At 41.4% G+C, this 72089-nt stretch overlaps 1 protein-coding gene across 1 annotated transcript; it reads left to right on the top strand.

Moving 5' to 3' along the window:
• The first annotated feature begins 21267 nt into the window (after positions 1–21267).
• LOC306769897 (AT-rich interactive domain-containing protein 1A-like) lies at positions 21268–58139 on the top strand. The gene is made up of 18 exons (XM_079258662.1): positions 21268–21753; positions 22026–22133; positions 39522–39762; positions 43861–43950; positions 44221–44391; positions 44686–44986; positions 45395–45540; positions 46352–46449; positions 46534–46743; positions 46827–47031; positions 48819–48951; positions 51019–51194; positions 51302–51431; positions 51527–51646; positions 51799–51895; positions 52050–52869; positions 55016–55146; positions 55240–58139. The coding sequence occupies exons 2-18, from the start codon at positions 22107–22109 to the stop codon at positions 57148–57150; spliced, it is 5007 nt and encodes a 1668-aa protein (XP_079114788.1). The 5' UTR covers positions 21268–21753; positions 22026–22106; the 3' UTR covers positions 57151–58139.
• The last annotated feature ends 13950 nt before the right edge of the window (positions 58140–72089 follow it).

Below are 72089 nucleotides of genomic sequence, written 5' to 3'. Positions count from 1 at the left end.
GGGTGGTGAGTCGAGTTGGAAAAGATTGGGAATTTTTTTTTAACTTCACAATTTAAAAATTGATATTTTGGTTCGAAAATTGATTTTTTTTTTTTTTTCCCCACACGAAAATGTGCAATGCTTGTTCTGAGGGATTGAGTGACAAATGGAGGTCAAGTTTGACAGACACGTCAACATTCAATCATTTACAAATAGCAGATTAAGATTATTGGACGATGTTTTTTTCAAGTCGTGTTCGTACCACAAGACACTACATTTAATTCTCATCCTTGAGCATTTAATTAATTGGCTGCTATTGGGATGTGAAGGTGAATTTGATCAATATAGTAAAATAAATCTCCTGGAAAACATTTCCCCACCTTAGCTTTTAACTGATTGGTCAAATTGTGATTTCATTTAATTTTTCACCAAAAAAAATGGCGGGCTTCCAATTCCAGCTTCGCAACTCATCTGAACAAATTATTTTCTTGATGGGCTGGGATGATTAAGTCAATGGTTCTTTTCTAAAACATGTCGTTTAATATGTTTAGTAAAAGTTATGGAAATAGCATACAGTTTTGTAAATACCATTCTGTAAGATAAAGATAGATATAAATACCATATCTGTAATAAACACGCTAGGGGTGGGAAATCGTAATAGAAAAAAAAAACAAATATTGGGATGTTTAGCTTCACAACTTTAAAATATTTTTTTTTGCCCAAAAGTAAATTTTCTTTCAAATAAATACAAATGATAATTTTTTTTTTTGTCTTTTTTTGTCTTTTTTTTTTTTTTTTTTTTTTACACATTTTACTTGTCTTCTTGGGCATTCTAGCAGCAGAATGGTCTGGCTACCATCTAGCTGTATTGTTTTTTCATAATTGAAATGAAGGAAAATAACAAGCAAAAAAAGTTTTGTACATTTTTAATTCTTTTTAGTTTCTAAAAAAAAAATTAGCAATATCAAAGAATCGCATTTAAATCGAATCTGCTCCCAAAAATAATTGGAATCGAGTTGAGACGAAAGCGTATCGTAGCCGCCGATGGCCAGCCTGAATACACATTCTCCTCGCCATCACCTGCTATGATGTAACCTATCTGTCTTTTGTCCAACGCTGACGGAGGAGACGCTTCCCTCTAATGCATTAAGTGGCTTATCCCTGCACAGAATAGACAGGTGGCCACTTTTTTTCTTTTCTTATTTCATCTTTCATGGCTTTAGTGGCACTGCTAGATTTAACAGGTATCCTTAAATAACACAGACATTCTTTTTAAAGAGCCAGTGGATCAGTCATGATTCGATGCAATCAGTTGGTTTCTATTATAGGCTATTTATGAATTGGCATGAAATGATGTCTGCAAACTTCCCTTAGACGACATTGTTGTGAAGTTGTGATATGCAAATGAAGCTGAATTGAATTAAGAGGAAATATGAGTTTGGTTTTGCTTGAATATTTTAAGTTATTTCCAAAAGTAAATTGCAAATGGAAAAGCCCCCAAATTTGTTTGTTTCTAAATGATTAGTGAATTTGCAAGTAGTTTAAAAGGCAAACTCAGCCAGTATGCAGATGCAGAATGCATCATATTGGTGCACACAAGAGATTTTCCCATCTTCAAACACCAGTTGTGTCATCTCACTCTCAGGATCACCTGCTGTCACCTTTTTTATACTTCAAAAAGATTTGTCAGATATTCTCACAGATATTCATCGTGTTATTTGTGTGTATTTTTTTCTCTTTAATAGACTGAAAATTGTTCACGTTGTTCGACAGAGTAATGAATCTCCTGGCAAGTTGAAAGGAAGTGCCTGCAGTCCCTGATTTATATGAAAATGCTCATAAAAAGTTACGAGCCTTAAGGGCCACATATTGACACAAAACAGAGGTGAGACCAAGACTGGGAATACAGGAGAATAAACTGAATGCCAAAAGAAACTGATGAAACTGGGGAAATAAAAACAGTTTATCCTTATTTCTAAAGTGATGAGGTTATAAAGTATTGTTCAGTGAGATTCAAATTGTATAAAAGCTGCTTTATTTACAAATTTACACATTTATTTGGATACTGAGCCTGCAGTCTGGTCCAAAAAAGGGGAAGTTTTAGACCATGTCTCATTGTAATGTTGTGCAGTACTACAGGCCAAGATTTTCATGCAGACTCTTAATGATAAAGATACTTTTGTGAAATTAAAATAACTTTGTTTTTACCTTCTATGGCAACCTGCTGTGTCCAAACCCATCCAGCATCCTTACAGTGATATCAAACTCGTTGTGGAGGGCCGGTATCCGGCAGGTTTTTGTTGTTTCCCTGCTCCAACACAGCTGATTCAAATCAAACGCATCCAGCAGCTTCTTGTTAACCTGTTCATGATGTTTAGTCAGGTGTCTGGGAACATAGAGACAACAAAAACCTGGAGCATATCGGCTCTTGAGGACTGGAGTTTGACCCCTGTGTAAGATATTAAATGTAAGATCTTATTAAATTGAACCTCCTGGTGAGTTTGAGAGGTAAGCCTGTTACATACTTCACCAGAAACAAGAACTTTTTTTTCTTGTTCACAAGGCCACGAGAAGAAAATGACGATTTTGTTCTTGCGGACGTGTTTGAAGACATTTCTCAACACATCAGGCTGGCAGAACTTTTCTATTGGGGGGCTCCGAGAAGCATTGTGATTGGTCAGAACCTTGAAGGTGGTGGTAGCGGGGAAAGTCAACATTTCCTTTATCTAGACAGTGGTAGCCTATTGTCGTAATTTCCTAACATCCACGCAAGGAGATAAACGACGGATAGCTTCGAACAACAACTTGCTGAGTCGGTGAGGCAATGTGAGAATCTGTACAACACTTTGTTATAAATAATACAAAGATTCACTCATGGCTAGCAACTCCTGGAGAGAGATAGCAAAAACTTGTCTGTCGACGAAAACATCTGCTGAAGAAAGTGGCTCTGCCTCCGCAAACAATTTGCGCAAATCCAAACACCACATTCAGTAGAGGAAGAGTGGGAACCCTGGTGGAAAACGGACGGTACCTGCCCTTTATGTGTCCTTGCATTGCATTCGCTTCACCAGACAGCAGAAGAGCAGAGCACTGGAAGCTGGACAGCAGAGGCGAGAAAACATGCTCCAACTGATGGATCCATGTGGCTGATATGTCCTGCATGACTTCATGAGGTCGCTGCCTCGCAGAATTTAAGTGGAAGCTCCAAAACATTATGCGTGAGACTGCGAGTAAAATGTTCCAAAAGAACTGTACTCAGTTGTAGAACAGCGGCAGATTTACATTCACAGGCTATTTTTCTTGGGTTTTTTTTAGTTTGAGGAACTGTTAAGTCTCTGACACCTTTAAACTTGTGTGATTTACTTTTTTTTTTTTTTTAAAAGAAAAAATATTTCTGGCTTTTTCTCCAGTCTGAGTGAATCTGGACATTATAAAGTTACTTTGAATAAATCTTGTTCATGCATTTTTTTTTTCTGCCTCCTGCATTTGGGTCCCTACAGCTCCACAAACCCTGACAGACAAATAACGTTTTTAACTTGAAATCACTTCTTTCTTCATCCTTAGGTGTTTACATACTGAATGAAAAACCACAAAAATTCCTGACAATGGAGTATAGTTCATTTTGTAAAGAAGAAAAAGAACACGACAATCCCAAAATTTTGTGGACATCAGAAAATAATTATTCACGGCAACTGTAGCGACTCCTTCCAGATGATGTCTTCTTGCCATGCTGTAAGACCTTGAGGTGTCTGAAAAACTCACAAAAGTCATTTCTTGTGACATGAGCTGCTCTTGATGCTCGGGCTCCAGATAACTTTCCTCCTCCATTCGCCATCCTGCAGCTCTTCAGAAGCAGTAGCTGAGTCTGGCGTGATCCGACAAGCTTGTGAAAGCAAACGGTCGACGTTCTGAAATATGAGAAAGGTCTCATCGGCCATCGCCCGCATCTGTTGAACCAGTACCCTGTACTCGCTGTACTCAACGCTGATTGTATTCAGACCATCAACGTTTAGCCCTTTTGTTCATCTTGACAATTGGCATTAACAGCAACAGATCTTCGTCTTCTTCCGTCTGGATTAATTAATAAAAAAAAATTAACAAAATCCCACAATTATGGATTAGTATTTTTGCCTGAATTGCACATCCATTACCAGTTTATTAGAAGAAATAAAAAGTTTTTTTCTTATTAAGTTGCTGTGACTTTCTCTGAGTTGCATCCAAAATGATTTCGTATTGTAGAAATAACGCCTGCTTTAATATTTAACAAACATATACCTTTAACTATTTTGACAAGTAAAAAGAATTTGTTTGGTCAGTATAATTTTTTTAATACACCAACCAACATGGTCGGTGAGCCAAAAAGTTCATTTTGGACACTGCGTAAGGCCCTATGCATATTTAATAGTTTGAACTTCTCGAGCAGTTTAAGACTTTAATTTCAAATTGATTTAAGGCTGTACGTGCACATAAAGCACAGTACACTGTGGTAAAACAATACGTGATAAAATAAACCACAAATGTAAAAATTTTCTGACAAGCCATGCTTTTCAGTCATCAGAAAAGACATGATTCCAGCTAGTAGTCAACTATATGGTCTTTAACTATTATCACAGTATATCACACAATAAATGTTGAATTTAAAAGCATCAGTAAAATTATATGAAGTAAACTGTTAAGTAAAAATCACAACAAAGTTTATCTTAAATAAAAAAAAACGTGGTCAATCTGAGTCAGCGACCTGCAATATAAACATTTAACAAATGAAACTACATAATCTTCCAGTTTTGCAAAGTCAGTTTTTGTTTTCTGGCATTGATTTTGCAACACAAATTGCTTTGAAACTGCTTCATTTGATGTTTACTTTGGTGTGAGTGGAGTTTAAGACGCTCTTTACTTTGTAGAGCAGGAGTCATTGACCCCTGACCTCTTGGGACAGTGTCCTGAAGGTTTTAGATGCTTCCTTGCTGGAACACATCTGATCTAAATGAAATGGTTTTCCAAAAGCTTTGTTAAGGCCTGCACTTGGGCTGCAACAATTATTATGATTAGTCGACTATCAAAATAAAGGACAACTAGTTTAAGTTTTTAAAATTGGCTAGTTAGCTGCTAACATTAAGGTCAACAGTGAGCTACAGCGTATTTTACAGATACCATCAACCATTGCTGGATCCAGAGCTGTTCTCCGGAGCTTCTATCTTACAACTGTCACAGAAGTGGCTTCCATCTCAAACACTCCTACCGACTTATTCAGAAAACAGGAGACTTATCTGAACCAATGGATTGGCAAGTGAGAGAAGCCAAAGTATGGAGAAAATCACATGCAGATGGTTTAAAACCATAGACTGTATATAAAAAGATGGACGTAGCCTCTGTGACGTCACTTATCGGTTTCTGAAGAGCTGTATTGAAGCTCGGCGGGTGGTTCCTACCATCGCCATCTTGGCGGGGTGATGTGCGTCGTCACATCAGGAAAATACAAATATGGGCAAAGAGGTGGAGCTGAGAGGGGGGGCTGTGAAATGGTCGTGGATGATTGAAATTGCCTGTACCTTGGAGCTAACAGGAGGCAACTAGCTGTAAGTGGGTTGAAGCTAAGTCACGCTGTTGCTAAAAACCGCAGTTGTTCTACGTGCTTCTTACTTGAAGCAGGAGATCGGATACATGTCAGTCAAAAGGACACGCCCCCAAATATGCTAAATTTCGAGATAAAATTACTTTTAAACTGGCGAGTTAGAAAAAAATTCACTCCCCCCACAGTTGTCACGAAGGTAAACCTGACCTACAAACCGAAAATGGATTTTTGTACCAGGCTATGAACATGTTTATTTCTGCTGTAAAGTTGGTCTTTTTAACATGGGAGTCTGTGGGAATTCCCTCTGTTTTGGAGCCCCTGGTGGATGAAGGGGGAACTGCAGTTTTATGCACTTCCGCATTGGCTTCACTTTTAACCGCCGGAGGTTACCGCTTGCTTAAAACACACTGCTGTGGCTATTTGTAGAAAATATTCACCATATAGCTATTTCATACACTGCATGTCAAGCTGGATAATGTATCCTAGTTGCTTCTTGAAATTATCAGCAGATTGCAAATTGATTTTGTTTCACACGTTAAACCGTAGTAATTGATCTCTGTACTTTTTAACAGTTTCTGCCTTTACGTCAGAGGGGGTCTGAAAGGGAAAGTAGATAAGGACCTCCCTCTCTTATTCCAGATCTATCCTTAAAACCATTCACATTCTTCGTTCTGAACTTAAACAGTGAAAGATTTGTCAAAGTAGGCACTGTTAAGCCTCACGTGGACGATGAAGATTGATCTTCAGCCCCTCTTTGCCACAATGCACGCCCTTCCATCAGCATTTGAGCGCAGCCCCAGCCGATGTGTGATGGCCGTGGTGTGTTGTTACGTGTTGAAGGGCTTCAAGGCAGAACAATGGTTTGTGTGCCGAGCCGAGGCCATGTGGCGGATTAAATTGGCAGCAGCAGTTTATCGTCTGTCCCTCATGGTCCATCTGCTGTGCTCGGCCCCATACAATCAAGTTTTGCGCAGAGGCTGCCTCCCACCCCCCATCCCCAAACCCAGTCCACCCTCCTCAGCCCCTTACAAATCCTACCCTCGCGTGGCTCACACAGTTTTGAATAGTTGCGATATCCACTGGCATCCCCAGTCATGTCACCATAATCTCGGTGCAGCCTCTTCTGGCTTTCCTTTATGCAGATTAGCCACGTGCTAATTGTGGTTGTTTATGATTATAAATAAAAGAAGAGGAAAACATGGAAAAAACAAACAAACAAGGAAAAAAAATGGACATGTTTGTGATGAATACTTCATTTGTGACGATTTAAACATGCAAAAACAAAATGTTACCATGGGATGGTAAATTTTTAATCCAAGATGAGTCGTCCTTGGAAGCAAGGGGGGGGGAGTACTACAGACTTTTGCTACATTTAATTTGTACCTAAAACCAGCCCAGTTTTTTTTTTTTTTTTTTTATTTTATCACCTGAACAATCAATCTCTCCTCTGTAAAACATGCTGTTAACCTTTTATAACAACTCTTAGCTGAAGGCACAATCGCAAGTATGACACTGCATCTCTTCCTACCTTTGTGGTCTGTGTGTTTCAGGGATTTCCCTCCATTTCTCACAAGTTTTACTGCAGTTTTTTTTCCACCAGTGAAATCTATCAAAGTAGCAGCTTCATTAGTTTTGTGTGGCATCCAGTCAATTTTCCCCGACTGTTCCTTCACACTTCAGTTTAATCTCCGTGAAGGAGATTTAAAGAACCACATTTGTGACCTGTCTGGGATTTGGCATACCTCCGTAACAGCTGGAAGTTTTGTATGTAGTTTACTCTGTTTAATTCAAATATTCTCAAGTTCATGCAACAATCAGTGTTGGCTTCAAGAAGTAGTTATTATCCACTTGAGGAAAAATGGGATGTCTGTTTTAATGCGGGGGTGTCGTCACCATCATTGCTGTTCAGTAAAAAAAAAAAAAAGCTGCACCAGGAAAAAAAAAAGTTGTATTCCTTTCAATAATTACTGCTTTTTTTATGTAATTTTCCCAGAATAATTAATATGAAACTAATGTACGCTGGTCGCTGCTTGAGGAGCAGTTAAGTGCTTCAGAAAGAATTTTTTTCTCAAAAACTTAGCATACCTCTAGGCTACAGTTTATATGGCTGATTAAACCACACCAGATGACTTGGAAGCAACTTTTCTTGTTTATTATTACAGGTGTCAGATGTACTCTTTACTCATCTGTCTGTCAATTAATTTCAGGGCTTCCTCCAGGATTTTTTGAAAATGTGGAGGAGGTGCTTGTGAAAAAAGATACAAAATATATTTTTGCGACTCCAAAACAAATAATTTATAAATTATTTACTTGAGACAGTCATAATGTAGTCTTATCAAATTGGCACAGTGTGCAGCCAGGCTGAGAGGATGGGATTTTTAGCTATAAGGCCTTGCTGGAGGGCAAGTCGACTACACCTTGTTACTCATTCCAAAAAGCACTCAGAGAGCGCAAACCTCCACCAAGGCCTTTAAAAAGTTCCTGGATCCAAACGGTGATCCAGATCGCCACCAAAATTAAATTGGTTCTTCCTTTTCACATTACCAACAATTCCTAAAAATTCTATGAAAATCTGTCCATAACTTTTTGAGGTATGTTGCACACAGACAGACAGACAGATAAACGCCGGCAAAAACAATCCCCATGGCGGAGGTAAGAAGGTGCAGTTAGGACACATTCATATGATTCAAATCAGAGTCCGTTTGCTAGGAAAGTCCACTTAGTTTGGGGAAATGTGAATGCGCCAAACGAATTCTGATTCACAAGTCTTGTCCACTCTTTTACTAAACACTAGTGCAGCGCCATCGTTGGTGGGAATGGGGATGTATGATTGTAATGGTTTGGCGCGTTTTACCAAAGTGCAGCGTCAATGTGATCTCTGTCTGAATGGATACACCCCCCTACAACTGAGCCGAGTCCCCAATCGGACCGAGTCTAGTGGGTTATCCAGATGTGAATGCGACCTCAGTGGGAAAATGTTTGAAAAATGTTAGATTTGCCATGACACTCAACAATCACTTCTATTTCTTAGAACTTAAGGACATCAAGTACCATGATGAATCAGAAACAACAAACCTCTCCGTTCTTATGTAACCTGACTCTTCTGTTGGAGGGGTGTAACCATCATCTAAGATGTGAGATGGACACATTTTTAAAATATTTGAGTAATTTATCATTCTCTCTCAGGGGCTAAAGGACCACATAATCCCTCACAGCCACAGTACTGCACCAGGGGGGACTGACTTTAGTTGTTTAAACTACATACTAACAAAGTCTAAAGTCTTAGCTGACAGACTCATGGCGGCTTTATTTCGCTGTGCCGGTGCTCCACAATCTTCTACATGTAGCGTAACACGGAATGTGGTGCAGAAAGTCTTTATATTGTAATATGTGTATCAAGTCCATCATAGTCGGATTTCTTTTTTGGAATATTACAGATTTGCTCGTGGCTACCAGATTTAGGTTATAATACATCTAAGATCTTATACTGGATGGGAATGTTTATACTCTAATTGGAAATCTGTTTTGTTTTTTTTTTGTATTTTTTTTAATAATAAATTACATTTACTTGTGTTAATTTCAAGCAAGTTCCAGGGTATTTTGGACTACTTTTATAATATTACTCTATTAACTCCCAGGTTATCACTAGGTGGAAATGAAACAGCCTCATATCACAACTTTTTGGTGCACATCTATGGAAAATTTGAAAGTAATTGTGGATTCCTAACATATATAAATAACCATTTCTAGATACCAGCTCCAAAGTGCTTGTTTGCTTGTTGGTTTGTGATTGGTCATTGGTGGTGAATATTTCTGATCTTTTAAGTTTTCTAACGAAGGTAAAAAATAAATAAATAAAAATAAAGGGACAAAGCAAAAGAATCAAACTGTTTTAATTGCTTGTTGGTGTGGTGTTGACTTTGTCCAAACTGGTATTTATGTATTTATTTATTTCAAACGGTAATTAGATCAACTCAAACGTGGATATAAAACAACATAGCAAACAAGTTTAAAGTTTGAAAACTTTTTGGCAACTATGATGAACTATGAACATTATATGAAATATGAACTATTGAACTGCAGAGGGCCCTGTGATGGACTGGTGAGCTGTCCAGGGTGTTCCCTGACTTTCGCCCAAAGACTGCTGGGATAGGCTCCACCCTTCATTGGACTAAGCGGTTTGGATGATGAATGAATGAACTGCAGGGTTTTATGCCAGAACTGGTTTGTTGGCATCAAGGTGTTCTACATAACTTAAGTTTTGCACATTTCTGTATGTGAAGATCATGTGATAGTTAGTGTAATTGTGGCTTTTAAGTAAACTATAAACTAGCAGAGACGTCATATGGCTGGTCTGACCATGTCTCACTGCCTGTTCTTACTTTCTTTATAGAGTAAACTTGTAGTGTCAAAACAATAAGCGGTGCAGCTTTCACCTGCCTCATTGTCCATAGTGTCAAGGGTCAAGTGAGACCTTCACCTGATGGCTTGGTGCCGATAATCAGGAAAAGTCTTTTACTTGTAAAATCCACTTTTCTTTTCTTTGACTAACTTCCTGCCTGAGCGATCTGCTCTGCTTAGATTAACGTGGTTCAAAGCGCAAGTGGGGAAAAAAAAACGCAGCTGCGTATTTTAGTGAAGCAGAAGCGACGGCCTGTCTGGGACGCCTCAGAAACGCACCGTGGCACACCTGGTGGTACGCCTCTGATTGACCAGAGTTGGCGCCATTAGCTGTAATGCGGGACTTTCGTGTTGAGCCAAAACAAGGGGTAAGAGCTGTCCCTGACCTACATATATAGGCAGTAAAAAGACATTGCTGTCCAATGCTACATGTTTCAAGTGGGTCTTAGGAAACAAATCTAGTACTAGAATCTAATACTAGTAAACAAATCCATAAATACTCAAGCAGCATTTGACACACAGCTTGCAGTGTACGGATGTGTTGGAATGAACAAGTGAAATGGAAGTTACAAACGAGGCCGCTAGGAAAGATGTGGTGTTTTGGTTGTCCTACAATATATACGAGACAGAAAGCCATACGTATTAAATTTTTCATGTTATTTGTATACAGTTGCTTATCAATAACTTTGTAGGCTGCTGTTTTTTAAGGGCCACAGCCATGCATTTCCAATCTTACAGTTCCAATAAAATATTCTGACATTTCTTTTCTCACTGTTGAAAAACTGATTATTCAGTTTATGAATCTATAAAACCGTTGAGGATAAAACGACCCTTTAATTTCAGTTATTAACTGACCATTACATTTGCCTGTCAGATGGAGCATTAAAAACCCAACTATTGCAACTCTAATTTCTTTTCATGTCAGTTGAACCAGATGCCAAAACTACTGGGTCTTTTTTTTTTTTTTAATACTAGGTATGAGTTGTTTATATCGCAGACCAGGTTCAAGCAGAAATATTTTCAGTGATTGGATGGACAAATTGTTGTCCACTGTGAATAAAACAATATTATTCACCTGTAGATATGTTAGCATGAACTTGTTGAATCCCACTCTAACAACTATTTATGACTTTATTTTAATCTCTATATCTGACAATATCAAAACCTAGTACAATAACATCACACAGTGCCACAAATATGAAGATTTTTACAAATATTATGGGGAATTATATTAACATTGGCTTGTTTACTTGTTTATAAGCGACATTACAGACCACTTACTTGTTTTTGTTTTGCACAACTGTGATATCAAGAAAGTGAAACATTCAATAAAAAAACAAGTGATAAAACAATTGGTGCTTTTTATGATGATCTGAGGCAACAAGACTGGAGGACAGTTCCATTTCATTTAATTTATTTTTATTTCATTCAAAACAACATTAAAATAAATACAAAATAAGACTGCCAATTAAATTTGGCTTGAATGAAAAGGAGCAGAAAGAAGAGCAATCTTATGATATCTGCCCCTTAATTTCATAATCATCTTATGTCCATTCTGATTATACATTTTACAATATTCACATACAACATCCACTTGTTCCAAAATTTGCATTAATTACTCATTACATTCCTTTCTTTTTAGTAGTTTTGAAAGCATTAACAGATATCCAAAATACTGCTTTAAAAATATTATATCAAAAGCCCTTGGCTCACCTAAAAATTAATAATGCTTGTAAAAAAAAAGATAATCACTATGAACAGTTTATCAAGGTAAAAACAAAATAAGTGGAACTAAGATATAAGACGTACAGAAATAAATTCATAGAAATTATAAGAACAAGCAATCAACGATACTATAAAAGTAAGTTATATGAAAATATAAATATATTATAGGAACTTGGGATGTTTTAAATTCCTTAAATAAATAAAGCTTTTCACAATTAACATATCCTGATTATTTTATGAATGAAAATGGTGAAAATTATGATATGGTCGACATTGTAAAAAGCTTTAATATGTTTTTTTACAATGTCGGTCCTGAGTTGGCTGCTGAAATTCCACACCAGTCATACCATTATTTAAAAACAATAACATAGATTCACAAACTACAGATAAATTTCCCTATTGGCACAATTCTCAAAAATTCTAGAGAAACTTCAATTCTTAGCTTGAAAAGTTTAATGAGGAACATCAAATATTACATGATGGACCAGTGAATGAAGTTGTTTTTTAGTGTTTTTTGCACTACAGTGAGCAAACAGTCTGAGAAAATTATATTTGCATGAACTAATATAGCTTTAAAAATGCATTTAATATACAGTGTTAATATGTTTTTTATTTTTATTTATTTTATTAGATATTTTGGATTGTGTTTTTTGTTTATATATTTTCTTGGATGGTTTTGGTTGTGTTCCATTTTTACGTTATATTTCATTGGATTATGTTATTTTATTGTGATATTCTGAATTTTTTCCCCATTTGTATAATATCAAAAATAGTATCTGGTATCAAGAAGGGTTAGCTTTGTAAAAGATGTCAGTTTTTCAGCAAATACATGTTTGTACAAACAATTATCTGTTGTCTGAATATATTGTTGCATTGGTGTTGTGCAAAGCCTTGGCTAACCTTTTCTATCTGCCCACCTTTTCAGACCATACGTAGTGGGTTTTTGTAAAATTGAATATACTCCCCCCTCCAGCCAGCACCACCTTTTTTTAAATTTATTTATTAATTCTTTAGAGAAACCCATTCACAATTATCCGCACTGTTAAGCACATTCATAAACATATCAAACCTTTTGATGGCAGTTGTGCCCCCAATCCTATCCAGTCAGAATGACCTGCTCTCTCACAATGTCACTTCTACAAAACATGAAACATGCCTCGAACATGATATGGTTTGGTGGTGGAAATGAACTGTCCTTTGTCCTTAGCCTTTGGTCATCTGCATGGAGCGGTACTGATAGACGTGGTATTTTCTGTCACATAGAGTGACATTCCTAAAACCCCAGTTATATATGTCCACTTGCAGATGTGCAAATTGAGTGTGCAAATCTTCGCTTTGGCTTTTTAAAGAATTGGTTTTTGATTACATAAATTTGCATTTTCGTGTGGATGACAGGCCAAAATCTTTGTTTTGTGGGATACGCTGCTTCATGCGGACGAGCCCTCAGATGACCCTGCTTTAGGAGGACACTGGTGAGGTGAGCAGCTGGTTTTCAGTGGGTCGTCAGCGGTTTTCCACACCTGAGCTGACCACTGATCTTTGAGGCTTATTAATGGATGAGCAATACACAAAGTTATAGTTAAAATATCATCACTGCCAGCAGAATATCGACCTAGACCTGCGAAGAAAGAAAAGGCCGATTGTCTGACACCCTGGTCAACACAGAGAGATTTAGTCTTAATGAGAAATAAAATTCCTTTTATTGTGGTTGCCCTGTTGATATGCATTCAGGTAATTTTCATGTTGCATTGGATGATGTTGGTGAGCGATTCGGGCCTCGGCGGCAGACTTCACAGATGACACAAGAGGCCCATTGCTTGTTTTTGTTTGTGTTGCCATAATTGGATACATATTATAGTCTGTAAAACAACTGTGGTATTGGGTTGAACACACTGTCAGCTGAGTTGTGTATTGTTTGGCATGATGTCAGAGGAAGAAGGAGGAGGGCGGTGTTATTATGGTATCCTTCCTTCCAGACTAGGGTTAAGAGTGCATTAGAGGTCACAGGAGATTGCTTACCGGGGCCTGTTACCTCTTCCCCCTGCAGTGCGGTTGGTAATGACCCAAGGGAGCGTAGTAACACCCTTTCCACACTACACCCCCGCTTCTTGCTTGCACATACACACACATATACACACCAAATAATACACGTATACACTCTTGAACCTGGAGAAGCTCAGAAGAGTGTGGCCAGTGGGAGGCAAGAGGGAAAATCTGGAGTGGAATATGTTATCTTGGATGATGTCGGTTGACCACGCTGACAGCTTGTTGATCCACAGACTTTCTTGCTGCAACCACCAACAACACCTACAGTCTTTCCCAACACACACACACACACACACCACCCCCCTCTCTCTCTCTCTCTCTCTCTCTCCCCAAACCTCCTCTCTCTCATTGTGGCGCTGTCATTCATAGAGTGCCAAAGCCTGCCGCTTTATTAAAGTCCAGGAAGAGCAAGGCTTGGCCCAGGTTCAAACAGCAGTGCAGCTGGGACCTGTTACATTTTCGGCAAACTGCCCTCTCCGTCTCACTAGCTATAAATAGACCTGGAGGTTGTCTCCTTCAACCAACGGAAATGTTTTATTTTTGGGGGTTTAGGGAGGAGGGTTGGGGGGGCAGATTAATAACTGTGGGAAGCAATGAAAGCTGTGTGTGTGCTGCCTGGGGTCAGCAGGCCAGGAGGTGTTGCTACTTGAAGCTGCTGGTGTGGTTTAGAGCTCCTTACCCTGCGCTGGTGGGTTTGATGAGGAACGTAATGCTGTTGTTGTTATTTGTATCTGCATGTAATTTGCACTTAATTCCACCAACCAACTTGGAAACATCAGCTTCCCAGTTCATGTCAATCCAAGTCATTGTCATTCCACCTTTACCACCATGGCCTCCATCCTGATGTGGCTCCAGTTGAAGGACAGGCTCTGCTCCAGTCAGACACTTCCATTTCCTTAAGCCTTACTTTCACAGAAACTCTTCTCGCCCTCCCTGTTGAAACAGTATCCCACCCACTGGCACAGTGATCTCCTGGGCAGGGAAATGCTCCTGGCAGATGTAGTGGGCTCATTCATTCATTTGTAGCCCATATTTTTTCCCTTTCTAGTAGAAAACTAAATCAACTGCTGTAGTTTTTTTCTGCCCCTTGTGCTTTTTGTTCCTTTTTTGTTTTCTTAAGGCTCACACAACATGTTGTAATGGCAAAGTAATCATTTCTTTTCACTAAAGGAATGCTTTTTTCCAACAATGTCCACTGGAAGGGGTCAAGTTATTCCACATTTCCCAGTTAGTTGCATTGTTATGGAAACTTTGCATTGTTTCAATTCGTATTTACATCCCCTATGCTATTGCTGTGCCCTCCAGACTCCAAGCTCAATGGACCCAGTAGGGAAGATGCGAGGTCAACCGTTTGGAGGACCCAACCCCTACTCCCAGCAGCAGCAAGGGCCTAATACAGGACCTGGACCCCAGCAAGGAGGCTCTTACCCAGGACAGGGCTACGCACCTCCAGGTCCTCAGAGGTACCCAATGGGGATGCAGAGTCGCACACCTGGCACCATGGGAGGCATGCAGTATGGACAGCAGGTCGGTACATCCTGCCAGCTTTCATAGTTTACTTTCTGCAAAATTGTATCCTGATTACAAACAGGGGTTAAATTTGTGCAGATTTTAACTGGACCTTTTGTCCTTGCTTTAACTTAACCTTGTCTTGACAAGGACCTTTGCACATAGGGCTGCATGAAATATGTGCAGTACAGAAAATGTTGGCACACACCAGGAAGCATTAATCCAAGCCTTTTTTGGAACATGTTGCAGACATCAAACTCAAAATGAGTCAATATATGCAAAAAAAAAAAAATGTATTAGCAGTGTATTCTTTGGAATATAGGTTTAAAAATATATGCAAATCACTGTATTTTGCTTTTTTCCCCACGCTTTACTCAACAACTTCATTGGAATTGGGGTTGCAATAAAGGGGAAAATAGCATCTCACAAGGGAGACATAACCACGAATAAACAGCTACTCCTGGCATATTACACCATGTGATTAGCAGTGTGAAAAGTGCCATTATTCAGCAGCTTTGTGAAGCTCCTTTAGCAGTAACAGTATTAAGTGATTATTATTATTATTTTTTTTTTATTTTTAGTATGTCCTCAGAAGTCACACATTGTTGTGGAGAACCTTCAGTCTGATATTTTACGGTGCTTTATGTCATTGAAGTCTGCTTCTGCACTTTGTATCTGGACTTTGACTGGATCATGTCAACACCTTGATTGTTCTACTTTTTCCAGTGTAGATCAGCCGCTATGTTTGGGAATATTGTCTTGTTGCATGGACCAGTTTTATGAAGCTTTAGCTGTCTGACAGATGTCTCTATGACAGTTGACTCTAGGACAGTTTGGTATCCAGAGATACCAAGCTGTCCAGGTCCTCATTCCTCCACCACTGTCCCCCACAGTTGGTATGAGGTGTTTGCGCTGATATGCCGTGTTTGGTTTCATGCATGATGTCCTAACTTAGGTTTTATCTTTTTTTTTTTTTTTCCAATTAGGTTTTTACAACGTTTCCAAGAAATTCTGGTATTATGTTTGAATTGCATTTCCACTGCGCTTCTTAATTGCGTGAAATTTATTATAACCAGGTGGATACCCTTTGTTGGTACCCATTATGACAAATGGTGCCTGTGTGTTCATGCTGCCCTCAGCTGTTCCATATGAATGAATGAATGAATGAATTAATTAAAAAAAAAAAAAAAAAAAAAAGCCATTTATTAGGGTTTGCTTCTCTCCTGGGTTTTGCGTAAATGCTTTGTAAGCATTATTTTATGATATCCCGTGGATATGGACTGGAGGAACCTAAATCAAGTCTTGGGCAAATGGTTTTACTTGAGGCTAGACTTGCTAACGCTGAAGAAATGGAGTTGTGTCGATGTGCGTCATGCTATCCCTGGGAAGTTGAGGAGGAAGAATCGTGGATGTTGGGCAGCAAGGAAAGTTGAGACTGACATGACAAACAAAAAGAGGAGAAACAAGTCATCAATCCCTTCTACACTGATGGGGAACATCAGTGTGCTCCAAAACAAGATGGATGAACTGGGTTAGAAATGGAGAGAATGTACCGGGGGAGCAGTTTGATCTTCTTTACGGAGACTTTACTAACTAGCACCATCCCAGATACAAACATCAACCTGTGTAGCTTTACATTTGTGCGACAGAGACACCAAAACGTGTGGTAAGGGGAAAGATAGGGGGCTCATATTGTATGTGAATAATAGATGATGCAGTCCTTCCTGTGTGACTTTGAAACACACTTTCTGCAGCCAGGAACTAGAACGGCTAGTTGTTAATCTGAGATCCTGCTACATACCCAGGAAACTCTCACACATTACTGTTTCACCGAAAGTTGAACCTAATGTTGCATGTCGACAGATACACACGTCCATCCCCCCAACAGCAACATCTGCACCCGAAAGCCTCTTATGTTATCGCTAGAGACTTTAGTTATGTGACTCTTGCCTCAACTCTCGCCTCCTTCTACCAGATTGTGGATTGTCCATCACGTTTTAAAAAAAAAAAAAAAAAAAAAGGACAATTGACTTATTGTATGCTAATGTCCAATATGCGTACACTGCTACCCCTCCACCGCCACTGGGGAAGTCTGATCATAACCTGATCTGTATGTCACCTCAGTAAGCCTGGGGCGATCGTTTTGACTCTTCTCCGGCAGCCTCCCAGCAGCTGTCCCATGCCCACCCTTTCGGCCCAACATTGGCTCCATCCCCATCACAACAGACCAGGTCAGAGAGGAGTTGAGGAGGCTTCATCCAGGTAAAGCTGTTGGACCCAACAGGCTGTTTCCCAGCTTGTTGAGGGCTTTCGCTCCAAAGCTGGCTGGTTCAGCACATCTACAAGCTTAGCCTCCACCTGGGAATGGTGCCCTCACTCAGGAAGACCTTGTTCATCGTCCCAGTGCCAAAGGAGGGGCAGCCAAGCACGTCTGAGATTACAGACCGGTGTCATTGACGGGACTCCAGAAGAAACGCTGCACTATAGAAAAAGTCCTGGAAATGATCGAGTGGGATCGAGTTATATGTGCAAGATATGTTCTGTTTGTCATCACACAAAATTTAAGTTTACCACAAACTTAGTTTTAGTTTGTTCTTATGTAAATAGTGTTTCTCTGCAGTCAAACATAAGCATTTCTAATGGAAAGGATGATAGATAATTAAGATATTCCTTGAAAAACATTCAGAAACCAACTTTTTTAGACCTGCAAATGAAGTTGGGTTATTTCTGCCTTTCAATGCCTAAAAAAATCTCAATTTACAGACATGGTGCCAAACTGTGATAAATTGAAAAACGTTTGGCCACCTCTTTACTAAAATCCCTGTAACTTTGTAGGGCTTTGCTTCAGCTCCATGAAACTTTGCACAGCTACTGTCCACATGTGGAGGCATGGTTTTCTGGGTGTTTTGTCCACAGTAGAACCTTTTAAAGCATTTATATGCTATGAAATGCAAAAAATATTTAGGCGAGGGAAAAAATAGGAGAATTTTCTCCTGTTCCATCTTCAATTACTCTAAATAGTATCATCTGTGGTGATGATTTACTTCAGATAAAATCCCACGAGTGTTAGCTTTAGTTTGGTACTAAGATGGTTTAGGTAGGGTATATAATCACAGAGAAATATGCAGTTCTATTTGTTTGTCATTTCCAAGCCAAATCCTTCAGAAGACCCTTAAGGTGGAAGAGGTTAGTGAAGTTTAGCTTAGCTTGGCTTTGTTTGCCTACCTGAGTCGGTCCTCGAAGACCGATGTCCTGCAAGTTTTCCATGTATCCCTGTCCCAACGCACCTGGCTTCCATCAAGTAGATCCAACAGCCTATGAAGTTTAGTGACTGCCTGTTTTGACTCAGGCGTGTTGCAACAGTGATAAATGGAAAACCTGCAGGGTTGTGGCCCTCGAGGAGTGGAGCTGGACACCCCTGCCTTAAGCCATTGTGGTCCTTCAGTTTCTTGGCTACATGGGGGTAAAAAGGCTTTTCTTCATCATTTTTGCCTCTTTAGCCAGCAGGTGTGTTTATACCTGGAAGGAGTGATGCGTCAGCGGCAGTAAAGGTCGCTGTTGGCCAATGAAGAAAGTGTTCTGGGGTGGTTGGGCCCTGTTATAACTGCTTGCAGTTGTAGTTTTATTTGAGTTTCCTGAAGTCTTTTTCTTTTCTGTGTGTGTCCTACATTCAGCTCTGCCAGCTTGTCACCTGTTCTTCCAGACTCTTTGTCATCCACTGTGAATGCACTTAAAATAACCTGGACTTCATTGTCTGTCCACTTCTTATACCTACAGTTTTTAAACCACCAAAGCCTGGAGTTAAATTTGCACACAGTTTTCATATATAGGGAACTGAGGTGGTGGGGAATGCTGCAAGTATGTCCCACAAATCAGAGCTCCTGACTGAGGAATCTCATAAGTCCTTCTTTTTTTTAAAAAACTTTTTTGTATCCAGGAAATGTAAATGAAAATGCACCTAGGTTTTTCTTTTAAAGGATGAGACAATGTAAAGATTTCATGAGATGGAAATACAGGCTATGGTTCCAGAAATCTTTTAATTTGTTCAGATGCAGCTTTGTAAATCTGAGTTGTGCTGCTTTGTTTGCTCTAGAGGAAAGAGGTTTTCTCTTCCAAACAAGCCATTCAACATGAACTTTTACCATTGTAACAGATGCATCGAGGCTCTGAAATGTAGCTCTTGGGTTTCTCTGAGCATTGCACTGTCTCAAACTGGGCTGAACTTACTGGGATGTCAACTCCTAGGAAGGCTGAAAATTGCTCTCAATCTTTTCCACTTTGCGGAATGATGGAGCTAAATAGTTTGGAAATGACCTCATTTTCCTTCCCATATTGATAAGCAGCAACAGTTGCTTTTCTAAGATTATTGCTGATGTCTTTCCTCCTCAGCATTGTGCTTATACACACATAGATGCTGCAGAGTTGTTAAACTTCAGCTTCTAATTCCTGCTGAGGCTTTCAAGGTTGACTTTGTTTTCACGCTACTTATAAATCTTGGCTTCATCTTTTGTTGAATTAAATAAAATATGTAAGCATGTAATATGTCATATTGTTAATCTGAGATATTTTCCAAATCTTAACATCTGGTAAAGGGTTCAAGCTGTTTCCATGGGCACAGTGAGCAGCACCTTCTGATGGCGTGATCCAACTGAAAACAGTAAAGATCCAGTTTCACTCATTGGTAGGAGTAGACCTCTTTGTTGAACTCTGTCAGACAGGCAGCGTGTCAGAACAAAGAATGCATGCAGGGAATTCCGCCGAGTGAAGTTTTTTCTTCCACGTCCACTGCCTGTGGTCCATTGTGTGGCGTGATTATCTCACCTGCCTGGTGTCTGACCATGAACTCGATAAGTGCCCTGCAGAGAAGAAAGCGATTTCATTACCTTTGTCAGACTCATACAAAGCAGCCACTTGATGTTGTCTTAAATGTGTTGATATTCTTTATTTCTATCTTTGATTTCCTTTTAATACTTGAGTGGCTAAAATATCCCTCCTGCCTCCTCTATTAAACAAAAATAGAAAAAAAAGGTGGCTTTTTTGTTTCCTCACAAGGTCGATGACTTTCTCCTTCAAAGCTTCTTGAGTGTAATGAAATGGAAACACCGCATTTAAAGGCAGAGCCGTGCAGAATATGTGAAGAATATAAAAATAAGCCCCGATTCAAGGAGATAAAGTCATTCATTCATTCAATATCCTCACCGCTTTGTCCGATTAAGGCAGTGTTTCTCAGTTCCGGTCCTCAGGCCCCCCTGCCCTGCGTGTTTTATAGACAACCCTACCTGAAATATGAAAGAATGAAATAAAGGGCTTGTTAACAGGTTGCAAAGAACATGATGAGGAAGTTCAATAATCTGACTCAGGTGCTTTGGAGGAGGAACATGTCTAAAACAGGCAGGGCAGGGGGGGCCTGAGGACTGGAATTGAGAAACACTGGATTAAGGGTCGTGAAGAAGCTGGAGCCTATCCCAGGAGTCTTTGGGCGAAAGGCAGGGTACACACTGGACAGCTTGCCAGTCCATCGCAGGGCGAGATAAAGTCAAAAATCAGATTTTTTATTTTTTTTTATTTTTTATGGTGATAATTTAAAGCAAGTCAAAACTGTATTCCAACATTTCTGCTTTGACTGATTTGAAATAAACAACCAAATACAATATTTGACGAGTCAGGTCCTCGGGGCCCACTGCCCAGCATGTCCATTCATTTTATTAAGGTGTGTTAAAAGTAGGGTTACTGCTAAAGAAAATGTAGGGCAGTTGGCCCTGAGGACATAGATTGAGGAACACTGGTCTATTTCAATGTATAAGAAAGATGTTGACCCCAACTGACCCTCCTTTTTTAATGTCTAGATGTCTGCTTATGGACAGCAGGGTCCAGGAGGCTACGGCCAACAGAACCAAGGCTACTACGGACAGCATGGTCCGCCACCTCACCCCGGCCAGCAGCAGCCCCCATACCCAGGCCAGCCCCAAGGGAGCTCTGGACCTTCCTACCCTCAACAGGGCCACCCTTCTCAACCTCCTGGCCAACATGGGCAGCCAGGCCCCCCTTACCAACAATCCCAAGGACCCCACGGCTCTGCTCCAGGCCAGCCTCCCTACAGTCAGCCCCAACAGTCTCAGCCAGGACAGCCACCTTATGTCCCTCCCCAGCAGCAGCAGCAGCAGCTACAGCAGCAGCAGCAACAACAACAGCCTCAAACACAGCAGCAACAGGGTCCTGGTCCCCAAAACCAACAAGGCCAAGCTGGGTACCCACAACCTGCCGGTCCAGGGCAGCCACCACAACAGCAAACCCTGCAGCAGCAGCAGCAGCAGCAGCAGCAGCAGCAGCAGCAGCAGCCAGGGTCGCAACAGCAGCAACAGCAGGGAGGTCCGCCCCCTCAAGCTCAGCAACCTCCAGGTCATGGCCAGCAGAGCCAACCTACGCCATACTCCCAAACGCCCCCCCTGCAACAGCAGCAGCAACCACAACAGCCACCGCAACAACAGTCACCATATCAGAGATTCCCACCTCCCTCACAGGTAAGATCCTGAAATGTGCTGAGCTGCTTTTACTTAGTCAAAACAAGAATATGAAATTCTATAAATATTAATAAAATAAAATAAACTGAAAGAATTCGGCCGAAGTAGATCTGATGTTGCATGTGACGTATTCACACGTTTCCTGTAATGTTATTTCTGTCTATAACCGCTGTGCTGCTAATTTCAACAGCATTTTTGCTATTGAAATATGCATCACAGGGATTCTTTTGTTTTTTAATCCATTGCTTTATCTGCCTTGTTTTTGTAACCAGGAACTCTCCCAGGATTCCTTTAGCTCCCAATCCAGCGCACCGTCTTCTAACCAACCCAACAAGAATGGTCAAGAGGACAGCATGCAGGCACGGCCTTCCAGTCTGCCGGTAAGCCATCTAAAGTTTTCATCCAACGACCTCCTGCATCTCTTACATAATACCAAAGACCCCCATGAAGTAACTTCTTAAACCTGCTAGCTACTTTACTAACATGGAGTAGGGCTTCTTTGGTGAGGGAATTTAGTAAGTGGTGGTTTTGGGGTAGTTCAGGAGGATAGCTGGGGTTAGGGAGGATAACTGTGCAAATTAATTTAATCCAGTTTCTCAATAGCAACATTTATATGGAGAAATGTTTAATCTATCCAGTTGAAATCAATCATTCAGATCTAGATTCTGCTCGGCGTGTTTACATGATGCAAAGGGATCTGTTTGGTTGTATTGGCATGATGGACAGATTTAATGTGATTGTACCGCTTTTGACATGCGCAGTGGCTACTTGTCTGGAGAAACTGAGGTTTTCTTTGTCTTTTTTTTAAAATCTTTTTACTGTCAAAATGCACGACAATCCTTAACTCTTTCAGTTTATGAAAAAAAAACATATCTCTGACAGTCTGGCTGTTTTTCTGCCGCCAGTGTTCAAATCTTGTCTGAAAGTTTGAGGGAGCTGCACCACACAGGATGGGATTGAGGATAGTCTAGGCAAGATGCTGCAAATTCAGGGTCCAGATTGAAGGGTTTGCATGTTGATTTTTCTTGTGGATTCAATTTTATGATTTTAAACTTTTCAGAAATATCTAGACATTTTTGATCATCGCAACAGCTCTGGCTTAGAGCTGACTCACAGTCTTGGTTTAGGACATGTGGTTAGCAACCCCAAGCCTATGACCATTAGTTAGGCCACTTTTACAAATTTATACTAGTTCTGATCTGCAGTTTCAATTAAAATGTTGGTCCTGCCTAATAATTCAGCAAACCTGTCATTCATCTAGCATCCTGTTGTAAGCTGTTGTTTTTTTTTTTTATCCTATTGGAAGCTAGAAATAAAGTCTAGCTTGGTTGTCAACAGAGATGATTGTACCTGGCTTTGTTTTAGAAGGTTTGGGACAAAGAATATCTGTCAGGAGGGTTCTTAAAAATAATCTGAAAGCTTGTCGTCCTCGAACAAAGATAAGGTGAGAGAACCCCCCCCGCCCCAACACACCCCCTGTTAAAGATGTGTCTTATTGTAACACGTTGCAGTTTCCATTGCGGTGTTTATAGGTCAGACTGTGGAGCTAACCTCATTCTGGGCCTCAGGGAAGGAGAGTGAGAAATGAGATCATTAATGAGAGAGAATGAAAGTGAGAGACCAGAGTTGGTGGAAAGGGGGGGTGGGATCCAGGGAGAGCGCGAGCAAATAACTTCAAATAGTGTGAGTGATTGGTTGAAGTGGTAGATGCTGAGAGGGAGGGAGTATGAGGGGCAGAGCTTTCTATGCCAGTAAGAGATGCCCTCAGGATGTGTTTCCCTCCTCTTTTATTTATTTCTCTTATTTATTTATACATCTCTCTGTGGACTCAGCCATTGGCCAAGAAGGCCAGGCATGGACTACTCCCCCCCTGGCCGCTTCTCAGGGATTCCCTGCTTGGTGCTATGTGATTGGCTGAGACGGCCATTAATCTGGCTACTGTGGACATAAACCAGTCGCGCTTCTCCCCCTCTAATATTTTTCCTGACAGAGCACAAATCACTGTGTGCAGATTGGACCACGTTACCAGAAAGCATAACTTCCAGGAAGCAGCATCAAAACACAGTGATATCTGAGGGAATTGAAGCTCTTTTTGTAGCTTTGACTAAGTTGTAAAACTTTGTCAAAGCTCAAAAATAGCTTCAACCTGAAAATATTCTTTAATAAAAATGTTTTTCTTTCTTTTGTTTCGTCTCTTAGGATTCAGTTCTTCCCCTAATTTAAGAGCTAAACCCAGAAACCATGAGTGTAATATAGCCTTAAATGGGGTTTAAAAAGATGCTCATGGAGCTTGACAACGATGGTGGGAACAACATCTCTATAAATGAACATTTTTACCATATTTTATACAGGTAGGATGCAGAACAGTTTGAGGAGTGTGAACAAATAAAACAATCTCTGGTTCACGTGGAAACTTGTGGCTTTTGTTTACTTGCAAGTGAATCCAAGTGTGATGGATCATCCAGTGAACCAATGGGGAAAAAATGATGCAGAAATCATGCGGGATAACTTGCTGCTTCTCCCGCTGCTCATACTGGAAAAGTTCTTGGGAAGTCTGTACTATAATATTGAATGAGTGTATGAGCCTTTCTTAAAATGGATTTTTTTTTCTTTAGGCCAGTTCTTGGCAAAAAAAAAAAAAAAATTGATTGCTGATTAATCAACAGATTAATTACAAAATTATATAGTGAATAAATTTCTCTTTTGACGTTTGTTAACTCTTTAGGAATATGGGGTTCCTGTGGGATGTAATATTTGGAAAAAGTCCTTAAATATGTGCATGCACACTTTGGCCAGGAGATTCAGACAAACGACATACATGTTAACAAATTAAAAACTAGGGCTGTGACAATATGTTTTTGTCCGATTTCATTCCGATTTTTTTGGGTGCCGATTCGATTTAAATTGCGATTCTAATCATTCCTCTTAATTGCTGAATTTTGTCAACTAAAAACCAAAGAAAATGTACAAAACTTTTTTTGCTAGTCATTTCTCTTTATTTAAATTAGAAAAAACAACCCAGTAGCCAAACCGTAATTCTGCTGCTATAATGCCCAAGAAGAAAAGTAAAAAGATCAGTAAAAACAATAAAAAATGAAAGAAATTTATAATGTATTATTTTCATATATTTGAAAAAAAAAAAAAAAAGATTTTTTTTAATCTAAAAAAAAAACCAAAAACTAATTTTAAAATTGTGAAGCAAAAAACCTCAATATTTGATTTATTTTTAATTGATTTTCCCACCGCTACTGAAAACCAGACTCATTTTTTTTTTTTTTTTTAATTTAAATTTTTATTTTGTACAGCACAGGAGTATTTCTGCTGCTCCGATGTTACAGTGACAACTTTATGTACGTTACTTGAAGACACACAGCTAAATCTCCTGCTATTCTGACTTTTCGGAGTTAGATTTGTGTTTCAAAATGGATTCAATACTATTCATAGGTTTCTTTAATGTCAACACGTTATCTGACGTCTGAACAAAGCCTGTAAAAAGTTGACATGTTTTATTGCTGTAAGTGTTTTCTTTCGTTTTCTAAATAGATGCCTTTTGGTCCTCTGAGGAAATTTTATCTGTGATTAAATTGGAAATTGATTTTAAATGCAACATGACTTCACAGCTGAGTCATGACCTTTTAAATAAGGCTATTTAGTTGGGGTAGTCATATTCTAGTGGTAATGTTGTAACAGACTGGTTAACTAGGTAGTTAACCTAGAAACCTAGAAATGCAAAAATTGATGTAAAAACTAAACTTGGAATTTTGATGGGTAATTTTCAACATGAAACTTTGCAGAGAGGGGTTCCTCCAACATAAAGTCCAGGTATAAATCTGGCCTGCTGTTTGGAGTTGGAGTGAGAAATGAAATCAGGCAGAGTTCTGGTAAAAATGTTATCTAATGTAACGTTCCATGTGTTTAACTTCCTTACAGCCTTCAAAACTTTGATGTAAATACCAACAACCTTAACATCAGTATTGCCGAATTATTAATTCATGAACTCTCGAACAGGAAACCTACGCATAACAGTATCACGACACAACCCCTCACCCCTAATTTCCACTGATTCCAGCGATTGCAGTGCAGGAGGCTAGTATGTTAAAATCACCATCCACTCCTAAAACTGCTGATATCTCAGTCCATGCCTCCTCCTCTCCTTGTAAAAAGGATGTGTGGTGTCATATAAGAGCTTTTCCACTTCCATAATAAACATCTCATGGTCCATGGTCAGGCCGTTGTCACATCGTTGCAGTTTCATCCACCTAAAATTGTGTGGCTGTGTAAATGAGAGGCCGTTGTAGCATAAACAGGGCCTGTGTGATGTTGCCCGGGTGGTTTGATTCACTACAGTTCAGTGCAGTTTGAACACAAACCAAAACAAAAGGTGTGGAGGTGTGAAAATCCCGCCCACCACCAAGTCCGTGTTGTGAATGCCCCTGTACATTTTCTGCACCTGTACAGAAATAATTCCATCTTGACTGAATGCTGCTTGGCCAACTATTGGGTTGATAAGGTATCTCATCAGATGTTTCCCAATAAGAGGAGGAAGAACAAAAAAACATCAAGACGACAGATAAGCAGGAGCGTCTAGATTAAACAAAACGCTGCCTCTGAAAATGCTTGTTTCGGCACGAAGCTCCTTTTAGGGCTAAACAAAGAGGGTACTTGATGTCTTTTATATCTTTCTTTATCTGTTGTTTTTATCGACTTAATTAATCATTTAAAATTTTTAATCCTCCAATTTTTTTTTTATTTTTTTTGTAAACGCAATTAATAGTCCTTATTTAAATTTACTTGATTGTGTTATTTCACTGTTGTAACTTTTTTCTCATTTAAATCTATGTACAATCCTATTACATTGTACTATTTTAATTATATTTTTATTTTGATGTTACCTTTTATTATATTTTTAAAAATGTAATAAGAATTTTTCTTCAAATAATATTTACTATGACTAGATGATGACATAATTTTAAGCTGTTACAGCCAAGCGGCAACCTCCGGCAGTAAAAAGTGAAGTCAAGTGCCAAAAACTGCAGTTCCCCCTTCATCCACTAGGGGCTGCAAAACAGAGCGAATCCCCATAGACTCCCATGTTAAAAAGACCAACTTCACAGCAGAAATAAACATGTTTACAGCAGAAATAAACATGTTTACCGCAGAAATAAACATGTTTACAGCCTGGTACAAAAATCCCTTTTCGGTTTAATCAGTCAGGTTTACCTTCATGACAACTGTGGGGGTAGGGAATTTTTTTTCTAACTTGCCGGTTAAGAAGTAATTTAATCTCTAAATTTGCATATTTGTGGGCGTGTCCTTTTGATTGACAGATACCCGAAATCCCGCTTCAAACAAGAAGAATGCAGAAGAACCGCTGTCTTTAGCCGGTTAACAATGTGACTTAGCTTTAGCCCGTTTACCTCCGTTAGCTGGTTAGCTCTTGTTATCTCCGGGTTAGCTCGGTTACCTACAGAATACAGAAAGCTCTGATTTCGCTCAATGTCAATCATCCACCATTACGTGTGTCTTCCCCACCCACCCCACACCCCCCACCTTCTCAGCTCCACACACACACGCCCCTGCCAAGATGGCGATGGTAGGAACCGCCCACCGAGCTTCAATTCAGCTCTTCAGAAACCGATAAGTGACGTCACGGAGGCTCCGTCCATCTCTTTATATACAGTCTATGGTTACAGCCCTTGTAAATATGTAGAATATTATGTTTTTATGAAACATTAGTCAAGAAGTGTGGGATTTGTTGGTCTTGATAATTGATTTTTTTTTAATTACTTTTACCTCGTATGAAAATGTTACACAATAAAGTAATTTACTTCGGTTTTCAGCACAAATTAGCCTATTTTGCAAAGTAATATTTCAAGCAGAGACTTTCTGTGATCTGTAGACACAAGCTTCATCTAATCTGTCTCAGATCCTTTGTGAATCCTGATCCAACTGCAGCTGAGGGGTAAATGCCATTTAGCTACTTTAGTAGCTTTCACACAGAGGCGGGCAGACCTCACCTCATCCCGGGCACAGATGGGTCTGTCGGAGCCAGGTGCTTTAAAAGCCAGCGTCTGTTAGACTGCTGCTGAGGTGGGAATAAAGGTGTGCAAGAAGCTGAGCACCGGCTGGAAGCTGCAAGTAGAAGAACAACAGTCGGCTCAAAAGAAAAAAAGAGGGGAAAAAAAAGAAAGAAAAGAAACACAGGCTGTGATAGTGGAACTAGCTGAGCAGGCTCAACTGGTTCCCAGTTTGCTTTCAGCCTGGCTGCAGGACGCGCGTGTACAGTTTAACCGTCAAGTGTTTACCGTTCTGCAAACCCAAAGTTTCTTCTCATGCTTTTTATAGTTTTAGCACATTTCTATGTAACCTGCAGGCTTCGACCTACAAACACTGGAAATAATTTCTATGAAAAGAAACAAATTAGTTAAAAAAGGAGGGAAAAGAAAAAATACATTTTAGTACTCTCCAGTGACTCGCTTTATTGACTTAGTCTGTAATGAATAACCGTAGTTGCTGATTAAAAGGGCACTCTACCAATTTTAGCTGTACTCTTCACAATGAGTACTTCGCAGGCTGTGAAAGGAGCATTTCATGTCTCTAGGACCTTTCAGGACCACCAGTACTCTGCAGGAGCTTTGTGTTTTTTAATTTGTTTATCTTTTACATATATTTCTCATGAATGGAGGATAATGGTGACCCTGCAGAATCCCACCTCCTACATCCTCCAAAAGAGGAAGAACTACCCAACCACTATCAACTTTTCCCCCTTTCTTTTCAAGAGCTTCTTGTCCGTCGTCCAGATCTTTTGTGTCCCCTTTCTCCTCTGAGGGGACTAATCCCACTCAGGACCGCCCACAGCTTGTAGTGCTAGCGCCTCAAAGTGTTTCATGCTCCAGAGGAAGGTCACATGTTGGTCACACACTTTCTTTTCTGCACTTGCTCCTGCCTTTTCTTCATCTCGAGTGGGTTTCTGTGGAAATCATCAGCCCACCTGTGAATTTCATCCCCCACCTGCCTCTGCAGCACTCTCACATGAACCTAATCTTTTCCTGTATATTAAAAAAAAAATCACGGACCACCCAGATTTAAGCCACCTTTTCTCACCGTTATGACCTCTAATGTTTCGCTTTCCTGATCTAAAAGTAAGTGTGGACGCCCCTCCCCTCCCCTCCTCAGTCCCTGTTCAGCCCAGCTCTGCTTTCCTGCAGCAGCTAAGCTTGTTTTTGCGACATAGCTCTGGAGCAATCAGCCTGACAAGGGCGACCCTCTCTCTCTCTCTCTCTTTCTCTCTCTCGCTTTCTCTTGCTCGCTCCTCTTTTTTCTTTTCTTTTTGTCTTTTTTCCACATTTTATTTTGTTTCAATATTTTGAATCAACATATTCCTGCTCTCTTGTTCCTCTTTCAGTCTAAATTCTGGTTTTCTCTTTCCACAGCCCTCCTCCTGCCTTGTTTTCTCTCTCTCTCTCTCTCTCTCCTTCCTTCCTCCGTAAATCAGCTTTCATAACGCCATGCAGCGCAGCCTTGTTTTGTGAGGCGCTGATGCTGACAGTATTCAGAGTCCAGGGCTGGTTTCCTGTTGCTATTCTGGGGCCCATGCTTCCTGTGTGGACATGTCTTATTCAGATTCCAGGGCGCTTCTCTTGCTTTTCCTTCTTCTGAGCTTGTCTTCGGCCCCCCCCCCCCCCTTTCACACACCCCCCCCCTTTTTTTTCCCCTCCTTTTCATGATTTTTAATGAATATACTTGAGAAAGTTTGGTTGTTTTTTCTTTTTTTTTTGCTTCAGCCCTGATTCCTGTTTTTCTCGTGTGAGCTTGCACCCCCCCCCCCCCCTCCCTTTTTTTTTTTTTTGCTCACTCTCTCCCATGCCCCTCCCCACCGCCTCCATTTTTGCTGGGCTGAGCTAGTTTTGCAGCACAAAGACTGTGGCTGACTGCAGCACTGTCTGTCCTCTGCTTTCTCCTGCTCCCGCTGGAAAAAGCTGCTGAGCCCCGACAGATAAAAACCAGGCTCACAATGAAATTAGCTCACACTCTAGGAAATAACCTCCTCCATATTCCACCCCCCCCCCCCCCCCCCCCCCCCCCCCCACACACACACACACACACACACCACCACCACCATTTCTCTTTCCCAGTTTAATTCATTGATGGTGTCATTGGCTTTGGTAGCACCTTCCTATTGCACACATACACTCCTTGCGAGGCATTCATGGAGGGGAGGGGCAGGTCTGGAAAGCAGGCAGACTGGCTGAAGGGGTCCATAGCCTCCCCCCTCCCCTCTACATCCCAGCACCCCCTCACCTCAGGCTGGGCAGCTGCCTTCCTCACTTGGGCATCTGTGCGCTGCCCTGGGACTCCCTGCTACTATTGTGATCTCCACAAAAGCCTCCCCCCTCCTCCACCTCTAATACACACACACACCATCTCCCATTATTCATAGCAATCAGCCCCCCCCCCCCCCCCCCCCCCCCCCCCCCCCGCCTTCCTCCATTTCTTCGGCTACTCTGTGGCATCCACACACAGACTGCTGCACCACTTGTCTGTGTGTTACCCCCACAGAGAAGCTCAATTAGGCAAATGTGGAGCGTTTATAAAAACCCCTTCCTGCTTATTGATGCAGATTCGTCGCCAGTCTAGATTTTTGTGAAGCAGAACGGCTCTGATTGGTCAGAGCTTTGACTTCTTGCACATTTTGCTGCTTCACCCTCTCTTCCTCGATGTTATTATCCGTCCCACATGGCCACTGCTGATATAGCAGCAGTGCAACGGCGGTCCTTGGGGAGTTGGGAGCTAGCTCATCTGTGAAACTAGTAGATATTACGTGTGTGTGTGTGTGTGTGTGTGTGTGTGTGTGTGTGTGTGTGGGTCTGACACACCAAGATGGATGTGCAGAAAGTAAATTACAGATCTATGATGTGTCCGTTTCAAACGCCAACCAGCTTTTGAGCCGCCTCCTTAATGGTTCTGATCGATCAGAAAGGTTGCATGTCGCACCTTTAGGAGGGTGGGGGGGGGGCGCTTTTAGCTGTTCTAGCTGAGAGTTTGTATCCAGCCTATGTTGTGTGAGAAACCCTGTAATGGCTGCTTCTGCTATTTGAGGCAGGGGCCTGCCTTGCTTCTCCTCCTTACACCAGTTCTTCCCTCATAGTGGGATGGGAGTGCCCCCTTATGGTTGCGCTCAGCCCTGCAAACCTCCAGCATGCATTGCAGCTGAGGACAGGTCCACCAAAGGGCTTTGGGTGGACATGTCTGTCTGCCTTTTCATGTTTTCTGCTGCAGAGACGGTAAAGCGTCCTGAAATCACGTCAGGCGGTTTAATTGACCAGATCAACTGAATTCGGGAACACTTGGGTGACGAGGAGCATCTGGAGCTTAAAAGGCACCATACCTTTCCGATGACACCGCTCAGGTATCAGGAGGTCGTGTTATCACGGATGGGTGGCAATTAAACATAAACATAACATAAAACTTTAAGCTTTCTTAGTCTTAGTGTGTGTTTGTGTGTGTGTCAGTCATTCAGGCCTGCTCTGCAGAAGGCCTGGAGGCTGAGTGTGTAATTAAAGTGGTGGCAGGAGAAGGAGGGAGGAGGGGCAGCTTTGGTGTGTCTACGTTTCCTGTAACAATGACAGGCGGCTTCTTTTGTAGTAGCTGACTGCACCATGACCCTGCCAGGCCTGGAGGGAGGCCGCCCAGAGACGGGGTGGAGGGGTGAGAGGACTGTGTTGGCTCTGTGTCAACCACGTGGATCGCAGTAACCATGGCAGCCCTGAAGATGCAGACAGTTTGTTTTTTTTGTCCTCCTTCTTCCCTCCCTTATTGGAGTGTGTTTCTACTTTGGAGCAACTGCTGCTTTTTCTTGCTGCTTACTTTATCTGTAAATGGAGGCCTGTCAGAGAAGGAAACCCTGACGTCTGAGGATGACAGAAGACTGGGTCAGGGAAAGTGTGTGACTGCGAGATGAACTCTGCCCCGTCCCCTCCTCCTCCTCCTCCTCCTCCTCTTCCAGCAGCAGTAACACCTGATCCAGTTACACTACTGGCCAGTGTCACTCATTCCAGATATGTTTCATTATCTCATGGCCACTGTGCAGCCTCTCTCCTCCTCCTCCTCCTTCCAGCTTCTCACAACCTCCTAAAGGGGGGGGAGAGAAAAAAGGCGGGCTAATGGGTCTGGTCAGGCTTGATTGATTGAGTGAAGTAATCTGCAAATGGAATACATTAGAATGAGCCGATGACTCAGAGAGACGGAATGTTTTTGGAAGAGCAGAAGAAAACATGAAAACTGGGATTTTTTTAAACATTCACCAAGAGCAGCTCCTTTAGAGAGATTACCATAAAGAAATTCAGTCATTAGAAAAAGATTTTCTACATCTAAAATGTGGGGGGTTTTTTTGCCTCTCGTGGTGGTTTAGATGTGAAGAAGCCTGATCAGTTCTCAGCCCTGAAGTTCCATGTTAGGCAGCGCTGGGAAACAGCACAAAATGGCTGCCACAGACGAACTGCAGCTTTGTGCTTCTCTCCAACTCTGCACCCTTTTCTTTTTTCTAGTGCATGTTAAAAAAAAAAAAACAACAACCCTGTTTTGCTTTTTTATTTTCATCTCATCAGTTGTTGCAGTCGCTGTAGATGATGTAGCGACCCTTTTTCTGAGCTTATCACCCAACAACCCTGACAAAACACACTATACTCCAACTTCACCACACCACCAACTCCTCCCCTCCTCCCTCAGCCATGTCCTCCTCATAATTTTTGCCTCCTAATAATATGTGCATCCAATTGTAGAGCCTCAGCAGCATCACTATCACCAACTGCCAACGCTCCTCACCCCATCACCCCTCCCTCACTCCTTATTTTCTCTCCTCCTCCTCTCGCTGTCTGACTTGTGCAGTCAGCAGAACAGGCTGGTGCTGTGCAGCATCGAGCAGGGAAAAATCAATGACTGCAGAGTGGGAGTAGGTAGGAGCTTCTGTGCAATGCTCCAGTCTACCCGGGCTTGAGGAATCAGAGCTCGCAGTTTGCAGAATATCAAGGAGCTTGCCTTGAATGCCGTACATGCCACTTAGGCAAAGTGCAAGGGTTTGTTACAAATGCTTTTTTTAAAATCAGTTTTAACTGAATTAATTTACTGTTTTTAATAAAACATATTTGTTTTTAGTAGTTGAACCATAGGGCAGGACGATATGACGATATATTGTTTGGACCAGTGTTTTTCAACCACTGTGCCTTGAGAGATCATCCAATTGCACCTAATTGGTCTGAAAAGTAAAGGGAAAAATCACAAAATTCCCTTTTCTTGTGTTTATCTGATGGCTATGTAAGACTCTTTGATAAGATGGACTTTAAATTATTAATACCAGCTTCTTTTTTTTTAACAATTTGGTTTGTGCCATGGAAAAAGTGTACCTTGGCTCAAAAAAGGTTGAAAATCACTGGTTTGGACGATAGATAAGGTCTGTCGTTTCATATGAGGCTCTATCGTTTACGCCATGATAAGACACTTTACTGCAGTATTTTATGTCAAGATGCACTTTACAGCACGCTACAATACATAAACAAACATGGAGGAAGACGGTAGTAGACGTGTTTCAGAGCAGGATAAGTCACTAAAAGATGACCAGCCGACCCAAACTGATGAGTTTGTTCATAAAAGAGGGAAATTTCTGTGGCATGGATGCAGTTTGGATATAAAAAGACGGATGTGGAACCGACAACAGACTAGCTCACAGTCCCAACAACGTATTCTGACACAACTAACTCATTTTATCACCTGCGCAGGAATCAGGATAAAGAATCCAGAATAAAGAATAGTCAACCAGCAAAAGCTGCGTCAAGTGGAGGCGAAAGCTCATAATAAACTCCAGACCAAACGCTGCAACAGGTATTTACCTGTGGAACGTCATACGGCCATAGTTCCCCCAGATGGAAGGAGATCACTGCTGCTGTTGCCTAGCAACATCTGAGACATAGCTGATGACTGACACAACATTACACACACAGTTTTATATTGCTATGGGAATATAAAACAAGCTTTATCGGGATATCAGATTTTGGTCGTATCGCCCAGGCCTAGCTACACATTAGAATTTAAGCCAGATTTACCTTGCAGTTTTTCTCATTTGTTAGAATTTATTTAGTCTAAATTCAGTTCCTTTTATCAGCCCATTCACTCCATCTGCTTAAATCTGCCTTAAATTCTTCTCAGCGACGGGGTGGGGATGTGGCCTTAGCAGATTCTGCAACAACATAACCCGAAACTAACATTTAAGCATGTTGCAGAATGCAGTGAAACACCAGGCGACAAGTGAGACTGTGTCAAAGAAATGGACATGTGGTGAGCTTTGCTCCGTCATGTTGCTTCCACAGAAGCAACTTCTCTTCTGGAAGTATGTTTACACTTTGGACCAACAATTCAGTCAGATGCCGAGTTAATAAAAGGAACAGAAAAGGTAATCCACTGAGAGATTTATAATCAACTGTGTGATTTTAAGCATGTAAAAGTTTGCTAAAAATCCCCTACATTGCTAACATGTTCCAGTGTGTGTGCGTGTGTTTTGACATATGAGGGGTCTTCTATGCTATGGCTACATATGTCTGCTATTAAAACTATAGATAATCACCTGCAGTCTCAGATTGACTACAAAGTGGCGTACTATCCGGACTATCAGTTGCTTCGGAGTATAAGTCACACAAAGCCAAAAATACATAATTAGGTAGAAAAAACATACATGAGTTGCACTTTAGTACTAGTCGCATCTCAGTTGTCTTTCTAAGCTGTTTACTGTTTAAATTTTTAATTGTTACAGAGTAGGAGATATCTGTGCATAGGTCTAGAGTGCCCTCTTGTTGCTGTGTTTGAAATTATATATATATTTTTAATGTATAAGTCGCAGGAACAGCTAACCTATGAAAAAAAGTGTGACTTAATAGTCCAGAAAACATGGTATTCATTTCTGGTGACGTTTAGATTTTACAGCTACTAAAGCATTGCAAGCAATAGCTGAAATGTAAAGGAAGCACATGCAAGGGTTTTATCCATTTGTAAGTCGCTTTGGATAAAAGCGTCTGCTAAATGACTGCAGAATAGAATAGAGTAGAATCCAGTGTATGGCATCTCTGGCATTTGTAACAGCGACTGTCAGAAGTGTGTGGAGTAGCCGAAACTTGTGCTCAAACGAGACTAGCGTTACTTCAGAGTAACATCAGAAGTATAAAATCGCCATGGTAAACTGGAAGTCATTGGTGAAATAAATGCTAAAGTAATGAGTAATTGCCTAATGGTGATGTCCAATTTATGTTTTAGAAATGATGTAAGCAGGCAGACGAGTTACCGAAACATTTTCGCTATGTCTTGGCCGTGAATAATTTGCTACTGTTGTTAGCGAAAACTGATTCTTGAACTGAAAATGTAGATTGCAAAATGTACAGTTATGTGATTTTCCTACGCAGCAGGATTCTGTAGTAAAACAACTTTGCTACATATGATAGTTAGATACTTGATTTCTAAACCAACCTGCAGGCTTTTCTTTGTTTTCAGGATGAAAAGTCCACAAGTGGTGGTGTAACTTGTTTGGCTTTGTACTTAATGATATTAAATGATACTATTTATGTCCATGCAAAAGACTATGGTCTCATTATTACCCACCATTGGTTATTATTATTACTGGTCAAGCTGGGACAGATATACTCCGTCATAGTTTGCTTTTTTTTTTTTTTATTATTATTATTCATTTCCAATTATATTTTTACAAATTTATCCAGTGTAAAAACTCCCAAGTTTTATTTAGCCTTGGGACCACTGCTGTAACCTAACAAGGCTAGCAGCTAGCCCCTGAGGTAAAATTTACCGTGACATTTCTTCAGGTTTGCGTTTTGTAGCTGAAAGTTTGTTTTGTTTTGGCAGACACAGAAGACCGTACTGTTCTTCGACATGGTGTACAAGCCAAACATGCTTTTATAGATAAGGCCAGACGTGTTCCTTTACTATTTTTTCCATGTAATTTTTAGTACTTGAAGTCTTTTGTTGATTTATCATCATTCATCATTGGTACTTTTACAAATTTGTCCAGTGCCATAACTCCCAAATTTTATTTAGCCTTGCTGCAGCCCCCTTGTGATAACCCTGGACCCCCCCTGGCGGGCCCATCCTCCCAGTTTGAGAACCACTGGTTTAGGGGAACTTGAATAAATCTACACCTTTTGAATCCATCCTGAATGAGAGCTGAGATGACATGTAGGCAGGGAGGGTTTTCTTCTTGTTTTGCTGGCTATGCTGTCAGGTGGTCATGTAGAATTCATGGAGGCGAGCCTTCCTCTTCTGTGTTCAGTTTAAAAGCTTAGTTTTATTCAATGTAATAGTCGCTCTAAAGAAAAGCTTTTGTGCTTTGAGGTCTTTGCATCAGGCAACTCCATCTCTCTGCTGTTGAATATTAAATTATAAATAACATGCAGCATAAAACTCTTGTGTAGGTGAGGTTGAGGAGTTGAAATGATGCAAGAACAAGAGTGAAATTAGTTTTTATGATGGTGTTTTATATATGTTTTATATATATATATATATATATATATATATATATATATAGCTGGCATCAGACTTTACACATCTGAATGTAGCAAATGAAGAGGTGGTCACGGTGGCGAGCTACCAACCCATACCAAGCCCTCTGTCAGATGACTAGTCTTGTGATGTCTGCTTAAAAGGCGGGGGTGTTGCTGGTCAGGGGTGCGAGTCAGTTGACGAAAAAGGATCCCGCCACGGTTGTTTGAGCAAAGAAGTCCTGCTGTTTTATCCGTGTTCCCTGTTCCACAGCATTAGGATCTCAGCATGGCTCTGCCTTGTTCTGACCTGTTTTCGCATTCGTGAACATTAAGTTGGGTATCAGCCAGTGGAGCACTTTTTGCACACCATGCCCCCCCCCTGCATTCAGCAGGGTTTTCTAGCTTCACTATCTGCCGTGCAGGTCAGAAAGTCCCTGGGTTTTTTTGCGCACACAGAATTGAGAGAGCAAAGTCAACAGGGTGGATCGGTGCGGTGGTTTGGGGGGGAGGAAGGGGGGGGGGGGGGGGGGGGGGGGAATTCTGAATCAGCGTTCTCCTCCTGTCACTCCCTCTGGGGTTCCTCCATCAGGTCACATCCCAAAATAGCAACGGGCGCCGTTTCAAGTGCAAAACCACCAGCTTTGGGGCTGTAGCCAGTTCGTGTGTGAGAGATTTCCATGGGAATAGTTGGCCACCTTCCAGTGTGTGCTGTTTTTTTTTCCTTCACCCCCCCCCCCCCCCCCTCCTCTCCACCTCCTACCCCCCGTGCTTCTATATAAATGGCAGATGAGCTTGCATTTCTGAGTGAGCACATGCGCTCCACGTGACCGGCCAATGTGTAAACATTCACCTTCCCACAAACATAATCATCAGCCGGCTGCATTCCCTGCCTTCCTGCCCGTCTTTGTGCTTCAGCCAGCAAGGCTCAATAACAACACCACATGGCACCAGAACCCATGCCCAGCACCAATTATTCCTACTGCCTCCTGAGATGACTCGCTTCAAATGTTTCCCTCCCCACTTTCTCTTTGCAAGTCACACAAACAGACCTCAGCTTGCCAACGTGAATCATTATTAGCATTTCTGAGTTGTAGGGGGTATTTATAAAAGGTGGGAAAAGGATCATTGATCTCATTATTTGACCAAGTGGATTCTTATTTACTTGATTTGAAATGACTCACTCTTGTTTTCTCTTGGCATCGGCAGCGTGCACTTAGAATTTAATTAGATTTCTGCACACAGGCAATATCATGTTCATTAAAGGCCAAGTTTCTCCAGAAGTTGCAGATTTTTCTTATTTTAAATTTGATTTATTTTTTGCTGATTTATTTTATGTTCTAGACATTTGTTCTTGAAACTGTATCGTAGTTGGATTTTTGCCAATTTAAACTCTTGAAAAGGGGGGAAAAGTAGGTGACAAGTGGCCAAACGGTTAGCTGTTTTGTGGATTTGTTGTTAATCAGTAGAAAACAAAACATGGAACATTTTGTTTTCCAAAGGATGAGAGCATTTTGGTCACACTTAAAGCTATGGGTTGTTAATTTAGTATATCATAACTAAACAAATGACCATTTAATTGCACGAAGGTGAAGTAATTCAGAAATAGGTTTATATCCACAGTAATTTAAATTCTGACGCATTTTTTGCTGCGTGTATTTGAGGCGTTTTGTGATGAAAAATGTTCCATGTTTTGAATTTCCATCTTTTGGGATTTTTTTTGGCGTTCATGCCAGAGAGTTAGAAGTTTATCATGCATTTAGAGTATAATTTTACAAAATATTATATTTTTTTCATTTCTAACAGTATAAAGACAGACTAGGAAAGAGATTTAGTTAGTTTGTTTGATAGAGGTTGGCGATATACCAATTCCAGTTTTTAGCAAGCACCAACTTCTGGTGGTTTAAAGTGAAGCGTGCTGAAATTTACAGTTCACCCCTCATCCACTCTGGGCTCCAAAACAGAGTGAATCCTCATAGACTGCCATGTTAAAAAGACCAACTTCACAGCAGAAACTAACATCTTTACAGCCTGGTTCAAAAATCCATTTTAGGTTTAATAGGCTTAACTTCATGATAACTGTGGGAAGAGTGGTAAACTCATCCGTTTACAAGGAATTTAATCTTAAAGTTCAGCATAACTACGGGCATGTCCTTTTGATTGACAGGTACCCAATATCCTGCTACAAAAAAGCTGAATGTAGAGCTACCCCGGTTTTTAGCATGCTAGCTTTAGCCTGCCTACCTCTGTTAACCGGTTAGCTCCTGTTAGCTCTTAGCTACAGGCAAGTCAGAGTTTGATAGATGTCAATCATCCACCCCATTCTCAAAGCCCCCCTCTCAGCTCCACTTCTTTGCCCATTTTTGTATTTTTTGGAAGAGATGAAAAAATGGCAATGGTAGGAACCACCCAATGAGCTTCAATTCAGCTCTTCTGAAACCTACAGGTGACGTCACGGAGGCTCCATCCATCTTTTATATACAGTCAGTGGTTTTTACCACTGTTTAATAAACATAAAAAAAAACAAAAAAAACACATCAAATAGATTCAGTGTTTCTTTATTTATTTTTTAAATCCATGTGATGAATTTTACCCTGCTGTCTTTACAACTGGAGGTGATTATATAATGCAAGAGAAAGCATTTCTATCAGTGTTGTCATTGATACAAAAAACCCCAAAAATTAACATGTAGATATGTTTTATTTCAAATTTTCTTTCTCTTTTTATATTTTAATATTAATAATATAACAATAATATTAATATTTTCTTTGTTTCTCTTTTTATTCTTTTTTAACTCTGGTGTGTACAGGATGATTTTGTTTGTTAAACATTTAGTCATCTTAAGGCACTGCATGCAAAGACATTCTGGATATCTTTAGTGTCATTAGTGTCCAAAAACCCTTTAAAGGTTAGCACGTGTCCATGAATTCAAGTTAACAGAATATTTTTTCAACTATTAGTGTAGAAATGAGTTTGAAGAAAGAATATAAGTCTGCTGTTTTACTTTCTTTTGCTTGTTTTTTTTTTTACTCTGAGATGTTGTTGAATCTGGAGACAGCTTATAAATTTAGCAACGTTTGATTCTTTCTGTGTTTGTCAGCAAGATTGAAAAAGTTTTTGGAGGATTTTCATGACATTTTCAGGAAATCTCAGAAATATAATGATGAACAAGTGATTAGATAATCTTCAGGATCCAGGAATGTTTTAATAATGATAAATATGTTGTCATTGTTTCAGGATCTCTCTGGCTCCATTGACGACCTGCCCACCGGGACTGAGTCAGCCCTGAGCCCAGGTGTCAGCACCTCAGGGGTGTCCAGCAGTCAGGGCGAGCAGAGTAACCCGGCCCAGTCGCCCTTCTCTCCGCACACCCCACCACACCTGCCAGGCATACGTGGCCCCTCACCCTCACCTGTAGGATCCCCTGCAAGTGTCACACCTTCTCGGACCGGCCCCCTGTCTCCCGCTGCTGTGCCAGGTACTGACGGAAGCCTGCGGATCATTTGACCTGAAATCTGCCAGAATTTTTGTCCTTAATCAATTTTTTTTATTATTATTTGAACAATTATTTAATATTTTTCTACATTATTTATTTTTATTACATTTTTATTTATTACAGTTCCCATTAAAATTAATAGCAACTTTGTCCCGATTTTTGATTGGCAGTGTTCTAATTAGGGGTGAGACTTGATTACAGACTTTGTAATTAATCACATTTGAATCGCATAACAATTTCCCCAAAAAGCATCATTGTTAACTTAAAAAGATTTTAGTGGATGCCTGAGTCAAATAGAAGAAAGACACTCATATTGTAAACTCAAACTACTTCAATGTCTGGAAAAATGTGTTTTATTGCATTTAATTTTATAACGGTGAAAAAGAAATTAAAAATGTCTCTGGCCGAAATGAACAGACCTAAAACTGAAATGTCATTTTCAGTGATTTAACGAACGGCTTCACTCTGGATCAACTAGTGGCAACTTCAGTCTGGCTAACCCTGCAGAGGTGATCACATCCTGCTCTAGCTGCAGCTTGAAGCTGGATGCTACATGAGGACCCAGCTTATTGTGTGTTCTTATGGGCAGGGTAGGAGCTTACACAGCAACTAATGGGCAAAAGTAAACTATGCAAAATTTAATATTAGTTGTCGAAAGTCTCCAATATTGCCAGAAAAAGCCACTAGATTGATTGTTGCTTTTTCTTTAAATAAAGTCACTAGAAGGGACAGAAAAATCACTAAATATGACGCCGGAGCTGTTATTAGCTCAACTGTGACGTGTGCTTCTGTGTAGTTGTACCAAGAAATTGTGTACTGACAAATCCTCTGCGAATCAATGTGTAAATGTTTTGACACGTTTTCTGTAATCAGTTGTAATTACTGCGTCAAAGTCTCACCCCTAATGTGTGTATACGTAAATATATGAATTTTCTTAAGCCAAATACTTACAACGAAGTTTAATATGAATATTGGACATTTACAATGCAAGCCAATAAATTGACCATAATAATAAATCGAATAATAAATAACACATAGAGATAACAGTAAATAAATTCAAATGTAATAAGAAAGATTTAATAAATTAAAATAATAAATAAAAATAAATTGAAATATAATAGATAATTTATAATTAATAAATAATACTAAGAATAATAATATTATGAAATAATAATCATTTTAATAAATAATATAGATAATACTAATAAATAAATTGAAAAATAATAAATTAAAGATAAATAACAAATAGTCTTATTATCTGCAATATTTTATGATCTGACAAAAATTTTAAATATTTACAGAAAACATTTTAAAAAAGTGACATGACAATAACAGAAATCTCTATTTGTTGTTTGTTTAGCTGCTCAGCTAGTTTCAGCAGCCTGTAGTACAACGGTTTACAGGACAGTCAGGTTACTCATGTAACCCTGGTTCTCAGCATGAGTGAGATGTCTCACTATGGAATACCTTCCCATAGTGGGGGCATGTTCCTCAGAAGCACCTGTCTCATAATGTCAATCCTGAATGGCTGGTGATCGTGATGCTCACATCACGCTACCTTCAAGTAGCTTGCGGTATGATGTAGCATCATTCAAGATAAGGACCTCTTCTCACTTCGCCTAGCAAGAAGGGCTGTCTGGTGAGACATCTCACTCATGCTACTCTGAGAACCGGGATTACATAAGTAACCTAAAGTTCTCATTCATAGCGTTTGTTTCGATATCTTAACTATGGAAAATGGAGATTCCTGGAATGCCAGACAGCTTGTCTCAGGTGACCCACAGAACATAAGTACTGGCAGTCTGCTGCCCTGAGCGCCCACAGCGCAACAGTTTGAAGACCAACATGTGGCTGCACAAATACAATGCATGGAGATCCTTGTTCCCCGGCCTTGAGTTGAGTGAACATGCAGGCCCACAGGTGGTTGTAAACCACGACTCCTATAGGCTACATCAATGGCGTCCATAATCCAGTGGGAGTGCCGTTGCTTTGTGATAGGCTTAGCCCAGGAAACAGCTTAGCCCCTGTGTCCTTGTTATACAAGCTCGTAGAGCAGGACACAACTTATGAAGCCGCTGCTCTTCAGGTGAAGAGGACGGCAGTGGAGAGAGTGCCACAAGAATAATGGGAGAGCATGAGGCGACCATCTTGGGCATAAACGCTGGATTGGGCTTGAGTGACACCCAGCTGCACCGGCTCCCCACCACTTTGAGAGTACACTTCAAAATCCTGGTTTTAACCTATAGAGCCCTGCACAACCAATCGCCTGGCGATATTAGAGACCTTTTAAAGCCTTACGTTCCCAGCAGATCCCCGAGATCTGTTGACCAGGGTCTGCTGCCGGTTTTACATACGCGGTTCAAAAGAAAAGATGACAAAACCTTTGCAGCAGTGGCCCCTGCTTTGTGGCGTTCCCTTCCTCTCAGCCTGAGATCGGCTGAGTCAGTGATCAATTTTATTTATTATTTTATTTATTTATTTATTTTTGTGATCTCTTAAAAAGCAGTTTAACTCTTTATAGGGCACTCAATGAAATACTTTGAAATTAGAAATTTTAACCTAAAATTGTCCTTGTATGTACCAAGACCTCCATTCTGTTGTTACTTTTTTTTTTATTTGTGTTATGCTGAAAATGGAAGAAAATAAAGTGATCAAAAATGGTCACTTGCCTAAAAAAGGGTTAAGACATCTTTTTAATCATGCTTTTACTTAGTTTTATTTGTTTCTATGTTTTTTCCTAATGTTTTATGTTGTTTTAAAGGTTTTGTGTTTTGTTGTGAAATGCTTTGAGAATTTTATCTGGAAAGACGCTATATAAATAAATATTTACTTACTTACGTCCTCCTGGGACAAACTGAGTGCATGAAGGATGTACTGAGAGAGTATGGATATCACTAACACACTTCACAGAAGCTAAAGCCAACACAAACACTGTCTTAATAGACAAGTGTTTGAAGTCAGCATCCTCTAGCGGCTCAAAAGGAGGTCCAGATAGACCCTCTGAACCATTGCTAGGTCCCATGAGGGCACCAGGGGCCTGAAAACAGGGAGAAACCTGCGTGCCCCTCTCATAAAACAGCAACCAATGAATACTGACTGGTCATTTTTCCATCAAAACCAAAATGGAATGCAGAAATGGCAGCCAGGTACCCTTTAACAGTGGAGAAGGCCCTACATTTGTCAACAGCTCCTAACGGCAGGACAAAATCGCAGCCACGGAGCGCTTAAATGAGATGTGTCCCTTTTTGTGGCACCACTCCTTAAACACTCTCCACTTACAGTCATGGAGAGACTGAGTGGAGGAGGTCCTCACGCTCTGAATAGTGCTGATCACACTTTGAGGAAGCCCCACTGTGTTCAAGTTGAAGCACTCTGGGGTAGGCCCATAGTGCCAGGCATTATGGTAGTCCCATTGTCCCACCTGCCTGCGACAGCATATCCCAGCGAAGTGGGAGCGGCCACAGCTGTCCGCACTGAAGCTGATAAATCTCCACCAGCCAATGCCGCCCAATTTAGAGCCATCAGGATCAGTATGTGCCCCTGTTCCCTCACTCCGGATAGTGTTAGGGGCACAAGAGCTAGTTAGGGGAAAGAATAAAGTAGGATGCGGTGCCAGACGTGTGCCAGGGTGTCCACACCCAGCGGCGCAAATAACACGGTGTTGGGTGTGCTAAAGCCGTGCAAATACAACCTTACAGTTATTCGTCTCAGTCGATGGAGAAGACTGAGAAGTGGAGCTAGCGCCCAGCGATGGAAAACGTTGAAGAGTCCGTCTTTGGACATTTAAGCTAGCTATCAACACCTGAGACATGCTCTGTCCGAAGCTAGAAGTTACTGAATGATGCTATGTCGTAGTCCAGGCTGTTCAAAGGTAGCATGGCGTGAGCGTCATGATCACCAGCCAATCAGGTTTGGCGTAATGAGATGGGTGCTTCTGAGGATCATGCAGGGAGGCGCATCCAGTAGTGGGAAATCAAAACAAATGCTATGAATGAGAACTATTTTATGCTCAAGTTTGATCATAATGAGATTTCCAAACTATTCCAAGCTCTGATACAATGCATCATTGTTGCCCCGCAGGTAATCAAATGCCACCCCGCCCATCCAGCGTCCAGTCGGACAGCCTCATGCATTCTTCCATGAACCAGTCAGCCATCAGCCAGGACAGGGGTGAGTACAGACTCTCCTGATGGTTCAGATCTCTGTCACAGAACATCATCTGCTCAGTCACCAGCAGGGCCAAAGCATGAGCGACACCGCAGGCTACTCTCAGGTGTTAGTGTCTACATTTACACACAGGCTATGCCTTTAAATAGGTGTGTGTTTATGTAGTCTGCTGACCAGGTCAAATTTGGTTAATGGCGGACAGATATGTTTTTTTTTTTTTGCCATAGTGAGTCTCTTCAGTTCGATTCACTGTTTCCTCCCAATCTCCCACAGTGTACATGCGCAATCCTCAGATGCCTCCGTACGGGTCCCCTGGACAACCTGGCTCCGCCTTGTCCCCACGTCAGTCTTCTGGAGGCCAGATGCATGTTGGGATGGGACCTTATCCTCAGAACAATGCCATGGGAAACTACGGCCCTCAGGGAGGCCAGTATGGCCCACAAGGTGAGGGATTCGTTTAGTTGCTCTGCTGTCAACAACACATCATGCTTTATGAATGGGTAGAGGAGCAATGAGGATGCAAATCTCTTGTCTTTATTTTTCTGCCACGTTAAAACGAGTTAGCTGAGCTGGTTAAACACTCATAAGCGAGAAGTAAATGGAAGGTTTAAATTGTTTTACCACTTAAAACAAAGTTGAATGCCATTTCACAGGGAGAAGAGCTTGGGGGAAGGGTTTGCTAATCATCCTGATGTTGTTCTAAGACTGGTGTCTAAAGTTGATCTGTAACACTTCCAGGTTATCCCAGGCAGCCTGGGTACGCAGGGATGCCCAATGCCAACTACCCCAACAGCCCCGGTATCGGCGGCTCCATGAACCCCATGCCTGGTCAGGGCAGTGGAGGTCCATACGGAAATATGCCACCTGGCAGGATTGGTCCTGGCCAGATGGGTGCTCGACCCTACGGCGCTGGGATGGGCTCGAACATGGGCAGCATGCCTCCCCAGGTGGGGTCCGGCATGTGCCCACCTCCAGGCATGAACAGGAAGGACGGCGGCCCCTCCATGCACCATGGACCTACCAACTCCATACACAACAGGTGGGTCCTTCCAGCCTCAGTAAGACGGGGAGCATTTGAGAACAACTCATCAGGAGCATGCGCTCCCTGCTTGTGCACCCATAAAGATTATTTGGCTCTTCCCACGTGCAAGCCAGTCTGTTGTGCGGTTTGGTGCTGAGTGTTAAGATGGCAGCAGACCAGATGCTTCTTTCTGGGAAAACTGAAGACACTATAGTCTCCTCACTAGCCAGGGAGTTACACAGTTTTCCCAAGTGTGGTTGATTATCCCACAGAGCACGGTGGTTGCTCTAATGACATGATAACCTTTGAAAACAGCACAGATTTGTTTAAGCATCATCAAAATTACACTGAAATGTGTGTTTTTTACAGAGTAAGCATGTTGTACATCTAAGTATGACCTGTCTGAAAAGTTGTTCTGTTCTTCAGGCCACCAGGCTACCCCAACATGTCGCAGGGCATGATGGGACCAGGCTCTCCATATGGCCCAGGCATGAACACCATGCATGGAGGGATGAACCAGGGGGGGCAGGGACCGTATCCAATGGGTGCAAACATGGCCAACAACACCCCCGGTGAGTTAAGCACTGTGGCTCTAAACAGGCCTGAAAGATAAGTCTAAATAGAATTTTATAGACCAGTGATTCTTAGTTGAGCCATAAGTAGTACCAAGAGGTCTGCAAAAAACTTATTCTGTAACTTTACACCGACAAAAAGACGAAAAGTCAGTTTAAACACCCTTAAAATCCAAATGTTAGAAATGTATAGAAGTTTCTAATTAAATTTTAACTTAAATTATTTTATTTTTACAAATGACCTAACATTTATTGAAATAACATTTTTATTTTGGTAATTATATAGCTTTTTAAACTTTTTTATTTTCATGAACCATTTATTTGAACAATTGGTATTTCTTACAAAAGTTCTTTGTTTAAATAAAATTTTAATTTTTAGCTTATTTAAATTGTACCTTTTTATTTTGAATCTATTTATTTTCTGAATTTTATTTATCAGATTTATTTTTTTTCTCATGTTTTTAAATTCTTTTTTTCTGTTACAAAGTTTTAGTATATAGGTGGTTTGTTTAGTTGTTGAAAATAAATTGTTTTAATATTTAATTCTTAACATGTTTAAATGCGGCCCAATATTTAATTGTGCCGCATTTAAATACAAATATTTAAGTCAGACCCGCTGTGGTGGACTGGCCTCTCCACGGTGTCCCTGCCTTTTGCCCAATAGTTGCTGGGATCGGCTCCAGCGTCTCTGTAACTCTTAGTTGGACTAAACAGTTAAGAAAATGAATGAATAAAGCGAAAGCCCCAAAGTCAAAAAGGTACAAAATCTCTGTTAATGACGAATAACCTTTGTACTTTTCCACCCACCCAGGGATGGCTCCTGGTTCTGAGTTTGTCATGGACAAAATGAACCCTTCTCAAAAGATGAACAACAAAGTCGATGGGACACCAAAACCGGAATCCAAAAAGGTAAAAATATAATAAAAACTTATCTAGAAGCTGAACACGTTGTTTCTCCTCAGGTCAAACCATTGGTTTACTTTTGTCTTGCAGAAGTCAAGCTCATCCACCATTACCAATGAGAAGATCACTCGCCTATACGAGCTCGGCCCAGAGCCAGAGAGGAAGATGTGGGTGGACAGATACCTGGCCTTCACCGAGGAGAAGGCCATGGGTATGAACAACCTTCCCGCTGTGGGCCGCAAGCCTCTCGACCTCTTCAGGCTCTACATATCTGTCAAAGAAATTGGCGGTCTCACGCAGGTACGCCTACGGTTTCACCTGAATTTACGCCGACTGTTTTGCATGCAGCTTTTTGAGCCTTTGTGCTCGCTGTAATCCTCCAGGTGAACAAGAATAAGAAGTGGCGGGAGCTAGCCACCAACCTGAACGTAGGCACGTCAAGCAGCGCAGCCAGCTCGCTTAAGAAGCAGTACATCCAGTGTCTGTACGCCTTTGAGTGCAAGATTGAGCGTGGTGAGGACCCTCCACCGGACTTTTTCAACACTGACACCAAAAAGAACCAGCCCAAGATCCAGCCTCCGAGCCCAGGTGAGCGCACCACTGTTCACTGTGGAGTCACTGACCACTTTTCAGCATCATCCACCTCCCATTTGTCCCTCCATTTCTGATGGTTGTGACCTCAAACAGACGGTTTATGGCAGCATTTTAAAAGAAAACTTAAAACAAGAGTTTTTTTTTTCCCTTAGAAATATCAGCTGAAATTGGTTAGAAATCAAATTAAAGACAACATGCACAGCCTTTTGCACCCATATATTATCTCTAGGATGTTTTAGCTTAAAGGTTGGGAACCACTGGTTGACGTAAGCCAGGTTTTTATTACAGCACTTTGAAAAGTGAAGGCAATCTGATCACGCCAGTGTAATCTTGAACATCTAAGAGTTCAGAAACTTGATATTAAAGTTGATTTTTTTTAATCAGATAACAGAGAAACGCTGTGATTTGGCAAAGTTGCATTTAAGCTGCAGTGATTGGATGAATTTGTGTTGATACCAATAGTTACGTTGTGGTTATCAACTATAACTTTGTAAATTCCTGGTTGGACTGATTAGTCATATAATATTTTTAGTCTTCCATAAAGCATCATTGTTGAGTACAAGTACAACACATTGTCTGGATTTCCTCAACTTCGATGCTAGCAATGAGCTAAATATTGCAGCGAGCTCTGAATGTTGAGTAAAAGTCAGCGTAGAAACTGGCAGTCAGTCAGGAGAATTAGCAGGAAGGGGGAATAGTTGTCTGCTTGGAAGCTGTTTGTGTTGGAGGGCGTTGCATTGTCGCTGCCAGCATCAACAACAACAACACCAGGAGCAACCACGTGCCGCTCCAGCTCCAGTCTGGCCAAGACCCTGCTTGTTGCCAAGAGGAAAAAGCTGAGGAAGGGAGGGGAAGGGCAGTGCAGGGTATGAGGTGGTTTGGCGCTCAGTCAGCGGCTTGTCCTCGCTCCCTGGTGCTCGGCCCGGGGCTACAGCGCCAGAGCAACACTCCCTGGAGATTAGTGCCGAGCCAGAAATGATGAATGAGAGAAGAGTATGTGTTAGCATGTAAAAGTCACACCAGTCCCTCAGACTCTGCTTCTGCCGTGCTTTTTTTTTTTTTTTTTTTTTTTTTTTAAATATATGAATCCTGATTAAATCCTCCCCTCCTTTCATCCCTTCATCTTTTAGTGGAGGGAATTCCCTGCCCAGAGGGACGGGGTGGAGGAGGGGAGCCAGTCAAAGTGTGTTTACTTGTGAGAAGCGGAGAGTGAGATGTGAGGAAATGTGAATAAATGTGACCTGCCAATGACCCCCCCTGTTGTGTGTGTGTGTGTGTGTGTGTGGTTGGGGGGGGGGGGGGGGGGGGCTTAATGAATGGAAACCTGTGACTCATCAGACTGTCGTATGAATGGGGAGAAGTCTTGAGCTCAAGTTAAGGATGAGCACTGCCTTGTCACACAACACAAACAAACCATCAGTCACTTTGGCGTGCACATGCTCAGCTGGCTGCTGCACGTCTCCACAGGCCTGTAATCGGTCAGAGTCAGAAGGAGGGGGGGTAAAGATCCTCTAAAAGGCCAATTAGAAGCAGGATGGAGGAGCCAGCAATCTCCAGCGAAGTCCATGATTCAGTAGTTTCCCTGGTTGCGCTGTCTGTGCAGCATTTCAAAATGTTTTAATGGGGATTTTCTGGAACAAAACTGCATGTGTTGATAAATATCCCTCAACCCTCCGCCTCACCCCCCCACTCCTCTGTGGTGTCTAGATTATTCTTCCTCCCTGAAAAGATTTGACCACATTCCTCACAACACTCACCTTTTTCCCATCCTGGTTTTGCAGCTGGTTCTGGATCCCTCCAAGGACCCCAGACTCCCCAGTCTACCAGTAGCTCAATGGCAGAAGGGGGAGACCTGAAGCCGCCGACCCCAGCATCCACCCCTCACACACAAATGCCTCCGATGCCTGGTGTCAGGTACGTCACCATGTTTCTGTTAGTAAACATGAAAACATTAGACGTGAACCGGGAACGGGGGGGTCTTTGGTTTGAACTGGATCTTCAGTTGTAATAAAATCACATTTTAAGGAAGATTTTTAAAAACTAACATGAAGAAACTGGTTTGATCCTCGGCTGGGGAGGGGTTTGGTCAGTGGGCTTTCTGTGTGGAGTTTGCATGTTCTCCCCGTGTCTGCGTGGGTTCTCTCTAGGTACTCCGGCTTCCTCCCACCATCCAAAGACATGCATGATAGGTTAATTGGGTGCTCTAAATTGCCCTTAGGAGTGAGTGCAAGTGTGAGTGGTTGTTTGTCTCTGTGTGGCCCTGCGATGGACTGGTGAGCTGTCCAGGGTGTACCCTGCCTTCACCCAAAGCCAGCTGGGATAGGCGCCAGCTGGGATAGGCTCCAGCTTCCCCGCGACCCTGAATTGGATAAAGCAGTTTAGAAAATGAATGAATGAATGAATGAACATGAAGAAAATCTTTAATTAGAAATTTATCCCAAATCAGGTCGCCCTTTTACACATGCATCCATATTTCATACTGGCTCGCTAACAGGGCTGAAGTAAAACATGTCCATCTGTGATACAACCAAGCCCAAAAAATAATAAAGAACCAAGACAGTCTCATCACTGCCATATACTAAAAAAATATATATACTACGTTTCAAAAGCTTCATTGATCTATGCTTTCTGAAATTAAAATTGAAATGTGTCAATAAATCTGCACCAAAGCCTCGGTGTGGATTCATTTAAAGGCAGCTGTAGCAGCCGAGTCACCAGGAACTGTTAGTAATAATTGTTAATGCGTTTTTTAAAGCCAGGGTACGTAATGTTGGTCAGAGACATTTTATTTTACTCTGGGTGAAGTGGTTCCTCGTCCTGATAGTAGTTTATACATTCTGTTATCATGAACAATAAGAAATATAGTTAGACCCCTCAGTTTACTGTAAATCTGTAAATACTCTGACCAATCCAAATGTTCGGACCAAAATGAAGTTGTTTATTTCTTATATTTCGTAAACTTCTTCTCCCGGCTCCCCTCCTCCCCCTCCAGCAGCACATACCTGATAGCCACAACCTGCATATGAATAATAGGAGTGGGAAATTGAATTGAAAAAAATCAAATATCGGGATTATTTTCTGGTTAAAAATAAATCTATTTCTTTAGTTAAAAAAGTAATCCATTATAAAAATGTTTTGTTTTTATTGATCTTTTTAATTTTTTTCTTGGGCTATACAGCAGAATGATGATCTGCCAATGTGTTGTTTTTTTCTAACTGAAATTAAGAAAAATTACTTGCAAAAAAAGTTTTGTTCATTTTTTTTTTTTGTTTTTAGGCTACAAAAATAAAAAATAATAAAAGAATATAGCAATATCAAGAATTGTGAGAATCGCAATTTAAATCAAAGCAGCACCCAAAAATTCGTAATCAAATTGAATCGGGACAAAAGCATATTGTCACAGCCCTAATAAACAGCGTGTTAGGATGAAAATACAAAGTAGTGAAAAAGAAATTCTGAAAGCAAACATGGCTGAGAAAATGCAGGGAAGATTTCCCGACCCGACTCGGTTTATTTGCCTCCTCCTGCTAAACAGCCAAGAAAGAGAAAATCGTTGGTGGAAAAAGCTGCGAATAAAAAGACTTGGATCACGCAAGGACCAGAGGGGGAGGAGTCAAGACAGGGTCCTGCTAGCTCCCCAACATTACCTACCCCAGATTTAACTACAGAACCAGATTTGGTCATTCAACCATAAAAGATTATCATATCTGGAACATAATGGCAAACAAAATGAAATAAGTAGTAAATTTTAAATCCTTAACAGCTGAAGAAAAAAAAGAAAAGAATGTACCCAAACAAAGTTGTGTGTTGATCATGTCAGGTAGATAGGAATTGGGTTAATATTTTTGTTTATACGTTGTCGATACCGTTTTATTCTTATTAAGTGAATTAACACTTTATACTGTTTCTGCTAAACATCATTTGGTCTTTATATCTGCTACGTTTCTTTGCATTGTAACTAATAATAGTCCTTCTCCACAGGACTAGCGTTAACTTGCAGGACCCCTTTGCTGATGGCGGAGACCCAGCATTTTCCAGAAAGAACGCCATGACTCCCAATTCCCAGGGCTACCAACCTGGGATGGGGGGTCCAGAGATGATGGGTCGAATAGGCCCCTACGAGTCCAACAAGGACCCTTTTGGAGGCATGAGGAAAGGTGAAATTAGCTTTTGCCACCACATCAGAACCTAGATATTTGTTGCAGCTAAAGCTAATGGTGGTCTGATCTGTTTTGTTGTTTTCTTCCCATCTTTTCTTTTAAAGCTGGAGAACAGTTCATGCCTCCCGGCCCCAACAGTGCAATGGTGGAGCAGTACAACCGAGGCCCACCGGGTCCAATGGGCAACATGCCAATTGGTCAAAGACAACAGTACCCATACGGATATGACCGAAGGTAAGCTAATTAGATTTAGTCAAAGAGAAAAGATGAGCAGACCTGTTTGGATTTTTTTTTCCAAGTTAATACACCTGATAAATGTTTGTTTACAGACAGGAACCAAGTATGGGTCCTGACAGCAACATGGGGCCTGGAGCACCTCAGCCCAACATGATGCCTTCTGGTGCTGACACAGGGATGTACTCTCCTAGCCGCCCTCCACCACAGCAACGGTCAGTCTCATTCAGAAAGAAAAATCATGTTTTACCTATGAGTTGATAAAATGTTGGTGTTCCTGGAGTCATTTTTTTCCTCTGTTATGATATGATTGCTGGATTATCTCAGTCAGGTGTGTACAGAGACTAAATTTTGTTGTTGTTTTCAGGCATGATTCCTTTACAAATCAATTCCCTGGCCAAGGAGCTCCCCCTGGTGGTCCATACTCAAATCAGCAGCCAGGAATGTACCCACAGCAGCAACCCGTAAGACACTGCGTTCAACGTTTATTGTTGTCATGTGGTTAAATCAGTCTTTTTAAAATGTAGTTTATCATATATAAGGTCTTCTTCTCACCTCTCATGTCCATATGGAACAAACTGGGAATTTTCTAACTGTAAAAATATTTTCTCCTGGCAGAACTACAAGCGTCCTGTTGATGGAGGGTATGGCCCTCCAGCCAAGCGCCACGAGGGAGAAATGTACAACGTCGCCTACAGTGGTCAGCAGCAACCTGGACCTCAGTCTTCGGGGCACCAGGGCCAACAGGACATGTATAACCAGTACAATTCATATCCTGGTGGAGATCGTAGACCACCGGGCCCACAGAGCCAGTTCCCCTTCCCCTTTGGACGGGATCGAGGACCATCATCTGCAGGCCCAAATTCCCAATCCTCAATGCCTCCGCAAATGATGACGAGCCAAATGCCTTCTGGTCCTGATGGCCCTCAGGGCCCGATGTGGCAGGGTCGCAACGAGATGGGCTACCCCAATTACCCCAACCGCCAAGGACCACCTGTACCAGGCCAGGGCCCTGGATACCACAGCATGAACCGCTCAGAGGAGATGATGCCATCAGACCAGCGCATGAACCATGAGGCACAATGGCCTGGTCATGTCAACCAGCGGCAGCCGCCATTTGGCGCTGCAGGCTCCGGACCACCTATGACCAGACCCCTGCCCTCCACCTACCAGACTTCCCAGAACCACATTCCTCAGGTGTCCAGCCCAGCTCCCATGCCTCGGCCCATAGAAAGCAGGACATCACCCAGCAAGTCGCCCTACATGCATCCTGGCATCAAGGTGCAGAAAGCCGGACCCCCAGTGCCCGCCTCTCACATTGGCCAGGCCCCTGTGCAGCAACCCATGATCCGGCGAGATGTGGCCTTTCCTCCTGGCTCTGTAGAATCAAGCCAACCCCACCTTAAACCTCGCAGGCGGCTTACCATGAAAGACATTGGTAAAGAAACTTCATTTTCATGGAAATTACAAACAGTGTCACCGTTTTTTCTCCTTTTCATCCCCCTCACATCGGAATAAAAACCTTGTTTTAATCTCTACGTACATACATCAGCCATGTTTACCTGGACACAAGGAATATGAAACGTCTCTTCGTGTAAACATACCAATTAGAAGATTGCCATCCAATCGCGCTTATTCGACAAACTTCATTCTTAAGAAGACAAGCGGGTTGTGACGATGTTATCCTTACTGCACGCGCCATTGTGTTGCATCATCCTGCAATTTATTACAGCTTGCTTTGCACTCGTAAATGTGGTAATATTGCGCCTTTCACAAATATAGAATCAGAAAATTATTCACAGGGAACAGATTTAAGAACATTCATTAAAACAGAAAAAAAAAAACACACTAGAAACAAAACCAGTTATATTATCATAGTCTTTAACTGCTGCTTAGATATGCCAACAGTGTCAAAAGGAAAGGAAAATATGGACCAGAAAACTGCAAGTTACTGCCTCAAAATACACAATACTACAAGCAACATTTGGCTTTAAAACTCTGCTTCAGAATTTTAAAACGTTTTGAAAAATGGGAACCAGTGTGATATGGGCCAGTTTGTGTTCTGCATTACTTACTTATTTCTTAAGCAGGTCGAAAGACTTTTAAAATAGTCCAGATATGAGAAAAATCTGAACAGAAATGATTCATCTCCAGCTTAACTTTGGACTCAAGATACTTTAAGTGAAAAATATTGCCTAGATGTTTTTTTATCAGCTGTCACGATGCAAGGACATCAATGACTCACATATGACATTAAATTCTGCACATAGGGCAGGAGAGAAGAAGCTTAAAGACAGAGGATTAGAGGATGACACTGTTCGATAGGGCTGTGACGATATGTTTTCGTCCCAAAATTTCTTTGGGTACCGATTTGATTTAAATTGCAATTATTTTATATTACAGATTTTTGTCGACTAAAAGCAAAAAAAAAAAAAAGTTCTTTCTTTCAATTAGGAAAAAAACAACACAGTAGCCAAACCATCATTCAGCTGCTATAATGGCCAAGAAGACAAGTAAAAAGATCAATATAAACAATAAAAATTACAAAAATCTAATGACATTATTTGTATTTATTTGAAAAAAAATTCACATTTTTTAACAAAAAAAAATTGATTTTAAAATTGTGCAGCAAAAATCCCGATATTTGATTTTTTTTATTTATTTGATTTTCCACCCCTACTGTTCGAGGCAACAATTAAGCTTTTTATTTATTTTGATAATTATAATTTAATCACTGATTACTGTCGGACAAGCAGTTAATTTACCCTCAGGGGTATTTTTTTTTAACTTTTATTTTGCCCCCTTAGACCTCATGGAAAAATATTTCCCATGCCCATTTTCAGCATCTGTTATTTTCCACACAACCTTACTTATATGATCTGATAATGATTTCTTTACTTTATTAACATATTCAGTTAAAATGTTAACAGAAATCATCAAATTTGAATTAAAATGTTTATTTAAAAAGATCAACTGATTCAACCACTTTTCTGTGACAAAGTGATAAAAGGGTCATCTCATACAACTTTTACACTCAGATACAGAAAATATTCTCATGCTATCAAATTCAAATAAGCATATCTCTGATTTCACGTGGTTTATTGACCTCCAATGAAGACTGGGAACGTTTTAAATCTGCATTTTCCCGTGGTGTGGAATAGTTCTGGATGATTGAGCCTTTTTTTTGTCACGGCACCTTGAAAAGTAGAAGTGATCAGATCCAGCAAATGTGATCATGGAACTCTGAGATAATAGTTTGTTGAATTCAGTCGACTTAAAAGAGCGCTACAGCTGGATTTTGTGAGATACAAAAGAAGACAATGAATAAAGTATGTTGGTTAGTATGTGATATAAATACTTTGATTCTTTACTTAGAAGTTTTAAAAGAATTTAAAGTTATTAAGGAGGACTGAAATCAGTGAGACGGCAATGAAGGATTTTACTGCAGAAAAACCCTTTAGTGTGTACATTCTGTGTGAACATTCTCCTACTGTTTCAGATAGTCAGACACGTCTTTGCATGTTAAAATGATGCTTTCTGTTCATGTTATTTTTGCTTATATTCATTCCTTTGTGCCTTTACAGGTACTCCTGAGGCTTGGAGAGTAATGATGTCACTAAAGTCAGGTTTATTAGCTGAAAGCACTTGGGCCTTGGACACCATTAACATTTTACTGTATGATGACAACAGCATCACAACTTTTAACCTTTGCCAGGTGAGTACCGCCAATCTGAGCATTTTGTTCTCAATTTTTTTATTCTTTTTTTTTGTTAGAATTAATTTGATGTCCTCTTGGTTGGCTTCACAGCTGCCTGGATTCTTGGAGCTAGTGGTGGAGTACTTCAGACGCTGCCTCATTGAGATTTTCGGCATCTTAAAGGAGTACGAAGTGGGAGACCCCGGCCAGCGTACCCTTATAGACCCCAATGCGGCGGAGGACTCTGATGATGAAATGCCCATGCCTGAGGACGAAGACATGAACACGGACGAGGAGGATGAGGAATACAAGGAGGAGGAAACAAAGACTGGTCCTGACACCTCCTCGTTGGTCCAGGTGAAAGAGGAGGAGGAGGAACGCTTCCTGAGAGACAAGTCATCGGAGGATGAAGAAGAAAAAGACAAGGAAGCCAAGGAAGCCAGTAGCTCTACCTCAGGGTCTTGCCAGGACCCCAACATCCACTTGGAAAAGCCCAAGCAGGCGAGCAAGTTTGACAAACTCCCCATTAAAGTGGTGCGAAAGAAGAATCCCTTCCTGGTGAACCACTTTTCCAAGCTTGGACAACGACAGAGCTTCAACAGTGGCCTGATACACTGGAGCATCGGTGGTGGAGACACAACTGAGCACATCCAGACCCACTTTGAGAGCAGGATGGATCTTCTCAAGCAGCAGAAACACACGCCCGCTGTAGCTGAGGGACGCAAGAAGGCTCAGGTGGCCAGAACGGTAACGGAGAATCCGGAAAAATCCCAGTCCATTGGGAAAGAGAAGTCTCAACAGCAGCAGCCCCAGTCGTCTGAGTCTCACAAGTCTCAAACGGAGACAATTCCCCCTCCTCTTCCCATTGGTGCGCCTGTCACTGCCACCATCGACGACGTGCTGTCCGCCCGTCCTGGGTCCGTCACGGAGGAAGTGGTCCGAGGAGGTGCTGAGGAGCAGAAGGAGAATGGGAAGTACCTCTTCAGCATCAACCCTGATCTGAAGAGCCGCCGCAACATCAAGATCTTGGAGGACGAGCCTCACAGCAAGGATGAAACGCCGCTCAGCACGCTGTCAGACTGGCAGGACTCGCTAGCGCGACGATGCATCTGCGTCTCCAACATCATCCGGAGCCTCTCCTTCATCCCCGGGAACGACCTGGAGATGTCCAAACACCCGGGCCTCCTGCTGCTTCTCGGCCGCTTGGTGCTGCTCCATCACAGACACCCAGAACGTAAACAGGCGCCAGTCACCTACGAGAAGGAGGAGGAAGACGAAGGCGTGAGCTGTGAGAGAGACGAGTGGTGGTGGGACTGCCTAGAGGTCTTACGGGAGAACTGCTTGGTGACTCTGGCCAACATCTCTGGCCAGCTGGACCTTTCCATCTACCCAGAGAGTATATGCCTCCCACTGCTGGACGGCCTCCTCCATTGGGCCGTCTGCCCCTCTGCGGAGGCCCTGGACCCCTTCCCCACCCTCGGGCCCCACAGCTCCCTTTCACCCCAAAGACTGGTCCTCGAGACCCTCAGCAAGCTCAGCATCCAGGACAACAATGTCGACCTCATTCTGGCGACGCCGCCGTTCAGCCGCTTGGAGAAACTCTATGGCTCTCTTGTGCGCCTGGTCGGCGAGCGTAAGGTGGCCGTCTGCCGGGAAATGGCGGTCGTCTTGCTAGCTAACTTAGCACAGGGCGATAGCCTGGCAGCACGGGCCATCGCCATGCAGAAAGGCAGTGTAGGTAACCTACTGGGCTTCTTAGAGGACAGCTTAGCCGCCACACAGTACCAGCAGAGCCAGAGCTCCTTGCTACAAATGCAGGGCGGTCCCCAGTTTGAGCCGACCAGCGTGGACATGATGCGGCGGGCAGCCCGGGCGCTGCACGCCCTCGCTAAAGTAGAGGAAAACCACTCAGAGTTCACTTTGTACGAGTCACGGTTACTAGACATCTCGGTGTCGCCACTTATGAACTCTGTGGTGTCCCAAGTAATCTGTGACATATTGTTTCTGATCGGCCAGTCATGACAGCCGTCAGGAGGTTTCGGCTCTGCCTCTCCGTTCGCCCCTCCTCAAAGCCTCTTTTTTTCGTGTGCGTGGGCTTGTGTGTATGTATGCGTCCATTGGCACGTGAGCGAAAAGTAAAACTGACTTTTCTTTTCTCTTCTTTTTTTTCTTTTTTTTTTTTTAATTTATGCAAAATCACCTCGGATTCCACTTTCTTTTTGCCCCTGCTCGTCACGAAAGGAAGGAATATCATGAAGTAGCTGCAAAGTGGAAAGACGCTGGCAGAGAAGAGCAGGTCGGACCCAGGAATAGGACAGATTTTTTTTTTTTTTAATGAAAAGAAAAATCTCCATTAAAAACAAAAAAAAAAATAAAAAAAGAAAGAAAAATCAAAAACTGTAACCAAAGTTGCTGTCTCGTTTACAGTGAGTTTGGGGGATAAATGTGCGCACTCTCTCCCTCGGAGAGTGGTCGGCAGGGAGGAGAGGGCATAGACTAACAATACTATGGTTCATGTTTGGAGGCTACATAGACTCATGGACTGTGGTGTGGTATAATTGCTGTAACTTTGGATGCTATATACTTCAGCCCCCACAGGAACCACATTATTGGCTGTGAACAGACATCTGTCATTGGAGGCCTGTGCAGTAGATTGTAGGACTTTTTTTCTGTACTGTACACCTTTAAAAACTGTAAACATACTGTAATAATACTGTTTCACACTGAGATACGCTGGCTTGGCAGCAAACTGTAGTTTTTAAAATCAGTTTTAGTTAATGTCAAGAGATAAAAAAATGGCTTTCCCCCCAAAGTCTGGTGAACCTACAACACCCTGACCTCTTCTCTTTGTCCCTTGATTGTATGACTTCACCCTTATATTAAAGTCACCTATAGGACTGGTCCTCGACGCTAGATGCAGTCCAAGCTGCGGTGTAAATATGATGTACATTACACTTCTCTCTCTCTGAACTTCTGTTGCTCTTCACTGTTTTTAATCTTCGATGATTCAGACCCCTTCCCCCGCATCAAGTGCGTCGTGTGATGACTTGATGCCCATCTGCTCCGTTACACTCGGGCGCCACACCCCGCCCAGTTTCGGAGGAAAGAGGGGGTGTTCAGCTGCTGTCCGTCACCACCTCCTCCACCCCCCCCCCCCCCCCCCCCCCCCCCCCCCCACACACACACAACAAAAACTTCAAGTTTCAGTTTGTCTCTGGTCTGGGTGTAGAGTATATTAACAACAACAGTGTCTGCGGTTTTATTTGAGCTCCTTCACACATGACAAACTAAACCTCGATGAAGAAACCAGTTTAATTTTATTTTTTTTTGTTTTGTTTTTGGGTTTTTTTTCAGTGATGCGAATTCTGCATATTTGTATTTCAGATGATGTAGCTAAAAACTTGATGTAAATTCCTTTTTTTCCTTTTTTGGCTTAATGAATATCATTTATTCAGTATGAAATCTTTATACTATATGTTCCACGTGTTAAGAATAAATGTACATTAAATCTTCGTAAGACGTTTGCTGTGCGTTTATTATTAAAGCGTGAACTTTTAACTTTTACATAAGGATGTATATATCATGGCTGATCTTGCATTTATACATCTGAGTATGTAAGGAAGCAGAACAAACACCTTGATGAATACTGGTAGAGCAAGAGAAGTGTATAAAATAACACTGTGGTTCTTGTAGACCCCCTTCATGCAGCTACCAAAAAACCATGGACCGCCCACCCTCCCCTGGGCCAAAACGGCTTCTACTCAAAGTTAACATGCATTCTGGCATTGTCTTTGATGAAACCAAACATTACTGTCAACATACACCCTTATTTATATGATTTAGACAAATCATCTGCTCTGCAGTACTTCTCAGACATCACAACATTTTGTTGTGTAGCAGATTTTGATGACCCCTGTTCATTTACTCTGGTTCCATGTAAAGAAAGTATGGCTCTGAACAGTCAAAGCCACTGGGACCCCAGGTTGGGAACATCTGCAATTCCATAATACTCAGTCCAGCAATCCATTTTCTACTCTGCTTATTCCAATTCAAAGTCACAAATGTTAATACTCTACACATAAACCGAAATGCCTTTAGCTTAGATTATGGCATGCATTTGCTGTGGTGTCATTTTTATTAAGAATAGAATAGAATGTCTTTATTGTCCACATACATAAGTACAATGAGAGTAAAACAGTCACCTTTAACTGCAATAAAAAATATTACAAAACATTATTTACAATATAAATATACCAGTAATGTGCACTGTCATGAAGATAATTGCAGATAAAATGGGGTATTCAAGTATGGACTATATTGCACTTGTTGCAGATATTTGCACATATAGATAAATATAAGTAATATATGTATAAATGTTTTGCACACATTGTCCATTCTGTCTACATTCCCCTTACATCTTAAGCCAATCCACCAAATAAATATGTCCTGGCACCGCTGAGCTTGGGTCACTTCTCCACATGGTTTTGTGATTCGCCTTTCGTCCATCAACTCAAGTCCAGTGTCTTTTTGGGTGAAGGTAGGCTCACCTACAGGCAAGATGTTTCTACGATTTCTCCTATAAATCCTCCCTTCTGGATGAGGTAGGATCTGTGTTCTTGGCAAAGTTCCTCCTGTGCAATCATAACCCTGTGGAGTCTGTAGCCTCACAACTTGTCCCAGAACACGTGGTTGACTGGATCGATTAGAGTAAACCTTATGCGACAGCCTCTTTTTCAATAGCGGGGCCGTGACCTCCTGAGGTTTCCATGGCTGTGGTTCAAGCTGTGTTATTGTGAGTGGAAGTGTTGTGCGTGTTTGTCTAGAAAACAGTCTTTCTAATGGGGAACCGAGGCTTACTTTTACGTGGTACTTTCCTGAGAATTAACAGGTTGAGAAAGACATCAGTGCCATCTCTATGTGATTTCTCCATCAGCTGTTTAGCACTATGCGCAGCTATCTCTGCAAGTCCATTGGATTGGGGGGTATTCGGGACCACTGGTGATGTGAGTAAAATCCCAATGTGAAGCAAAGTTCATAAAGCTTTGGCTTGTGAACTGTCCAGCATTGTCTGATACGAAGACATGTGGAGCTCCATGAACTGAAAAATGTCTCTTAAGCTTTGTGATGATTGTTGCTGATGTTGCATAACAAACCAGATCAATTCCATGCCAGCCAGAACCAACACCAAGTACAGCTGGCTGCGATACTCAAATATATCTGTTGCCACAGTGTACCAAGGTAAGTCAAGAATCTATGTAGACTGAGCGTTTTTTTTGTTTTGTTTTGTTTTGCTGATATGGTTTGGTGCTGTTACACACCAAACAGCAACTTATCTCACCTTCAGTGTCATGTGACATGGGAAGCCAGAAAACAGTAACTCTGTGTTTAGCGGCTGCCATGTCACTAAACACAGAGGATGTCCTCTGCGCATGATGGCGATATACTCCTTTTGCAGAGATTTTGACAACAGGTGGAAATTATAGGCAATTGGCAAGACACACCCAATAAAGGAGTGGTTCTGCAGGTGGTGACCACAGACCACCTCTCAGTTCCGATGCTTTCTGGCTTGGTCCCTTTTGAATGCTGGCAGTGCTTTCACTCTAGTGGTAGCATGAGACAGAGTCTACAACCCACACAAGTGGCTCAGGTAGTGCAGCTCATCCAGGATGGCACATCAATGCAAGCTGTGGTAAGAAGGTTTTCTGTGTCTGTCAGCGTCGTGTCCAGAGCATGGAGGCGCTACCAGGAGACAGGCCAGTACATCAGGAGACGTGGAGGAGGCCTCGGGAGGGCAACAACCCAGCAGCAGGACCGCTACCTCCTTCTTTGTGCAAGGAGGAACAGGAGGAACCCTGCCAGAGCCCTGCAGAATGAGCTCCAGCAGGCCACAATGTGAATGTGTTTGCTCCAACAGTCAGAAACAGACTCCATGAGGGTGGTATAAGGGCCCGACGTCCACAGGTGGGGGTTGTGCTTCCAGCCCAACACCGTGCAGGACGTTTGGCATTTGCCAGAGAACACCAAGATTGAAAAATTCGCAACTGGCGCCCTGTGCTCTTCACAGATGAAGGCAGGTTCACACTGCACACATGTGACAGACGTGACAGAGTCTGGAGACGCCGTGGAGAATGTTCTGCTGCCTGCAACATCCTCCAGCAGGACCGGTTTGGCAGTGGGTCAGTAATGGTGTGGGATGGCATTTCTTTGGAGGGCCGCACACCCCTCCATGTGCTCGCCAGAGGTACCCTGACTGCCATTAGGTACCGAGATGAGATCCTCAGACCCCTTGTGAAACCATATGCTGGTGCAGTTGGCCCTGGGTTCCTCCTAATGTAAGACAATGCTAGACCTCATGTGGCTGGAGTGGGTCAGCAGTTCCTGCAACACGAAGACATTGATGTTATGGACCGGTCCGCCCGTTCCCCAGACCTGAATCCAGCTGAGCACATCTGGGACATCATGTCTCGCTCCATCCACCAACGCCAAGTTGCACCACAGACTGTCCAGGAGTTGGTGGATGCTTTAGTCCAGGTCTGGGAGGAGATCCCTCAGGAGAACATCCGCCGCCTCATCAGGAGCATGCCCAGGCGTTGTAGGGAGGTCATATAGGCACACGGAGGCCACACACACTACTGAGCCTCATTTAGACTTGTTTAAAGGACATTAGATCAAAGTTGGATCAGCCTGTAGTGTGTTTTTCCACTTTCATTTAGTATAACTCCAAATCCAGACCTCCATTGGTTGATACATTTGATTTTCATTGATAATTTTTGTGTGATTTTGTTGTCAGCACATTCAACTATGGAAAGAACAAAGTATTTAATGAGAATATTTCATTCATTCAGATACGTGTTACTTTACTGTTCCCTTTATTTTTCTGAGCAGTGTATATTCAGGTAGTCAGCTGACCTTATTCTTTAGAGGCATAATGTTGAACCAAAACCTGATCGACTACATCACTTTATCCACTTCTCTTCTTACCCTGATGCTCCCATCACTCTGAACAAGGTAAATCTGGACTCATTGGACAACATGACCTTCTCACTCCTCTGGAATGGTAACATGAGCTCTGAAGCCTCGGTACCATTTGCCCATCACCAGACACATTATTATAATTTTTGATGTCTTACAGATGTGGAAGAAATGAGAAGCTGCTCACCAAATCAGAAAGGGTTAAATAACATGTTGCCTGCTAGAACATAACAATCCAAGCTGTAATCATCCAATTTACTTAATGTGACTTCGATAATTCTTTTAGTCAATAATGTGAATTACTTTGGCCTTTTTAAATATAATAAAGTCAATATAAGAACTTATGGTAAACTTTCTCTAAAATCCTCTGGAACACACATGATTTTTGTCTTCTGCTCCTTAATAGACACCAGAAAGCAGAAGATAAAATTTGAACAATCCCATGGTAATGAATGGTAAAAAATCCCCAGAAAATGTTGGTAATATTTTTATTTTACATTTTGCTAAAGGGACAAATAAAGACCTCATTTAAAAAAAAAAAAATGGACGTATCTGATCATTTTTCCATGGTTTGGGTCTTTATGGGTTACTAAGGTGGTTAGACCTCCTTTAGAACTGCTTTAATTACTTGCATAGATTCATCAAGATATTGGAAACATTCCTCAGAGATTTTGCTCCCCATTGATTTGACAGCATCTTGCAGTTGCTGAAGATTTGTCAGTTGCACATCCATGATGAGAACCTCCCGTTCCACCAAATCCTAAAGCTGTTCTGCTGGACTGAGATCTGGCCACAGTGGAGGTCATAGCACTGTGTGGACCCAAACGCAGGTCCTCTAGACCTAAGCCCACCTCGATAACAAGCCTATAGTACAATAACTGTAACTGCAAAGCTGTTACTCCCCGCTACCATCTCCAACCAGTGTCAATTCTCCCATAACCTCCTACATCAACTGGACATTTTGGTCCAGATAACTGAATTTTCCCCATTTTTAGACCAATCTCTTTAAATTTTTAGAGATGTTTGTGTGTGAACCTCAGCAAGTTGTCTTGTCCATGTCTACATAACTAAATGTACTGAGCTGCTGGCACATAAATAATTGATTCACAATTTGTGATAATGATCAATTGGACAGTGAGTATGTGATTATTTTAAGAACCTACTGTTCACAGAGTGGGGTCTGACAAATATGAGTTGTGATTAGGATATGATCATGCAGAACTGTTAGCCTGTTAACATAATGGACTCACATCTCTTCAAGAATGTGACATTCACTTTTATAACATGACAAATAATCTTATGCATCCATCTCTTGTCTATATAAGTAAACAAGATCAAAATAAATTTTTGCCTGAACATCCATCCATTTATTGTCCATACCAGTCTCGCTCACACTATGTCACATAGGGTCAATTTTAGAGTAATCAACCCAACAAGCATGTCTTTGGATGGTGGGAGGAAGCTGGAGTACCTGGAGAGAACCCACGCATATACGGGGGGGGGACACATGCAAACTCCACACAGAAAGGCCACTGACTGAGCCTCCCCAAACATAACATGGAAGATATTACATAGCCCATTCCTACTCTCTGGCATGGTTGGGGGACTCTAATGGTTTTACACAAATGCCACTTTGACAGGAGGCTATGAAGATCCAACCACCTAAACTTACATCCAAAAATGAGTAAAATTCACCTGGCACATCTGTCCATGCAAACTCTTTAAGATAACTTAAAGCCCAAACAGTGATTTTATGCATCACAATTCAATCTGGCAGCCACACGAAGCCCAGAAAACTCCATAGATATATCCTGGATCCTCAAGAGATGTGACAAATTATGGCAACTAGTAGTAAACAAGTGGGGATGTTACAGGGTAGACAAGTAGCCAGTTTATTACAGGTTCCTCTGCAAGTTGATAAAGCCTTTAATGTATTGCATTTATTAAACCACAAGGGGGCACACCAAGCCTATGTTTGTACTGGGAATCTGTGGCAGTATACACAACTGACAGCTTTTTTCCCCCCTTTATTTTGGTAGGGGTATAAAAGTAGAAAACATGGATAAGAAATCTAAAGTTTATAATCTAATTTTTGTCCATATTTAAAGGCAAGGCTCTTGATTTCTGCAATGTCATGGACTGGCATATTTGTTTCACATCAGTCCGTCATGCAAGATAGATGTTTGACACAAAAATAGTTTATACATGTATATACTGCAATGGACTGGCAAACTGTCCAGGGTGTACCCTGCCTCTTAATTGGACTAAGCGGTTCAGGTGAAGACATATGGAATGATTAAACTTTTCCTGACTTGGGTAGGCACTGCTCACACTGACGCCACTAGTTTTCAGTGGCGTCTGAGCACACAATGCCTCCCCACAGACCACCTCACGCAGGGGCAGAAGACCCATGCTGGTCAGATATTATGCTAAAAACTTCAAGTTACTGCAGAAGTAGCTAAGGCTTTAAAGTGAGCCATAGGTAGGCATCAAGCATTTGCCTGATTAATGCCATTGAGCATAACTCAGCTTCAAAATTATGCTGTATCCTAGAAGCCTTGGAAAACTGGGCAACAGCAGCTCCAGGAATGGACGTATCATCTCAAACCAAGTCAAAAATGTGCAAATAGAGCTGCTTTCAGTGACAGTTTGACAATTAAAATGGCATAAGATGTATGGTTTAAGAAGAAACGTTTCTCACTGATCTAGTCCAGAAAGATTACCAGTGCTTCCTTCTAAAAAGATACGCCAAGCATTTCTTCAAATTTCACTGAGGCAGGAATATAGGTAACATTAGAACTGCATTTATTGCAGTAAATGGAGAAAGTTATGTACCCAGACGGCAAACACCAAGCAAAAGAAGCATAGTACGAAACCAGAAATTTTTTTTTTTTTTTTTTTTTTTAAATTGAACTACAGAAGAAGAAAAAAAAAAAATTAAGTTTGTGCATCTGTTGGTAGAAAGACTTCATTAGAAAAACCAGCTTTAATTACAGGATGAAATAATCCTGATACTGACCTGCTAGAGTCTGCGGCGCAGGCTGACCCTGCTCCATTTAGACTCTGGATGAACACTGGGGAGCTGTGGTTTATAATAAGCCTTCTGTGGAGGAGCTGTGGGGGTCTGCTCATCCTGCTCTGAAGGGTCCCTCAGCCTTCTGATGGGGGAGCCACCAAAGCTCTGAGGGATTTTGTAGACCGAGACAGGGGCAAAGCCTGGAGCTGAAGCGCCCACTGTGCTGCTGATGGATAAAGGGAAGTGATGGGTTCCCTGGACTGAGATCCTGCCATTGGGACTCTGGGTCTGAGCCTCAGCTTTCCGATTTGAAGGCACCTTCTTTGCAGCGGCACGGGCATAGGTCTGCATCCGTGCAGGGGTTCCATGTGGGGCAGGACCAACAGGACTAAACAATGTGGCAGTTGAGCCCATTTGCGCAACACTGGAAGGTTTCAGCACTGCAGATTGACGAGAGCCTGGACTGGAGTAGGAGGTTCCCCTGGAAGGACTAGGAAAGGATGCAGAGCTGCTGGAAGGATACCTTCCAGCATGCTGTGTACCCCACTGAGCTGACCAAGCAGCCTTCTTGCCAAGACCAGGGATGGCCTTACTCTGCTGATCCACAGAAGACCCACTTGCTATAGCAGTAGAAAGGCTGAACGATGGCTTTGGCACAGCCTGAGCATTAACCCTGGTTGAAGATGTAGGTTGCCAGCTTGGTTTTGACACCAAGCTGCTCTGTAACCTCCCTGAACTTTGAGCTTGCCCATAGAGAGCTGGTGCATAGCTACCAGTGGGAAGTCTTCCACCAGAACCTCTGAGGACTGCAGTGTCTTTGCCGAGACTGCTTCTCTGCATGGAGCGTGGAGAAACAAAGGCTTGTCTGACTTGGTTCTGGGGATAGCTGCCATCAAGCTTTCTTGGTCTACCATCTTGCAGAGAGAAGCCAGCATAGCCATTGTTTTGAGAGCTCCATGCTGGAAGACAGGAGGAGGGAGGTTAGCTTTCCTTACAGTTCATTCATAGCAGTAACTAAAGCAGGTGTCCTGCTTACCTCTGGTAGCCCATGAACAACATACATGCTCTGCTTGCACAAAGACTAGTAAAAACCTGTTCAGGAAAGAACAATAAGAACAAAACAATTTCAAGTCTGTAAAACAAATTCTGCTGCAAAAAAACTTACCCCAAACCAAGTCCACAAACCATTTCTCCGAGCCTGCAGCCTGTCGAAGCAGCCTCATGACTGTGAAACTATGCTCTACATTAGCAGAAGGCAGTGATGTGGCACTTATAACAACCTGCAACCAATAACGGTGTGATTTACTGATAGGCTGTGGGTGCTGCTTTCTCTAAGAAGTCACATTTAGTGCTAAGTGTCAGAGGGCATATTATTAACAATGCCATTAAAGCCATCAAGAGTGTTCTTCCACAGTTAGGCTGATGAAGAGCTGCCAACCTGCTATATTCGCAAAAAAAAATATTTTTGGAAAATTAACAAAATGCTACAAAAAGAATAAAAGTTAAAAAAAGATATATTTCTTTATTTAATTTGTAATTATCCTAGAAGTGAAGTTAGAATATTATTATTATTATTATTATTATTATTATTATTATTAATAATAATAATAATAATAATAATAATAATTTATTTATTTATTTTTTGAAGCAGAAGTATTTTAAAAGAAGCCGTGGTAACTATACGCATCGATTGGTTGGGATATTATAGTAAAACAGACAGAATACAGTTATTTTAGACTAACTTGAAGAGTCAGTTTAATTAAAATGTACTGATTTTTAATCTGCTTCATATTACTGAGATCTTTTTCTCATGAATGAATAAACCACTTTGTCCACTGTGGGTTGTAGCCATGCCAAAATAAAAAAAATAAAAGCTGTGCAAGCAGCCATTAAATGTTTTTAACAACAGTGCCATTTCAGCAAAATCCATTCTCTTTCTACAATGAATCAGTTTAAAACATAACATGAAAACAAGCCAGTCACACATCTTGAATGTGTCATATCTGATTCATCATACGGTTGACTGAAAGGTCTGTAATCAGTTATCATTTAGCTCCTGATATGGTTAAACACACCTGCTGGCAACTATATAACTTATTTCTTTCTTTCCCTAATAGGTTTTCAGAGACTGATTCTGGTCAAAACAGAGTGGAAAACAATAGATTAAAGAGTCTAATTGTAAAGGTCAGTTGTAAAAAATAAAGCAGACAAGTCACATTCTGACAAGACTGGCTCAAAAGCTAAAACTACAGACAAAATGGAAATATAGAAGATAACAAACCAAAAAGAGAAAGTAAGCAAAAAAATAACCAAGATTTTTAAAAAAATATATCAAGCAAAAACTTGTTTGCATTGAGTATATAAATCTATTCAGTACTGTCATATGTACAAAAAAAAAAAAAAAAAACCAAATAAAATTTGAAAGACAAAGATTTATGCTTAGGTAAATTTCCAAATTTACAGTTCAATTCACTGTGATCCATTTTTATTGTCTATTCGCTTGGTTTATTTCAGCCTCTCCCAGCTATTAGCACGCGAGAGGCAGGGCACACCCTAGACAGGTCACCAATCTATTGTAGAGCCAAACAGACAGATGAACAACCACTCACACTCCTTCCAAGGGAGAACCGAGTACCAACCGAACATCCATGTCTGTGGACTGAAGCAGGAAGGAAGCCAGAGTCATCAGAGTCACACATCAACAAACTCCCCAACCAGCAAGCTAATGTGCTGCTTTCTGCAGCAAGCAGAATCCACACTTGGAAGTGTGCAGACTATACAGTCTATGGTGCAGACCCCAGAGGTGTATAAATTAGAAGTAAAAGTAAAAACAAAGTAGAAGTCCTGCCATGTTTTTGGATCTACCCATGCATTTAGAACAGGTATTTTCACTAACAGGCTCGTCGACCTGCAGTGGAGCTGAGCTGGTTATATTCATCAGGTTTAGTGACTGGTTGGAAAGAGCTGCCAGACAGAATTTCTACTTTCTACTTCTACTTTATACACCTTTGGCAGACCCTAAATTTAAAAACACTCAAAGAGTGACATTGCCATTGCGGTAGGAGAATAGACGCAAAAAAAAAAAAAAAAAAAAAAAAAAAAAAAAAAAGAGTCGTCAGTATGTATATTATAAAATAACAATCACTTTAGTTGGATGGTTTTATGCCAATTCTGGGATGGGATGGGATGATGGCTAGCACTGACATGTGGATGTAAGTGACCCGAAATGAATTACAAAATCCGTTCCTGTTTCATGGGCTAATGCTACGAAGGCTTTGTTTGGGCTATTGCTACCAAGGCTTGGCTAACATTAGCTTGGTTACCAAGCTAATGTTAGCAACTGTTAATTAAATCAAGCCATTCACAAGTTAACGTTTGCTCAGGTTAGCGAGAAAATAGTGTCATCAGCTGTATCTATGTTAGACAGAGAATACTTTGAACAACTTTTCAAACTTGTCTTTAATGCTAGCTCACATTAGCTGGCTGTATACCACTGCCCAGCCAGGCAGCTAACATTATACAGAAATTGGTATAACAGCGTTATGATTTAAGTTATTACTGTCTGTGTGCTAACATTGTTAATTTGCAGTCAATGAAGAGAAATCCCTCCAAGGATATTTTAATCATACTTTGCTAAGAGACAAACTTTCAGTAGATAAACACAGGGGTAGAGATAGGCAGCCAGAGAGAGTTTGCTGAAGATAACTTAAATCAAGCCAATTCCCTGACTTCTAGGGACATCAGCTGAACTAGATTTATTTATCAGAACAAAATCACAGAGTTTATAAAATCCTAGATCCTTTGTTGGAGTGTAATATTAACAGTTCTTGTGTTTCTTCCATTACTGTTAACTGTTCATTCATTCATTTTCCTAACTGCTTAGTGCAATGAAGGGTCGCGGGGAAGCTGGAGCCCATCCCAGCAGTCTTTGGGCGAAAGGCAGGGTACATCCTGGACAGCTCTCCAGTCCATTACAGGGTAATTGTTTATTTCTCCAGCTTTATCTATAGTTTAATGTTGAGTGTGATGCCATGTTGACAAAAACCTTTCATTTTAAATAAAATTCTTACTTGTATCTATTCAACAGGAGAGGCCTCTGAGTGCTGTTGCTGAGAAATTGTTTAAAAATTATACCCCGATGTTCTAATCTGGTGGCTGTAGTAACAATCAGAAGATAAATCATCTTATTCTTTCCATATGATGATCAATCAAAGTCATTGATTTATTTACACTTATCTTTATAGTATAAGGCTCATAGTCTGAGGATTCAGACCACTTTGGGCCTTCAGATTCTTATGAACCTGCCCATGGTCTACCAGGTGAGGATGAAGTGTTAATGGCGAAATTTAATAAATATTGCATATCTTCTCCCTCTTTCTCTCTCTCCTATCTTCTCTATACAACTCAAACCCCCCTCAATAAAGCATCCAATGTCCGATATAACTAATTTTTATTCCTTTGTATCCCTCCTCCAGGAATGGGATCAGAACAGCTGGATCTTGACCAGCCCAGGTCTTCAGGTGGTGGACCTGTTCATGGACCAGCAGGTGAGGATGATGTTGTCCTGATGGTAGAATGGATGTTTAGCAGCTCATTTCTAGAAGAAGGTCCTGTCATATTTTTATTATGACTGATTTTCTCTGTCATTCCAGACATAATCCAGTCACAGGCTGATGGCCCAAAACAGCCACACTTGAAGTTTTACCCCAGGACCTTGTAAAACAACAGGAGACAGGGCTTCAGTTACAAGTGGTTTTCCATTCATAAGTGGTTGGAGTATTCACAACTTACAAACTCTTATCACATTCTAATTGCTACTATGTTATATACTACATAGTAGTACTATGTTTATTTCCATGTTAATTCTTTTTTTTTTTTTTTTTTTGCTACTTTCCGTGTTTGCTGCTGGTTCACACAGATCCCTGAGTAAGTTAGTTTTTGCCCTCTCTGCATTTTATAAATAAGTGCAACTTGTTAAGAAATACACATTTTAATGGAGAGACGAGTCAATGTGTTCATGTCTATTTGGGTTATTTAACTAGGTCAAGGCTGTAGTTGCCAAATACTTTAAAGCTGGGGTAGGTAATCTTGGGGAGCTAGAAAGATCTGAAAGTGGTGCTCTGTCTTGGCTCGTCCCCCTCTGGTTTTATCCTTTGTGTGATGCAAGGCTTTTTTTCTTATCTCCACCAAGAAGGTTATGTTTTTACCTGTATTAATCTGTGTTCAAGATAACTCAAAAAAATTATGGACAGATTTTAATTAAACTTTTGTGAGTTGTTTAAAACATGAAAAGGAAGAACAGATTTGATCCGAATCACCGTTTGGATCCAGGAATTTTCTAAATGCCTTGGTGGACGTTTGTGCTCTCAGAATGCTTCTCTCGTTCGCAGCTTTTTCCACCAACAATTTTCTCTTTCTTGGCTGTTTAGCTTGGTCAGAGTTTTTTTTTTTTTTTTTTTTTTTTTTTTTACAGATTCACAGTAAACTAAACTATATTTCTTATTGTTCATGATTACAAAATGTACAGACTACTATCAGGATGAGGAACAACTTCACCCAGAGTAAAAAAAAAAAAAGAAAAAAAGAAAAAAAAAGTCTGAGCAAGATTACCTACCCCAGCTTTAACAAACAAGTCCTGCCTAATGCTCATATGCTCAAAAGGTTCCACCCAGTATATTTGCTGAAAAATTGTCAGACAAAATTTTAATTGTTTTTGCAATATTAGTGGCTTTAGTCTAAATCCAACTTCTAAGACATTTGAAGTTAAATTTCAGTTTTTGGCTTTGTATAATGAGAAGTGCCAGATGAATGGATTTTAATCGATAATGTTCCAATTTTTCTCCTGGGCCTGCATGTCCCCTGACCCTCCTAGCTAAATTTCTCACCTATGTCACAAATGCTGCAATACTTGGAGCCTTGTCTACATAATGGCAGATAATTTCATTTGGTCTTTAACACTTCTAATCAGTAGGCTCCCCTTTGTCATAAGCTCAAATGGGCCAGATTCAGGTTTTTGCTCACAGATCAGCTTTTGTAGTTATGCATCAAATACCGAATTGTTGGCCAACCAGACATTTTCCTTACAGCAAACCTAAAATTTATACAGGCATCCCTGGCTGATGCTAGCTTACATGCTATTGTAGCACAACAATATCTGTACATCTAACACCTTTACTGTACAATAAAAATGCAGGACATGCTATGACAAATGTAAAGGTTCATCACATATTTGTATTTGCAATATAGTATGCAACTTAGTCTATTGTAAAAGTAGGCCATTTTATTAATTGGCTGCTGCCATTAACATTTGATACATCCAATGACACTGCATGCATCAAATTTGTGTTTATCCAGATGTGCTGAGAAAATGACTGCAGCTACAACAGGCCTGTAGAGGCGACTACAGAGACCTTAACCTGCCTTTACAGTAGCAGTTAAAGCACATTACAGTATGACTGCATACATTACAAGTAGCTGCTTAGAGTGTCGATTACACAGGTTACATTATAGGTTTTTCACCCCCTTGTATACTAAGGCAATTGTTCCACTTTTGTAGCAATTTAAAATGCTTGTGGTTGGTCAGACAGGCTTTTGTACAGTGAAGTGTTTGAACATAGTTTTGGTAAGCAAGTTGGAGGTGAGGCAAAACACCTTTGCCTAGGGCACCTGCCAGCCCAGGGCTGACCCCAGTCAGAAATGCTGTCATTTGATGACCCACGGGGTCACACACACACACACACACACACACACACACACACACACACCTCACAGATGTGGTTGAAATCATCTTGACACATTGGGCAGGCAGAACACCCATCTAGGGCACAGGTGTCAAACTCCAGTCCTCGAGGGCAGGTATCCTGCAGGTTTTTGTTGTCTCCATCCTCCAACACACCTGACCAACATTCATGAACAGGTTGATGGATCCATTTGATTTGAATCAGCTGTGTTGGTAGAGAGAAACAAAAACCTG

Source organism: Telmatherina bonti (assembly GCF_933228915.1).
Source record: "Telmatherina bonti genome assembly, chromosome: 19".
NCBI classification, from domain to species: Eukaryota; Metazoa; Chordata; class Actinopteri; order Atheriniformes; family Telmatherinidae; genus Telmatherina; species Telmatherina bonti.
This window is presented reverse-complemented; position numbering and strand designations above follow the sequence as displayed.

Bases quoted from the DNA above. Each gene is read 5' to 3' on its own strand.
- LOC306769897 (XM_079258662.1), top strand. From the start codon at position 22,107: ATGCAGGCACGGCCTTCCAGTCTGCCG. The intron at 22,134-39,521 runs GTAAGCCATCTA...TCATTGTTTCAG, and splicing joins CACGGCCTTCCAGTCTGCCG to GATCTCTCTGGCTCCATTGA. The intron at 52,870-55,015 runs GTAAAGAAACTT...GTGCCTTTACAG, and splicing joins GCTTACCATGAAAGACATTG to GTACTCCTGAGGCTTGGAGA.